A 72,089-nucleotide genomic window follows, 5' to 3' on the forward strand; every position below is an offset into this window, starting at 1 on the left:
ACCCGGTATGTGATTTAGAGAAATTATCCATGTCCTTTATGAAAGGCGTCCATAATAACCAAGTTTGGCATCTGCAGTGGGACTTCACAGATAAGAAATTAACACCATAATCACATGGCAAACATACTGTTCAACTTAGCGGTCTATCCTTACAAGGAAGTTTTTAGAGTCACGTACTGAAATATTCAATTGCCTGTGTAATATGAACAAACTGCTTAACAATGGTAAATCATCATTTAGAGTTCAAATAAGGAAGTTTTCTGGTTTATGAATATTTAATTCTGGTTTATGAATATTTAAATATGACTGAAAATCCCTTTTGCCGAAAAATTAATGGGAGTTTTAGGTTTAAATTTACAAATTTATGTTCAAACACATATCTGTCAGTTTGTTCATAAACACAGATAAGATACATGTAGTTCACTTAGAACAGATCTTCCAAGAAAATCCATAAAGAATAATTTCAATGCCCACTATGCGACATCAACTTTTTCTTTTTCTTTCTCAAGATTTCTACTGGGTAATTGTAGTTGGTGAATAATTTTATAACATTACTATATTAAGTATTATTTTTTTATTACATTTATGATTTAACCATACACAAAATTTTGTAAAGAGTTTTTCAACGAATGTTGTGAATGAATGATCCCTATAATGAAATCAGTATGTACAGAAATGAGTAAAACAATGCAAAATATACAAATAATGAAACATTTACAATGAATGACATGCTCCAGATGCTTGGTAAGAGTAAGTGCTCTTCTTGATCTTCAAAACAATTAAGCCAACCAATCATTTAGAAGACAAGAAATAAATGCTTTCTCAGTGTTCAGCGCAAAATGCATATCCAATACCTCTATGCTAGGCAATGCACATGTGCAAGCTTCAAAATAACACACTTAATAAAACTAGTTGAAGATTAAATGGATATATGTTGGATTTTTTGTTAATAAATGGAAATTTGGCGTTGATAAATGGAAATTTGGCGTTGTATTCTGCTTAATGTATTTTCGGTTGTCAAAGCTCTTCATACTGAATGTGAATGTGTCCCGCAATCCCATTGGTGGAGGCATGCGTCTGAACAATAATTAAGAATAAAACTATGATCAATTATGCATGAGTGATCAATTAAATAAATGAGAATAAGAGTATCAATAAAAATTAAGCACTGATTAAATGAATAACAGTCAAAATGATTTCAATAATCTCCTAGCTCGACATATATTCACTAAAAACACAACTTTTTTCAAATAATTTTAAACACAATTGAAAGATAAAACAGTATTTAAAATGGTAAAACAAATAAACATTATACAAATAATATGCCCTTTTGACAGATTGCAATATAGCTTTGAACTACTGATGCCTTGGCCACCATGTACTTTGACTTTTGCGCAAATTAATTTTGTTCTTTTTACTTAAATAGAACTAAAATAGCACAAGCAATTCAGTATACCTATTTACAGTATGGATATAAATGCCACAATTAAATACATACAATGAAATGTACTTTACATTCAAGTAGTGTGTAAATCCCATACAAAAAATGAATATATCCCTTTTTCATACATTATTTCTATGAATTTATGAACCTACCAATGATAAACATGTTCACAGAACAAAGATAGATATCGGAGTATGTTCATTAACATCTTGTCCACTAGAATAGGAAATGGTTTTAATACATGTTACACAAATAAAAACTATCAAAATACATTTAAAACTTAAAATACTCAATCTGAACCTGTGTGATAGCTGCTCTTTCCAAATCAAATTACTCCTGTTTTCTTGTTTCTCCAGATCATGGAATCATAAGCAATTGATATAATCTCGCCAACACTGTTAAACTCTCAATCCAGCCCCTGTTCATTCAGGTGCCTAAAAAGCCTCTTAGTCATTGTTTCACCTCCCCTTCTGCCTCTGTGGCCACCATGATGTTGGGCAGCTGGCCCTGGATGTTCTGTGGGGTCTGGCCCGTCCAGCCCTCATACGTGACCACAGTTATCCCCCCTTCCTTGTCAGCCATCTCATTCCTGGTACGGGCAATGGCATTCTGTATTGCCATCTCTTGCTTGGACCGCTCCTCCATTATTGTCCTCTGTAGCTGCATCTGGGCCTCCTGCTTCGCTTGGTTGATCATCTGAATAGAATTGTGAATGTCAATAACACTCTGGAATGCAGAGCTGTCTTTCTAATTATTTTGGGGTGAATTTCCACTGTAAATAGGACAACCCCCCCCCCCCCCCCCGGTTGGCTTGTTCATGAAGAAAAACAACTGATTAAAATCGAACAAAAAATAGCCAAAATATATGTCTTTTTCACCCATAATATACTTTGTCAAGAATCCAGGTATAACTAATGTTAATGCAATTGTCCATCATATTACGACACAACCAATAATTTTCTTCGAAACAGCCCTTGTATAATGTTTCGCGAAATACAAAATATGTTCCCATGAATGTTCATAAATTGTCTATAAGTGGCAGATTTTCTTGTCAAATATCATTAAGCATATGGTTTCAGGAGAACCATGCCACTTCAAACTCCACCTAAATGTATTAAAAGATAACATATCTTGATTGCCTGTACACTGGGACTTGGTTACACACTCGTTTTTACAATAAAGTACATCAAGGATGAATGCAAAACTGTATTGGTAACCTCCAAGTATAATGCTTGATATCACAGCCAGTTTCCAATACAGACAGGTGTTCATAATTCATGCTCTATTGCCAAGAAAGCTATAAGCAGATGTGAAGGAAGTTTCCAATACACATAGGTATCAATTATATGAGGCCTAGAGAAGAAGTCACCCTACATGAATCTTGTACACTATTTCAGTACCTTTTCCATCTGTTGTCTGACCTGGTTCACTGCAGCCTCCTTGTATGCCAGAGACTGCTGCTTCACCTGCTCCACCATCATCTTGAACTGGTTGGCCTGCTGAATCAGGCTGTTTGCCATCTACCAAGATAAAATGATACATTCAACCCACTATGAGAAACACATATAGGTAAACATTTCTTCAAACATTACCTACTGTCAGAGGATGGAACCTTTAGTGTGTCTATTCTGACTCCCTCCAGATTTAAGAAGGATTATAACTCATCCAAAATAAACATATTTTAAAAAAATATTTCATCTTTAATACCATTACTATAAATAACAAGACCCACCACTTTTGAATGTGAAACTCATAGTTAATAACAAAATGATCTCATGACAAAACATTTAATAGGTTATAATAAAATGTCCTAAGGATAAAACTTTAAAGTCATTTTTTTGTGCTGCCCCCTGTTACCAAACAAATACATGGTAATAAACATCGACAACGCTACAGAATATAAGCAGACCTCTTCAAGCTGCCACCACTGTTTGTGTTCAGGCATCTCCATGTTGAAGGTGATGCTCTTTCCACCTGGGCTCATTTGACCGCTCACTGGAACTGGTGCTACCATCACCGTCTCTGAAACATACCAAGAATGTTACCAAACTGAAGTAAGATGGTGCTTTTTTCTGACCAGTAAAGGGACCTAGACAGATTTTATGTTGCCAATTTTCTTTAAAACTTGGTTGATATTGAGCTATTTTACTGCCATTTATGATCAGTTACCAACAGCAACTGACAGATACTTACATGAACAGACTTTTGTAAATCTAAGCATTGAGATAATTCAATTTTCAATAGCACTACTAATGGTTATCAGCAAAATAGAGCATTTTCTCTCACATTTATAAATAATGATTAACAATAGAGCTCTCATTTGTATTTTGTTCACATTTATGCACAATTATAATATATGAACAGGTCCCTCAATGCATTTTCAATCTTGTATGATCCAGTTTACTATTAAATTCTAGATTATTAGAACTTGTTAAGGGATAAAATATGTAGTAAATGTAAGCTGACAATTGGAAAATGTTGTACTCTAAAGAGCTAATTACTTGTTGACCTTATATGTACCTTCTACGTATTTCCAGTTTTGGTTGATTTGATTTTCCCATTTGCGCACAAAAAACATGATTGATACTTTTTGTTACTATAAATGAAACTGTTATGAATTTTATCAAATTTGACATTTTGTACACAGTCACTTGTGTGCATCACAGTTTAATGAAATCATGTCAATATTAAAATACAGTTGACTTCCAATAGGTAAAAGAAAAAAATCTTTAGGATCAATATTTAAAAAAATAACAATAGTACCTTAAATGACTAGTTATAAGATGCACGTCTAAAAGTATACCTGCGTCTTACAAACAATATTTTTCATTACATTTTTTTCTGAATTTGATTTCTGACCGAATTTGGCTTTTCAGAGAAATAAATGAGAAAAAAATGGTTTGTTTAAGTTTTTAAGAAAGGGATATAACTCACATCAACTCGATTGAGTTAAACCGGGTTAAAACGGCAGTTGAAGATTGGGATATTGTGTATCATAAAACGTTTATTATTTTAAATTTTCATTATTGTACAATTGACAATTAAAATTATTCAATATTATTTCGTATACAACAATTATTTAAACGGTACATCATAATATCATGAATTGGCAAGTTATTGTGCGTCAAGTCCCATACGGTATGCAAGAATGATATCATGTAATTTCAATACCTCCTGAAAGTGGGTCAGATGTGAGAATGTGGACTGTTTCCCCATTTAGGTTGGCGCTGGCCAGTCTCACTGGATGGGGAAAACTGGCAGAAGCTTGAGCCATACTTGTCTCTGGAAAAACAATTGTAAGAATGAAGTTTTATTTTGGTGAACGAAGCTCTTAGTTGACTAACAACAGACAGAAGGGAGATTATGAAAAGATATATAGTGGAAATTTGACATACACTTTCATAAGAAGAACTTATTTCAAGTACAGTAATAGTTTATGCTGTCTAGAATTCCTTTTCCTTGAGTAATTGAATATTCAAATGGTCCTGAAAGGTGTCAATTAAATGTTAATTTTTCTGCGAACATTAAATTAATATTATCATTATTTGTAATTTTGTTAGCAAGATTACCTGTACTAATGATTTAACTTTTCCTCTAAAAAATAACTAATACTTTACCAATATGAGATTTCTTCATCTTCTTGCCTGTTGGTGTGGACGGGGTGCCTGGGTCACTGTCTCTCTTCTTTCGCTTGTATGGCACAAATAACCTTACCGGACCAGTCTGGAAGTATACATAATATTAAGATTGGACATCTTGCTTGACTTCTGATATATCCCATGTCCTGATTTGCATTCAAAATCATATTCATAAACAAATCAACATGTAAAAATTAACATTTATTCCAACGAAAATTCGGAAAATGTAAGCAACAGACATAAAACGATGCTACAATTTTTGTTGGATAATCAGACAAATTTCATTGATGATCAGATCAAAATTAACTACCACAGTCGATTCAATTCAGATTCAGATTCCATAGTTTATATTGGTGTAACGTTCCACTGAGGGCGAAATGAGTTCATAGTACGTTGATGTACTTGGTTGCAAATTGGCATAACCAGTTCTCCGTGTGGACAGAGAATATACTGTATATAATTAAGACCAGTTGAGCCGCATCGCGCGATTTTGGGCCTTCGGACATATATTTGCTATTATTACGTTTTAAGGTTTTTGAATTAAATGATATTTCAGGAAGAAATTCTGAAAAATTCATGATGATATCACTTAAATTGCGTAAGTTACGTGTTTATAAGTGAGACCATGTATTACGCTTTTTGAATACTAAATATGACGTCATTCACATGACGTCGTTATGAAAGCACATTATTCAAATGACGTGCAAAATTAACGTATCAATATTACTACTAACTTATAATTTAAATGATGTTCTTAACACAAAATCTTTAAGAACATAAATTAAGATAAAAATGCTGAATCATTTTTGTATTTTTAATACATTTGGCCGTTTTAAACACAAACTATTAATGCAGTCAAAGTATGTCGGGACGAAATCAATGGTTGCTATGGAAACATGAGAAAGTCAATTGTCATAAATCCTCGAGAAAATGATGCACCAATGACAAATCTTTAAAAGAAAGAAGTTTGGAAGAAATTGATATACATAGAAAAAAATCACAATATATGGCACTTTTTATTCATGATTATCTCATTTATAATAATTATGCCCGAAGGCCCAAAATCGCACGATGCGGCTCAGTTGATCCCTTCAGGGTACAGCATGCTTTTCTCTCAAAGGATCTGTTGCGTCTTTGGATTCACACATTACATTGGTATTAAAAAACACAAGTTTTACTAACACAACTACTATGCCTGATATATTTGAAAATTGGCTTGATGTTTTGATTGACAGAAGAGTAAATTACGAAAATCCGAATTGCTTTTTTAGTATGGTACATTTATAGCACCAGCATTGATATATCATGTTATCCAACAACCATTGATGTTATACTCGGGGATTTTATGTCTTTCAAGTAATTGGTATAATTTGATGAAAATTGATTATGGATCAATTGTGCTCATGGAAGATTATTCAATCACCGTGCAATCACCCATAATTTTATAACCCATATTAGTTTTAACTTACCACATTGTCATCGTCACAGCAAGCAGCACATGTACATGACGTGGCATGGGCTTGCAGTATTCCATCCTCCAACAGACACTGGAGCGTTCGTCCACCATAACGGATGCTTCTTTTCCAGTCTTTACTGCTCGCTCTTCCTGCGTAATGCTCAAACTCATTCGGTGTAAACCACTCATCACCAGTGCGAATACATTTCCCTCTTCCACCTGAAATACAGAACCATTATAATTGGAGATTAATTATCTATTAACTAATTGACATGTAATTTAACAAAATGGTTATAAGCCATGAATAGAATATCTAATAAAGGATTAAAAACGCTAACAGAGTTGACATATATATGAGCTTGAAATTTTTATACGAAGTGGAAGCATCACAGATTTGAAAGTTTGCATCTGAGCATTACTTCTAAAAGTTTTCCAAGAAATAATTGTCATACCAGATCCAAATTTAGATTTAAACAGATCTCCGTTTGTAGTTTTACACCGAACAGGTAAAATGTCCTGATCGACTGTCTCATCCCATTGGTATTTCAAGCCTCTTTCCTTGCTGAGGGGCGTGGCAGGGGTAGGTGGGGGTAAGGGTGTTGTGGGTGATTTTAACCCCGAATGAGGATCCAACTGTTCGTGAATGACAATGTGTGCACCCTTAATTCCATTGAACTCTGCATGTAAGAGATCGTGTTCATTTGTTGAAGTCACATAAACAGTTTCATTTTCGCTAACAATTGGGATAGAATTTGGAATCGTCTGAGCTGTCAAACTCTGTTCAGCCTGATCTTCCGAAGCTGGCTGTTCTTCGAAAGCTGAATCGTCACCATTCGGAAGTTCTTCGGCAATGTCGACTTCCGACATCTTGAATGTTAAATCTTGATTTTGCGGAAGATGAACGCTATAGTTGATGATAAATATGTAAAGATGATATCATTTAATGTTGATTAATGGCATAATTACAATGATATAATTAAAAATATGGCTATAAAGCTGTGTTTTTTCGTTTTCCGAAAGACTATCGGCAATTTCCGGTGTCTCCCGCCTCAATTAGAAAGTAGGTCAAATAAAGTCTCTGAATAAAGTTACAAATAAAAGATCATTCGAAATAAAATGCACTAAACGAAATGATTGTCACACTTGAATTCATTTGGTTTTAGAAAGTGACAGTAGATTGGAAGATTTTTCAATTTTGCTCAATTTTTAAAAAACAAAATACCCACATGCTAATGTTGGAGGGTATGAAAATAATGAAAAGGAAAGCTCACAAAAATGACATGAGATGGCAGATGCGTGTTTGGACGATTATTCTGTAGGCTAACAACCTTATCATTTTGCATATATGTTAAATGTTCATTTAACCAAAGTTTAACCCCCAAAATACCAGACATGTATGCCTAATTACAATTAAATTGAAAGTAAAGAAATATATTTTGTACCCCACCCATATCACTTTGTCAGTGTTTCAGAAAGACATGGCTCTAAAATAGTTTGTTTTACACAATTTATGGATTTATAGTGTGTTATTTTGTAGTTTGGGTAATATGCGCTCATTAAGTTTCAACTTGTCCATTATATGAACACAACGGAATATTCAGTTTTTGAAACATTTTTGTTGTTGGGATAAGGCGAAGAAATCTTATTCTTATTACAAAATCAGGATGAAAGAATCCGATCTCTTGGAAAAATAATGTACTTGATATTGAATATAGGTGCAGTCATTATTCAATATGCAGTGATTTTCCACCCGTTTTTCAGTGGCCAAATAATGACCTAGTCCACATAATTGTACGTTGACGGATTTTTTTTAGATTTTTGATATGGCAAATCCTTCACGTACAAATTGTTTAGTATCAAAAGTGGGTAGTTGTTCCGATCAGGATTCCAGGTTAAAGCATATAGCGTCTATAAAATATCATAAAAACAAGAAATATTACCAGATAATGTTATTTTATATTAGTTCCGTACACAAAAAATAAATATCCAACTTCTGATTATGAGTTTGACAGCTTTTCTTCATTTCATTCTGTCAAAACATAACGATATATACATGAAGGGCACCTGCAAGGCTTCAGGGCACAGTTTTAAATCGCTCGGAACATTTCGGCCATGGCCGAATTGTTACGATTGTATAAAGAGGTCTATCTCGAAGCTTTGTCGGAGGAGGCCGAGTTATTACGATTGTATCGAGTTGTTCCCCTTCGCATAATTGTTGTTTGTGTCAGTCAACTTTCGTTTTATTGGAAAGGTAAACAAGTTGTTTTTATGCATTAAATGCTTGTTTAGTGAAAAATAACATTTCACTTACATGGTAAAATATGAATATTACTCTTTATGATCAATTTCAACAATAAAATACTTCACTTAAAACAATTTCAATATTTTTAAAACACCCCCGTTTTTTGCACATTCCCGTTTAGACGTTAGGGATTGGAAGAATCCCGTATAACACGTCTATTATTTTAGACTAAATAATGACCCTATTCCCAAAACAATCTAGCATCTTTCCAATCAGATTGTTTATACCAACTACACAAGGTGGAATGTGCATATTGACCGATATTTTAACAGCACTAGCACAAATTCAATAGTAATCTTTCTAAATTTTTGGTATTCTGTATAAAAATTACTTTGCATAGAATGTAGTTGGTTCCTTCTTACCAGATGAAGGAAAAAAAACGGACACATGCTTTAGATAATTAACATTGCCATTGTATCACACATGTAGTGTTTTATTTACAGGCTCTAGGTTCGAGAGTGTCAAGTTATGACAACCAATTGCTAGAGGCTCCAGAGGAAGAAGAAGATTTTGATGTCCTCAATGAGGAGACATTCGGGGATATTGGCAATGGTACACTAGTATTCTAGTTTTCTATGATATATTGCTATGGGCACAGACTGAATGCATATACTTCAAAGCATTGAACAGTTTCGTTGCAATCAATTGAAATAGGTTTGGTTTCCCTTATGCTCAAAACCTGCTTCCCTGAGGCAATTTTCTGGTGAGAGGCCCACATTTTGAAATCACTATTTACATCCCTGTGACCACAAAATAAACTTTTTATTGAATAAAACCAGTATGACTAAAGTTAAAAAAGGTAAAGCCATAAAATGTCACGAAAGTTGGCAATAAACATTTATTATATCTTAATATGCATTAAAAATCATAACAAAATTGAAATACTTGTTTATAAACAGCTTTACTTGACATCTCACATATTTTTTAGCATGTTACTTGTTGCTTGTAGATGTGTAGAAAGTATGAATGGCTTTTCATGCCTTTTTATGACCTTTTCATATAAAAAATTCACCTGAGACTCTCGTCCATTGAAATATTGTTGAAATACTGTAATCAAAGTACATCAAATATACCCTAAAATGCTCTCTAAACACAATAAAAATTTTAATCCAGTTCAAACCGTACATTGGTTGATTTTGGTGCAATTTACTGCCTTCTAAAGGCTGTTTCCCCTTGTGAAAAACTGTACATTTTCCCAAAATTTTATATTTTTTTTCCCAATTTGATAAATGCAGATTACGTTTATGAATAAACAAGCAATGAATATCTTGAAATATAAACAAAATCTTGACAAGACTTAAACTTTCACAGCGTAATGTATGCATAAAAAAGTTCAAACATGTATATTTGCCATAATATTAGCTGTTTTGGCCTGATTTTGTATTTTTCCCGAAGTTTATTCCCAATTTTACAGGCGGTAAAAATAATTCCCCAAAAAAATCACTGTGATAATGCATTAAGATTAAAAAAGAAAGATTTTTTACATCAACCTACATTATGCACCTTTAAGGTCATCTACATAGTAGTTCTAGAAAACTTTTAAATATGTTTTTGGTGAGGTTCTGAGTCTTTTTTTCAATTTTATGATTTAATCTAAATAAAGGGAGTAGACACCAGATTGTATCAAAATCGACAAATAAATGATTTTCTCAAAACAAACCTAGAATTGTCAATATGTGCTAGTATGTGGCCGATAATACATCATTTTACATGATTTAAGGAATAAACGCAACAATCTTGTTGGCTCACACGTGGTCTCAGCTGAATTCATGTGAGTTTCCCGTTTAAGAATAGTGTGAAATTGTTTCTCCGTTTAAAAATAGCGCGGAATTTACTGAACACCTTGCAAGTCACGTGATCGTTTCACACACTAACCGGTCAATAAGGGTTTAAGCCAACACGTTTTCAGCAGGGTTAATCTTTTTATAAAATTCCATTGATCAATTTCAGCACTAATTTTAATCTGTCGGGCTCTGTGTTAACGTTGTTTTGCAGCAGTTTTCCGCTTCCTTGCACTGTTTGTTCTTTTTGGGAAGCCAGAACGTGTGTATATTTAAGCATGTGAAAGTCACATGATGGGCGATGATAAATATACCGACGTTATTTTTAAACTTATTGGGACTAACTGTATGGACACACACAGTAGATTTTGATTTGGAAAAATATGGAAAAACTGCAGGAGATAAATGAGTCGTAAGCAATGTAATTCAATATAAGTAAATTCAATGAGTTGTACACAACAATATCAATTTTATTACAATTTTCTTATTTTCTTGCAATTGTATTATCTGGTGTCCAATTTAGCAGGCTTCAATTCACATACTATGCTCATATTTTCATCTCTTATTTCCATATTTACAGCGGAGTTTGACTGGGAAGAGCAGACAGAGAAGTTTGCGGAGGTGCTGGAGTCAGACCGCCACAATGACTCAGGCTTCAACACTGCTGAGAAAGTGTACCGCTCACATGAGGTGAATAGTAAAAACTTTTATTTTAATAAATAGTACAATAAAATCACAAGTATTTTCGCCTTTAGAACTGCTACCAAAGCAATACTCCAAGGCTCAGCATTTACTCAACTTTCTATAATGGGTATTTAAAAGGCATTTTAGATAAGACACAATTTTCTTAAAAAATGTTATATTTCTGTAGAAACAAAAAAAATTGGCATACATGCACCTGAAGGTTTGTTTGGAGCATTGTTAATGTTACAACATTTTGTTGCATCAAACATTTAACTTTTTGTACAACAGTTGAATGTTCAGTTTAACTTGTTCAGAAACATCCATTTTGCAGATCAACTATCTACTTTGCTTTAAATGTGTGGTCAAACACTCAAAAGAACAAAATGCAGTATTTGTTTTTATTTATTGTTACAGGAGTATATGGAGCAGAGTATCAGTCAGCTGATGGTGGATGATGATGACCCTGACCCCGCCATTGTCAGGTCCAAACCTATACCACAGGTAACTAAAGTTTTCTCCAATTTGGGTTTTCAATTCCCACTGAAGTTTTTCTGTAATGAATTTATGAATTCAAAAAAATAACAGAAACCATTTCCTTTAAAAGCACAAGATAAAGGCATTATCTGACACTGTTATGAGAATCCATTTTCACTTGTATGCAACTGAATATGCCTTTTGACATTAGGAAAGTACAATTTGTGTTCAATTACAATGAATGTGATGAGCTATGAGATAATGAATGGACACATGCACTGTAGCTTTCAAACATTTATCACCATGCAGCGGCAGCAGACCCTTGACAGCCTGTTTGGTCCAGCGTCTCCCCCCAGCTTCCTGGACGCGGAACAGCTCATGTCACCCACCAGCAAGAACATCTGGGGCTCCCCACTCCAGGAGTCCCCCTACCATCCGCCCTCACATGTCAACAACATACAGGCCATGTTCGACCTCGCCAAGAGTTCCAACACTGTACGTTCACGTGTGCAATCCCTACAATATTCAGTGGTCAGAGAAGTTTGTACTTAAAACTGCATGCACCATCGGTTATAAACTTCATACAAGTTCATGTTATATGTGGTGGTATAAAAATTATATTATGCAGTGAACAATGGTCAAGTTATTTCTGTTAATACAAAGATGAATGTTTGACATATTTAACAATTTTTCTAACAAAAACTTGATGATATGTTATAAAATCTGTTTGAATATACATGTATATGATTGTTTAAAGTTTGATTAACTTTATATAAGTATGTGCGTTTATAGATGTTTAGCATTTATTTTAAATATTATCTGACCAACAACGTCATTACGTGTATTAAGTTGCAATATTGCATCCTCCCAGGATTGCCCAGTCGCCCACATTCACGGTCCCCATTCCAAGGCCCCGCCAATGCAGCTTCCTAAAGCCCAGACCCTTGAGGAGATCGAGAACTCCCTGATGCGTAAACCCCGCATCCTCACCGCTGAGGAGCTTGAGAGACAGTTACGAGGGGAGTCAAGTGCCCCACCCGTCCGCCAGCCAGTCTCACAGACTTTCTCATCAGTGTTGCAGAATGGACATCGAGTGTCGGCAGCTCAATACAACGTGCCTCCTCCAGCCCTCCAAGGATCTCCCCATAGTAGAATGGTAATACAAGTTAAAGGAAGTTTCTTGCTTTGTGCTAGCTAACTGAACATGCATCTGCTTCATGTTGGTTGGAAATTTTATTAATGCTTTTCATTTGAAACCATGAGACAGAATAAAAACCTTATTTTGTAGACTATTTATAGTTTCATGAATGTACGGACATGACAATTGAACACAACTTTGGGACTTACATTATCTGGTTTGATGTTTCTTTTCTTCGAATGAGGTGAAGTTGTGCTGATTATATATGTATGAATTTAGATAAGATGCCTTTCATACCAAGATGAGATTCTTTTACAGATTGCACATGAATGCAATATTTTAACAAATAAGAAAGTTAAAGTGTTTTTTCCAGGCTCCAGTAAGCTCCATGCAGGGAATGGTAAACGGTCATCGGTCCCCAGTGTTTGGTGGCCCCCCGGGCCTGGTAGGCAGTGCTCCCTCCACCCCTGGCCGTCCTCCCCCACCCAGGGGCATGCCCATCCCGCCAGTGGGATCTGTAGCTCCGGGATCCCCCGCCATGCCTGTGGGAACTCCGCCATATAGAAGTGGTGCTTCTCCTCTTAACAGACAGTCACCAGGTATATGTTTAGTACTGCTAACGTAACAATACCCATATGTATTGATTGATCAGGTGTATGTGATCACAAGAAACTATGTTAAATATATATTCAAATATCAATTATCAGTAAATACTAAGTTTTAATCCATGTGTTTGTGATATTGTGCATCACATTGTATAGTTTTGTATAGTTATTCTTTAAATGTTCATGCTGAATGTTGTTAAGCTTGTTATTATTGAAATATGAGATATCCATTGAGAAACAGATTACTGGCATTGGTTTTAAAACTTGTTTTGTGTTGCTTGTGCCCAGTGTTCCAATATGTCCGGAGATCCCCAGTGCCCAGGTCTCCCACTCCCCCACCCTTGGGGATTGTCCCCTCCCCCCAGACCATGGGGCCTAGGACTCCAGGAACCCCCATGGTGGGACCATCAACTCCTGGACTGGGGAATCATGTCCCAGCTAGATTTTTCTCTCCAGCAAATGGTCATGTTAGATATATAGGTACCTGCAGTTTGCATGAATGGTGGCATTGTTTACAATATGTTATTCATCACTGTTGAACTAATTCTGATGCTTACATTTCAGGTTTATGTTTTTACTTTCCATTTGTTACAGTCTAATAACCATACGTTCATGTTCATATGTCTCACATCCCCTTTAACTGTCTTACTACAACTTTTTCATAAAACCTAAATACCTAATGCACTAGAATATCATTTTTATGTTGATAACAAAGACTGCCTTTTTATTGCAAATAATCACAAGTACTTGACTAGTAAAAAATATACTTACGTACTTGCTTCTTTTATGATGTATTTGTTTCTCATCTTTAATGTGTTTGTATTTATTTTTTCATATTATGCCTACATGCACTGGTTTTTAAATAATCAGGGAGCTTATATAAAATGTAAGGAATTTCTCCCTATGAACCTTTATTTTGTATTGCAGGCACTCCAGGTCCAGGGTTGTCCCAGCCCATTGGTATTCCACGGGGAATGAGGGGTCTGCCCCCCTCAGGGAGCCCCTTTTCTAGCCCCCAGGCAATGGTGGGCAGTCCTCAGGGTCCCATACAAAGTCCTCAACAGCTACTACACAGGTAGGGTTATGATTGGTTATCATTTAAGAGAGACAAAGGTGAAATCATAAAAAACCTCTGTAATCTTAGGATAAATTTATTTCATGTTGAATGGTTTTACTATTGTTACAATGTGGAAGGTAAAACCGGAATTTTACTGCAGCAGGTTGAACAGTTAAAAAATGAGAGGACTCTGTCTTGCTGGTACATATAGCAATATTATGCATTGTGTTGATTGATTTCAGGATGCCTCCCCCCTGGTAGCTATGGTGACAATAACAGGAACAATGGCAACATGATGTACCAGTAAGTTCACTGCTTTACCGGTATCCCAAATCTTGTAATTATACCCCCAGATAGATGTTACCCTAGAGCTACCAGTATATATTGCAGTTGCATATGTCATGTCCCATTACAAAATATTGTGTTGCATATAGCTCCAAAAGTATTGCACCTACACACATGAAATTTGCATCTGCATTTTTTGTTACATTTTGCTTAGTCTTGCAAGAGTTATTTACCCTAAATGCTTTTAAGAGGCACTTTTTTCCTTCAGATTTCGATGTTTAAAAAATGCCTGCATCTTACAAATAGTAACAAGCTTTTGACATTTTTTTCTGAGGTCGATTTCAGGCCAAAATCCTACAGTCCTACAGTCATGAAATGGAAAACTTAGGCTGTTTTGGACTTGACATTTCACTCTTAATTCCACAACTCAACATTTTACCATTCCTGAGTATAGGCGTAGTCAGGAGATATTTATTGCCACTGGTATAGCTAACAATTGCATCTTATAATTATTTAACATATATTATTATTTGTTCATGCAAGATTTACCTTTATTTCTTAAATTGGCCTTTGATATTCCCTTGAGCAGTAACATTATAGACTTGATGAAGAAAGTTTTTAACCTAGATTGTAAACATGCATGTAGAAACATAATATGATAATTGTTATTCAATCAAAGACTTTTGCTCTGACATCTATTTTCCCCTTGCACAGGTCATCTCCTCACATGCAAGGTCCGTACAACCGTGAACATCGTCAGCTTGGTCGCAGTGACCACCAGCAGCAGCACAGGGAGCACCGCTACTACCGCTACCCGTACAACCAGAAGCACGAGTCTCACGGCGACCATGCCCCCCTATCAGCAGGAAAACGTGGCAGTAAGGACCAGGATGATTATGACGGGCTCATGGCCCAGAAGGAAAAAGACTGGATCATCAAGATACAGCTGCTTCAGCTTCAGACTGACAATCCACTGGAGGATGACTACTACTACACTGTAGGCTTATCTATGACTTTCTCTACCGTGTCTGTATTTCAAAGGAGTCAAGGTATTGTCATAGCCTTGGTGTCGTTGGCTTCATCAGCTTCTGCCTCGTCAGCATGCAAAAACTAACTTGCCTATATCTTAAAAACATTGATATTTAGAAGACTTGGGACACATGATGCCAGAGACAACATGCACATATAGTAAGTCTTGTAACTTGGGCTTTAATAATTGCTGTGTATTGCCGTTGCCCATATTTCAACTGGAAATCAATAGACAAGCCCAGCACTCTTGTTAATAGCTTAAACTATTGGAAATAAATGTTGCAAAGTTTTCGTTGTTATTGACTAGAAAACAAGTTAACTTTTTCAAAATCTCTACCTAAAGGGATTGAATAGCATGTAGTCTGTATACATTTTTAATAATTACATTGCAAAAATTAAATCTACTGTCAGCTGTTTAAGTGTTTATAAGTGAGATATCTGTGTTGCAGTCCTGGTGTATGCGTAAGAAGGCTCGTGAACAGGAGAAGGAAGGAGGTGCCAGCAACTCAAAACTTGTCATCCCCTCCATGGCACGCATGGAACACAGGGCTTACAAACCTGGTATGCTACACACATTTATATGTAGGTTATTATAGGCCAACTGTGAGATGTAGACTGTTAGACTCTTACAATCTTTTCCGATATGAAGCTGAAGATGATGACTACTTTAATGATTTGTAAGATGTAGACTGTTTCAATGTTTTCTGGTATGAAGTTTAAGAGATGTAGACCGTTTCAGTGTTTTCTGGTATGATGTTTAAGATGTAGACTGTTTCAATGTTTTCTGGTATGAAGTTTAAGATGTAGACTGTTTCAATGTTTTCTGGTATGAAGTTTAAGATGTAGACTGTTTCAATGTTTTGATATGAAGTTAAGATGTAGACTGTTTCAATGTTTTCTGGTATGAAGTTTAGAATTAGACTGTTTCAATGTTTTAATATGAAGTTAAGATGTAGACTGTTTCAGTGTTTACTGGTATGAAGTTTAGAAATAGACTGTTTCAATGTTTTGATATGAAGTTATGATGTAGACTGTTTCAGTGTTCTTGGTATGAAGTTTAGAATTGGACTATTTCAATGTTTGGCTATGAAGTTAAGATGTAGACTGTTTCAGTGTTCTTGGTATGAAGTTTAGAATTACATTGAAGACTGATTCAATGGTTTGATATGAAGTTAAGATGTAGACTGTTTCAGTGTTCTTGGTATGAAGTTTAGAATTAGACTGTTTCAATGTTTTGATATGAAGTTAAGATGTAGACTGTTTCAGTGTTTTCTGGTATGAAGTTTAGAATTAGACTGTTTTAATGTTTTGATATGAAGTTAAGATGTAGACTGTTTCAGTGTTTTCTGGTATGAAGTTTAGAATTAGACTGTTTCAATGTTTTGATATGAAGTTAAGATGTAGACTGTTTCAGTGTTTTCTGGTATGAAGTTAAGATGTAGACTGTTTCAATGTTTTGATATGAAGTTAAGATGTAGACTGTTTCAATGTTTTGATATGAAGTTAAGATGTAGACTGTTTCAGTGTTTTCTGGTATGAAGTTTAGAATAAGACTGTTTCAATGTTTTGATACGAAGTTAAGATGTAGACTGTTTCAGTGTTCTTGGTATGAAGTTTAGAATTAGACTGTTTCAATGTTTTGATATGAAGTTAAGATGTAGACTGTTTCATTGTTCTTGGTATAAAGTTAAGATGTAGACTGTTTCAGTGTTTTCTGGTATGAAGTTTAGAATAAGACTGTTTCAATGTTTTGATACGAAGTTAAGATGTAGACTGTTTCAGTGTTCTTGGTATGAAGTTTAGAATTAGACTGTTTCAATGTTTTGATATGAAGTTAAGATGTAGACTGTTTCATTGTTCTTGGTATGAAGTTAAGATGTAGACTGTTTCAGTGTTTTGATATAAAGTTAAGATGTAGACTGTTTCAGTGTTTTGATATGAAGTTAAGATGTAGACTGTTTCAGTGTTTTGATATGAAGTTAAGATGTAGACTGTTTCAGTGTTTTGATATGAAGTTAAGATGTAGACTGTTTCAGTGTTTTGATATGAAGTTAAGATGTAGACTGTTTCAGTGTTTTGATATGAAGTTTAAGAGTTAGACTGTTTCAATGTTTTCTGATATGAAGTTTAAGTTGTAGACTGTGAAGTTTAAGTTGTAGACTGTTACAATGTTTTCTGATATGAAGTTTAAGTTGTAAACTGTTGCAATGTTTTCTGATATGAAGATTAAGATGCAGACTGTTATAATGTCTTCTGATATCAGTGTGTGTATACCACATGATAAATTACTTTATTACATCATATATGCGAAATCAGAAGGCAATATTTTGCTTAAAATAAAGACTTAAATCAAAGATAATTTTTCTTTAAGTACACCATTTTGAATGAAACAAAGCTGCTTAAGAGCCATGCCGTTTTATTACCAGAGTTTGATAAGGTGATTAGTTTCATCATACACTTCTAAGAAACTACACTCTCAATCAAACTCTGGTAAAAGTCCAAAGGCGGGGCTCCGTAAGCAGCGTACACTGCGCTATGTTTCCTTTAAAATGGTGAAGAAATAGGAAAGTTATCTTGTTTAAACTCTTCATTTGAGGCAAAATATTGCCTTCCAACGTATCATTTATGTCACAATTTATCACATGGTATACAAAACTGATTCAAGATATTTAAATGAAACATAGTTTACATTTTGCCAGAGACAGTTTTCACATGTTTAAAAAAGCCCATTACTTAGCCTTAAATAATTGTCATGAATTGCCCCTTTTTCTACTGAAAATCAACAGACAAGCATTTGTTTTGCGGCACATGGTTCATATATGTAATGTCTCTATGGTGTCAGCATCTGATATTATGTTGTTGACCAAGCAGCATTTACTCATCTTCAAAGTGAAATACCATTAGAAAAACCTTTTGTTTCTTGTTTTCAGCCCAGTTTGAAGGATCCCTTGGTCGGCTAACAACATCAAGTGTTCATAATCCCCGCCAGATCATTGACCTGTTGGCCAAGAGCATGTCAGACAAAGGAGGAGCCAAGACCAAGTCCACAGTCGGAAAAGAGCTGAGGAAGTCGAGACAACTCCTTATGGACATTGAAAAGGTAGCGTTACACACTGTCCCTAGAGTGTGCAGATCCGGTGTATTCTGTTATTGCATTGTATCACTCTATTGAATATAGACAATAAATAATTCTGATATGCATTATGCAACTTTGATGTCTACTGTTTTCCCTATATTTGACTTTTTCACTTTCACATATGTAAAAAAGGAGACATGGTGACATTTGGTACATAAAGTGTATAGAGAAAATACCAGTTAAAGTTGTCGATCTAAGGTTGGCCGATACCAGCTTACATCTATCTGACCAGTATCATCAATATCAGATTGATATAAATAAAAACCTTTGATGCAGATATTGTGATGTTTTGTGTTACAGGGATACAACATTCTCCTGATCATTGAGGATTTGGAAACCAAGATTCTAGCACTTCCTGAAGATACAGCGTAAGTTTAACACACGGTAGCATTAAACTCATATATTGTCATATAAATTGGAAAGAAAATATTATCAAAACCTGTAAGGAAGGATTTATTGATTTTGTGAATGACTGCTACTGCTTTGTTATTGTAAATTTTGTATCTTTTTACCAGACCCACTGAAAATTTACCAAGGTCATACATGTATGACACAAGCATTTTACTTAAAAATGCAACAATCGAATTCACTACTAACATTATCAGTTAGAACAAATGTGTGTGTCATACACTATCCCGGAATATCTCCCTTCCCCAACAGAAAGCCCCTACTGGAGGAGCGCTCCTGCTACGTGGACCTTTTGTTCCACTACCTGCTGTGTGACGGCAACTCTGCGTCCTTCATGCAGTACATGAACGTCAGGAAGGGCCGATCTCTCACTCGTAGGGCTCTACCATGCTTGGATAAGGTATGCTTGTCTACACAGAGTTAACACCCTAAGGTACCAAGTGTTATTACGGTTTAAAAGGTCTGGTTCCTTCTGGCATTCCGGTGCCTTGTAGTACACTTCTTGCTTTGTTCAATATTTGTGAAAACTACTGATACTGTGAAATCATTAATGTTCGTGGGGCATTAATGTTCGTGGTTTTCGTGGGTTGGGTGATCCACGAATTCAAGATCCCACGAAATATAAACCCTTTATTCACTTTTTCAATTGCCTTGTTACGTACATACTCTAGTATATTCTTTACAGAGGTCACAGTATACAGTGTTAAAACCTGTCTCACTGTATAACCTACGATCATTATTCTGTTAATATATTATAACTGCCTTTAACAAATAATGAACCAAATCAATTAAATGTGTTTTATGCAGCAAATGACAGTTATAAGCACATGGTTAAACGTGTGCTGTTAATGAAAATCTCCAAGTTTACAAGATGTGCGTGATGAGTGTCCATACTCGATTTTTTTATTTAATGAAATAATTAATCGATTACTAGTACATTGAAGGTTACTAAGCACTGAACGTGACAATATACGCACCTTTTCGGTGTTTTCACAGTTTGCAAAATTCTTAATTGGCATTCAATGGCTTCCCCTATCTGTATTTATGATCAGGGTACATCTTCTTTTATTACCTTTATTCCCAATTAAATTGATAAGTGACATGGGTATATGCACTAGTTGGCATGTCGTACCACATTAGCGAGTGTCATAAACCGAGAGTCGTAGAAGACGGAAATCAAGGGCCAGCGCGTGGATATTATGCAGACGATCTAGGACGATCGCATCTTCGATTATTTTTTTTCAAAATGAAAATCCACGAATTCAAGTACCCACGAAATTGTTTTTTTTCGGCAAACCACGAAATTTCATGCCCACGAACATTAATGATTTCACAGTATTAGCGATGGCCTGTTTTATAAGATATCTTTGTTGGAAATTTTGTGCTGCTTAAGAGTGTGTGGGGATACTTGTTAAAATTCGAGCAGAATCTGTGTTAATTGACCTTTGATAGTGACGTTATTTTTTTATACTGCAAATGAGGTTAGTACAGAGATTCGAGATCTCAACCCTTGCTATTTTTATTGTAACAAGGGCCTGATAGTGGTGCAGTTTATATATATATTTCCTCATTTTGCCCCATTACCAATTAAAATTAAATATATATATATACATTGATGGCTTGAAGCCTTCTATGGATGAGAGAGATCTAGTGGTGTCAGTGTCCACATCTCACCCAGGATATTGAGGGTGCGAGCCCCACCAGGGCCACATTCTCTTGGCCACTCACATAAAGACACTGGTATTGGTTTGTGCCCAGAAGGATTCATATTATTTTATTGTGTGTAGCTGACTCCACAATTGAGCTAGAATTAAAAAGAGGCTGAAGAAATTAATGAGTTTGAAATTATTATTATCTGCAGTTTTAATAAAGACTGTTTATCTCCAAACATGTGTAAGTGAGATGCTGATATAGAAGGTTAAAGCATGCACTATTAAATAAGTCAAGTACGCTCGGACAAATTCCTTAATCAATAATCTAATCGAAATAGGCAACACTTGTGATCATCAAATCGCAAATAATTGCAAGTACATTTTCTTGCTTAATATTGATGTTTACTTCAACAACTTCTATGTCTTATGTATTTTACAACTAGTCCAACATATTTAATCACAGAAGAATACATTCAAAGCTTGAATTATTATATTGTACATTCACAGCACCAATTTGGGTATATGATGATATGACTGAAAAAGGATCTACAATATTGTGTGTTACATGTGTTTTATGGTGTGAATTTATAAAGGTAGATAATAAAGTTTAATAAAAAATTATATATATGGATTATCTTTTTCAATTATCACCAATTTTGGGTGCGCATGGACAATTATTCAATTATTTTTTACCATTGGGCCATCTCTGCTGCTTGTAATGAGTTAGTTAACTACAATATTCTGACATTTCTGTTCCACTGTAGGTGCAGTCTGTGGGCATTGTGTCTCTGGTATGCAAGAATCTGCAGCAGCTCATGAAGAAAGACCAGACAGATGAGGTAGGCAAATATTGGTCATTCATTTCATTGGTAAAACAGCCTAACTGGATGTAAAATAAGGATGCCGATAAGTCATTTATCAAATATTTATGTTTGTTTGATTAAGTTGTGTTTACTGTGAGTGAGATGGAAGTGCTTCATTCTAAAATGAAGATTGAAATGCTTGTAAAAGAACTCTTTACTGTTCTTGTTTGGGTTTATGTTCTATGCAGACAATGGTCCCTAGTTACAATTAAACTGCGAAGAAAGAGTACTTTATTGAACTGACATAACACAGAACCAACCTGATATAAATATCCATAGCCTAGGATAAGTGTTGAAGACTGCTCAAGATGGAAAGCATTACACAAACAGACATGGACTTGGATTCTATATTTTTTTATTACCCCGATAAACAAAACGGTTAATGATCATAATCTGATATAAGAGTTATATTAATTGTCTGATTTCAAAACAAGTAAAAAAAAATGGTGTAGAAAAAAACATGTTAAAAAATAACTGTTTGACATGTTTATTTTATATCCATTCTGTTTCAGCACCTAGAGGAGCTGTTTGTTCCCTGTGCGAGTGTGATCGAAGGATGTAACCTGGCCACAGTGGTCATGTTTGCAGAGGACATACAGCAGGAAGACACGCCCTCCACAACCAAACCTATTGCCCTTGCACTGCAGAACAAGGTACAGTCTCTCACCTCTTTACTTCATCATTTTGTGGTATTTACCTAGGGTATGGTTTTGTAATATTTACGTTGCCCTTGTCCTTCTGTGGAGAGAAACTTGTGCTTATTGTGCAAGAGCTGCATGGGGTTATGATGTCATTGCTTATTTCATTTCTTTATTCTGATTGTACATGCTTGACTTCATTCTGCCTATGTAAAGTAATGTATTGAATCTCATTCATTCTTTTTTACAAACTTAAAATGCAGTAAACTTTACTTACTGGACTTCAAAGTATTATCTCAACTTTGCTCTAAATTTTCATCTGGTGTGTTTTCAGTTTGGCAGTTCAATCCTGTGTGCCCTGCTACACCGAGGAGAGAAGATCTACAGTACACTTTCACCTGTGGACCTTGATAGCAACCTACAGAACGAATGGTAACCATGGTTTTTAGCTTGTCTGTTTGGGGAAAACAAATCCTAGCCTTGTAGACCTCTGTGAAGTATTGCAAAAACTTTTCTTTCTTTTTTTGTTGAAAATTTTGATTTAAAACATGCACTACTAATGCATTTTACATAACATAGTATGACATATGTAATACAAATTTACAAGCATGATATAAGAATGCAGTTAAGTTATTTACGAATAATAATTGAGATACTATGAATCTAAAAGCAATCTAAACCAAAAATGACTGGAAAAAAATGGGAAAAAAATAAAATATTATGTATTGCAAAAACTTAACCAATACTGTTCCAAGTTATTCAAAAATATTTGGTGCACTTGTTGCCAAAGACAATACATACATGCATATGAAAGCCCATAACTCCAGCTTTAATGAAATGTAGACAAGAAAAGGCGTTGCTCCCCAGCACTCAAATTTGGTTAAAGAAAAATATAAGAAAAAGTCTGTTTTTCTCATTTTCAGAATAAATTATCCATGACATATTCATTTTCAGGTGTGAGTTTGTCCATGAGTTTGCTGGCATTCTGGCCACATTGCCCCTAGAGTGTATCGCCGCCCCGCTCGAGACTTACCCCGACATCTCTGAACATCTTGAGCGGCTCCTTAACAAACGCCTGCTGGCCGTGGTAGAAGATAACCTTGACATCTTTACCCAGACTAGGCAGTCCTGATCCCATCTCATGGAGGAGAAGAAATGATGGGATTCAAAGAGTTTTTCTTGTGTGCTAACATTTCTATATAGGTTTGGTGTAATATTGACAATGTGAAGGCATTTGCAAGGGATAATTGAAAATGGTAACGTTTTCAGGAAAAAAAAAATGCTGATGCAGAAATATGGTACTTTCTAGAAGTTGTAGTTTATATATAGGGTGAGGTTAAAGTCATGATTGTTGTGATTATGCAGAGAATAGAAATAGATCATTGTGATACATGGTAGGGCTTTCCTGGGGCTAAACAATATTCAATTATTTTTGTTCTCTTCCCTTCTTTATTTGTAATATAACTTGCTTTTTCGGCCAGGGGTTGTTGAACATGGCATGAAAGTATTTTAGGGCATGTGTTTAGTTATCACATCTTTTAGTTTATTTGAAGACATCATCTTGAGTGTTTTTTTACTGTGAATGAAGAGATTGAAGTTCATTTTTTTAACAGATTAATTTAGACAGAAAAAATTACCAGTTGTTGGTTGTCAATCAAGCAATCAGTTGATCGGTTATGTAAATGAATAACATGGATAAAATGGAAATCTTCCGCCAAATAATCTTGAAAAGTTACAATAATTACTATGGCGACTGGTCAATTTATTAACAGTAGTACGTGAACATGAATTATATTTCTTATATCTCATTATTCTCTGTTCACTCCATGTCCGTTGTAGCTTCACATTGTGATAGAAAATTGTTATAGCCATAATTATATTGTATGCTTTATTTTTGGCGCCCATCATCGTAATCTCATACTTAATTTGGTTCTTGGATAACTTCATTAGAAATATTTTGTCCTTCTTACTGATATTAACCTGCTGTTCTACAAAGCCATTTAATTGTCTGTTGTTTTTGAACTCTTTTGATAGTAAAGTTTTGATACAATTTAATGTTAATACAGTTTTTTTATCACTCTTTCAATTAAAGACATGTATTTTGTGTAAACTGTATTTTTAAGGAAGTCTTGTTTTGTGCCCATTTGTAATCATTGGTTCTCATAAGCTGTTTTATGCACAAAGAGTAGCTATCCTTCTACCAGTGTTTCCCTGGTTGAGATTTTCTATTGTCACTAGATGGACTTGTACATAGGTAATCCTACTTTGTAAATTTATGTTACTTTTGTCGTAGAATTTATTTGATACAAGCCCTGACTGGTAGGGTCTGTGCTGGTTTCCTATGATTGCTGGTGTCTTTGTTTCCAAAATTTGACTTTGAAGATGTAACAATTCAGTTTAAAGTGCTGAGATGATAAAAAGAAGAGAAAAAGAGAAATAATATGATTCTGCGTTTTTACTTGTTTATGGTTTCATAATGAAATACGTTATGATTAATATACTTCCAAATTAATTTTTCCTGCATCATGAAATTCCTTTACAAACACACCAGCAGATAAGGATCCAGGCTACCCACGGACCAGCCAGGGCAGTTATTTTTCTTGCTGTTATGCACTGCAAGCCTGTGGGGCGATATTTGTTAGGCCCAGATGGTGACATTAGTTATACCTGTCAACACAGGCGGTATTGTTGTCAGAAAATAAACATCATTTGTACAGACCTTGATCCTTTGTAAAAGCTATTTGATAATGAAATAAGAAATAAATCTATGGCTATTAGCATACACTGGGGTTTTGCTTATTTATGTGCAATGTAAACAAAACCACGGACCAACCTAAAGGTCCGTGACAAAACTTATATTTTAATAATAATGATAGTGTCCATCAGAGCATTGTAAATGTCGACCTGGCTGATAATTGTGACTAGCAAATTATTGCATAGAGCGATTGACAATGATAATTAAAATGTTGATGCCTGGTATACCCATGTGTCCTTGACAAGTCGAAACATTCAGTCAAGTTCGAGTGCTTAAGTTAGTTTTTAAAAAGAAGAATTTGAAAAAAATACATAAAAAGGTTGTGGAATGTAAGCATACTATTTAGTGTAAAATGTGGAGCAGATTGATTGGGCTACAAATTGAAAGGATCTTGGACAGTTACTATACTAGTTTCAAATACTTTGAAAAATGAACATTGTAGTATAAAAGATACCATGCTAAAACTAGAGGTCACATTTTTCGACACAGTCATGTCACTTGGTCATAACGTTTCTTTATATGAGAATAATGGGTCTTAAAGTTAATATTTGAATTAGAATTTTTGGGTATGATATCAAACTTTCATGGGTATATGCCTTGAAGATGCCGAGGTCCTGGTATACACCGTATATATAAACACGGCTCAGCCATACATGGTGTCTTGTAGCAATGGAAACGCCGGCGTATACAGAACCGTCTAGCAACACCTGTTAAACTCCCACGAGGTATAAAACCATATTCATCGACCTCATTTTGCGACCGGTCTTTTCTCAGACTGCACGTTAATCGTTATCGTTTGCCAAAGCCCATGCTAAAACTCGAAGCGTGCCCGTGCTGGTCAGCTTTCCGCCAGAGGAAATCGTTCGTCAATGTCTAGAACGACCCTGAAGCACGATGCCTGCTGGTAGACCATCAATATTCACACTATCGCTTAAACTTTCTATGTTAAAAGGCCCTTTGTCCGGAGTGTCATGGGACATTTCTTTCTCCCATCCCAGATAAGCAGATCAAATTATTTGGCCCTGCTGGAAATCCTTATTATGCCCATGGGCAAAGATATCAGGAACCACTCGTGCAACCATGGACACCTTGTCTCATAAAATCCAAATAAATCGTTTCTGGCTTCAAATTGTTGATCTTTTTTTTTGCGTTATTCCGGATGCCTAGATTATGTTCTCCGGATTCCACAAGGAGAGCAAACTTGATTCGGATTCCATAAGAAATAAAGCAACATTAAACAACAATAATAAACTGACTTTCATTTACAAATAAATAGTCAGTATAGCAGCAATTCGAAGAACAAATTCAAAACACTATCGGAGGAGACTTCCCGATTCCCTAGTACCACATTTATTGTTTGTGGCTCAGTGGAAGGGCATGTTACAAGAACTCTGACCCAAGGGTCAAATCTATTAACAGCCGCTAGTCACTGTTAACTATTAAAGTTAAATCGGATAAAATTTAAAAAGCAAATATATATATATATATAATAAAATTGAAATACGTATCCATCATGCTAAGTGTACAAATGTTCAATGTAAACTCGTCTAAAATTTAACGTAGGAATTCCACGAGGCCTATTACTGATATTGCTTCTTTTTCCCGGTCCTTTGGTTAAGGTAGAATTTCATGTCGCCTTGTTGGGTGACACCCTCTCCTTTATCTGGGTATGTCCCAAAACAGCCCTCAAGCGACTGCAGACTTATCCTGCCAATGTCTTTAAGCGATTGCATACTAGTCCCGCCACAGCCCTAAAGCAACTGCAGACCTCCCAGCCATATCACTTAACCATATTACAGAGTAGTCCCACGACAGCCCTTAAGCAACTGCAGACTAATCCAGTCACAGCCTTAAAGCAACTGCAGAATAGTTCCGTCACTAGTTTCGCCATTAGCCCCGCCACAACCATTACACAATCAATGCCTTGTCCACCACAGCCCTTAAGCAACTACCGACTAGTTCCGCCATTAGACCCGCCACTACTCTTAAGTAACTGCAGAATAGTCCCGCCACATCCCTTAAGCAACTGCAGACTAGTTCCGCCACTAACCCCGCCACAGCCCTTAAGCAACTGCAGACTAGTCCCGCCACTAGCCCCCCACATCCCTTAAGCAACTGCAGACTAGTTCCTCCACTTCCCCACCACAGCTCTTAAGCAACTGCATACTAATCCTGCCACTATAACCTCTAGTAGTCCCACCACTGCCCTTCTGCAACTGCAGACTAGTTCCGCCACTAGCCCTGAAACATCCCTAAAGCATCTGCATACTATAGTTCCGCCACTAACCCCGCCACAGACCTTGAACAACTGTAGACTGGTTCCGCCACTAGCCCTGCAACATCCCTAAAGCAACTCCAGACTTGTTCCGCCACTAGCCTCGCCACAGCCATTAAGCAACTGCAGACTAGTTCCGCCACTAGCCCCCGCCACTAGTCCCCGCCACAGCCCTAAAGCAACAGGTGCCTTGTCCCCTAAAGCCCTAAAGCAACTGCTGATAACTGTAGCATTGTCCTCCACAACCCTTAAGCAGTCGAAGACTAGCCCCGCCACATCCCTAAAGCAGCCAGAGACTAGTCCCGTCACAGCGGTAAAGCAACAACAGACTTGTCCTGCCACAGCCCTAAAGCAACCGCAGACTAGTTGCGCCACTAGCCCTGCCAAAGCACTAAAGCAACCACAGTCAAGCCTCGCCATTGCACTAAAGCAACCGCAGACTAGTCCCGCCACAACCCTAAAGCAGTCACAGACTTGTCTTGCCACAACTCTTAGGCAACCGCAGACTTGTCCCGCCACAGCTCTAAAGCAACCGCAGACTAGTCCTGCCACAGCCCTAAAGCAACCGTAGACTAGTCCTGCCACAGTCCTAAAGCATCCGCAGACTAGTTCTGCCACAGCCCTAAAGCAACCGCAGACTAGTCCCGACACAGCACTAAAACAACCGCAGATTTGTACCGCCAGAGCCAAAATGCAACCGCAGACTAGTCCCGCCACAACCCTAAAGCAGTCACAGACTTGTCTTGCCACAACTCTTAAGCAACCGCAGGCTTGTCCCGCCACAGCACTAAAGCAACCGCAGACTAGTCCTGCCACAGCCCTAAAGCAACCGTAGACTAGTCCTGCCACAGTCCTAAAGCATCCGCAGACTAGTTCTGCCACAGCCCTAAAGCAGCCACAGACACAGCACTAAAACAACCGCAGATTTGTACCGCCAGAGCCAAAATTCAACCGCAGAATTGTCCCGCCACAGCCCCAAAGCAACCGCAGACTAGTCCCACCACAGCTCTAAAGCAACCGCAGACTAGCCCCGCCACAGCCCTAAAGCAACCGCAGACTTGTACCGCCATAGCCCTAAAGCAGCCACAGACTAGTTCCGCCACAGCCATAAAGCAACTGCAGACTTGTCCCGCCACAGCCCTAAAGCAACCACAGACTAGTCCCGCCACAGCCCTAAAGCAACCGCAGACTAGTCCCGCCACAGCCCTAAAGCAAGTGCAGACTAGTCCCGCAACAGCCCTTAAGCAACTGCAGACTAGCCCCGCCACAACCCTAAAGCAACCGCAGACTAGCCCCGCCACAGCCCTAAAGCACCCGCAGACTTGTCCCGCCACATCCCAAAAGGCAACCGCAGACTAGTTTCGCCACAGCCCCAAAGCAACCTCAGAATATCCCCGCCAAAGCCCTACAGCAACTGCAGACTTGTTCTGCCACAGCCCTAAAGCGACCGCAGACTTGTTCTGCCACAGCCCTAAAGCGACCGCAGACTAGTCCCGCCACACCCCTAAAGCAACCGCAGACTTGTCCTGCCACAGCCCTAAAGCAACTGCAGACTCATACGGTCCATACAGACATATTGTGGGAACGTATATGTCCCCGAGTGAGTTTTAAATGCTGTGTTCCATTCCATTGAGGACTGTAAGTCGTATCTTAAGTCTACATGTAGTTAGGTCAGTGTTCGAAACAAGTCACTTGTTTCTTTTGCTTAACAGTATGTCTATACCGGGTAAAATTCAGTTTTTACAATGAGCCCGTGGTCTTGTTGTGAACGGATGTTTGACCTGTGAAGTAAATCACGGTAAAATGTAGACAACCCCGGTAAATTTCGAATTTGAAAAATGCGCAAAAACAGCGAAAGATGCATGTGTTGTAAGTGATATGATCCACCAGTAGGAGAGATTCAATGCGTTGTACACAATGGTATCAATTTTATGTAAGTTTCATTTATTCTTGCAACTATATCATCTGATGTTTACTAGTCCGTTTAAAGCAGAACTCTTGCTACAATGACCACCATTTGTTTTGTCACGCCTATTTATTGTCTGACGACAGGCATATCTTAATCAAATTGTCTGTCTTTGCGATACTTAATTTCTAACATATGCATTGCTGTCCGGCTGGCATTTATTTCGTGCCTAGCCCTATTTGAATGCTGTGTGTCTATGGAACGAACAATTTTAATCTACATAAACTCAAATATTTGAAGTTCGAATTGCGAAGGTACTTTGATCTCCAATTTGGAGGAATAAAGTTTATCTATCTATCTTCAATTAATTTGAGGAACTCTCTAATTCAGTTACTGAAAGAAGCAATTGACTTGTTGCTTGCAATTATGATAATATTATTCTTATCCTTATCCTAAGACATGCCTCAGTGATTCCATTCAGCCTATTGGTGAGCTAAATATGCTTACCAATCAAAACACCCAGTATATAATCTTGATTTTAAGTTTGAAATCTAAGTTGCTTATTGAATGCTGGCCCTGACTACTTAACCGCCGTATTTTGGAACTAGTTTCATTAACGTAGTTTCGCTTCAAAGTTAGCTTTTACTGTGCATTTGGATACATCAAAAACGGTATTTATTACTTGAATGCAGCATAACAGCGCAATTTAACAGATCATATTTTTTGAATTAGAATTTTTGGGTATGATATCAAACTTTCATGGGTATATGCCTTGAAGATGCCGAGGTCCTGGTATACACCGTATATATAAACACGGCTCAGCCATACATGGTGTCTTGTAGCAATGGAAACGCCGGCGTATACAGAACCGTCTAGCAACACCTGTTAAACTCCCACGAGGTATAAAACCATATTCATCGACCTCATTTTGCGACCGGTCTTTTCTCAGACTGCACGTTAATCGTTATCGTTTGCCAAAGCCCATGCTAAAACTCGAAGCGTGCCCGTGCTGGTCAGCTTTCCGCCAGAGGAAATCGTTCGTCAATGTCTAGAACGACCCTGAAGCACGATGCCTGCTGGTAGACCATCAATATTCACACTATCGCTTAAACTTTCTATGTTAAAAGGCCCTTTGTCCGGAGTGTCATGGGACATTTCTTTCTCCCATCCCAGATAAGCAGATCAAATTATTTGGCCCTGCTGGAAATCCTTATTATGCCCATGGGCAAAGATATCAGGAACCACTCGTGCAACCATGGACACCTTGTCTCATAAAATCCAAATAAATCGTTTCTGGCTTCAAATTGTTGATCTTTTTTTTTGCGTTATTCCGGATGCCTAGATTATGTTCTCCGGATTCCACAAGGAGAGCAAACTTGATTCGGATTCCATAAGAAATAAAGCAACATTAAACAACAATAATAAACTGACTTTCATTTACAAATAAATAGTCAGTATAGCAGCAATTCGAAGAACAAATTCAAAACACTATCGGAGGAGACTTCCCGATTCCCTAGTACCACATTTATTGTTTGTGGCTCAGTGGAAGGGCATGTTACAAGAACTCTGACCCAAGGGTCAAATCTATTAACAGCCGCTAGTCACTGTTAACTATTAAAGTTAAATCGGATAAAATTTAAAAAGCAAATATATATATATAATAAAATTGAAATACGTATCCATCATGCTAAGTGTACAAATGTTCAATGTAAACTCGTCTAAAATTTAACGTAGGAATTCCACGAGGCCTATTACTGATATTGCTTCTTTTTCCCGGTCCTTTGGTTAAGGTAGAATTTCATGTCGCCTTGTTGGGTGACACCCTCTCCTTTATCTGGGTATGTCCCAAAACAGCCCTCAAGCGACTGCAGACTTATCCTGCCAATGTCTTTAAGCGATTGCATACTAGTCCCGCCACAGCCCTAAAGCAACTGCAGACCTCCCAGCCATATCACTTAACCATATTACAGAGTAGTCCCACGACAGCCCTTAAGCAACTGCAGACTAATCCAGTCACAGCCTTAAAGCAACTGCAGAATAGTTCCGTCACTAGTTTCGCCATTAGCCCCGCCACAACCATTACACAATCAATGCCTTGTCCACCACAGCCCTTAAGCAACTACCGACTAGTTCCGCCATTAGACCCGCCACTACTCTTAAGTAACTGCAGAATAGTCCCGCCACATCCCTTAAGCAACTGCAGACTAGTTCCGCCACTAACCCCGCCACAGCCCTTAAGCAACTGCAGACTAGTCCCGCCACTAGCCCCCCACATCCCTTAAGCAACTGCAGACTAGTTCCTCCACTTCCCCACCACAGCTCTTAAGCAACTGCATACTAATCCTGCCACTATAACCTCTAGTAGTCCCACCACTGCCCTTCTGCAACTGCAGACTAGTTCCGCCACTAGCCCTGAAACATCCCTAAAGCATCTGCATACTATAGTTCCGCCACTAACCCCGCCACAGACCTTGAACAACTGTAGACTGGTTCCGCCACTAGCCCTGCAACATCCCTAAAGCAACTCCAGACTTGTTCCGCCACTAGCCTCGCCACAGCCATTAAGCAACTGCAGACTAGTTCCGCCACTAGCCCCCGCCACTAGTCCCCGCCACAGCCCTAAAGCAACAGGTGCCTTGTCCCCTAAAGCCCTAAAGCAACTGCTGATAACTGTAGCATTGTCCTCCACAACCCTTAAGCAGTCGAAGACTAGCCCCGCCACATCCCTAAAGCAGCCAGAGACTAGTCCCGTCACAGCGGTAAAGCAACAACAGACTTGTCCTGCCACAGCCCTAAAGCAACCGCAGACTAGTTGCGCCACTAGCCCTGCCAAAGCACTAAAGCAACCACAGTCAAGCCTCGCCATTGCACTAAAGCAACCGCAGACTAGTCCCGCCACAACCCTAAAGCAGTCACAGACTTGTCTTGCCACAACTCTTAGGCAACCGCAGACTTGTCCCGCCACAGCTCTAAAGCAACCGCAGACTAGTCCTGCCACAGCCCTAAAGCAACCGTAGACTAGTCCTGCCACAGTCCTAAAGCATCCGCAGACTAGTTCTGCCACAGCCCTAAAGCAACCGCAGACTAGTCCCGACACAGCACTAAAACAACCGCAGATTTGTACCGCCAGAGCCAAAATGCAACCGCAGACTAGTCCCGCCACAACCCTAAAGCAGTCACAGACTTGTCTTGCCACAACTCTTAAGCAACCGCAGGCTTGTCCCGCCACAGCACTAAAGCAACCGCAGACTAGTCCTGCCACAGCCCTAAAGCAACCGTAGACTAGTCCTGCCACAGTCCTAAAGCATCCGCAGACTAGTTCTGCCACAGCCCTAAAGCAGCCACAGACACAGCACTAAAACAACCGCAGATTTGTACCGCCAGAGCCAAAATTCAACCGCAGAATTGTCCCGCCACAGCCCCAAAGCAACCGCAGACTAGTCCCACCACAGCTCTAAAGCAACCGCAGACTAGCCCCGCCACAGCCCTAAAGCAACCGCAGACTTGTACCGCCATAGCCCTAAAGCAGCCACAGACTAGTTCCGCCACAGCCATAAAGCAACTGCAGACTTGTCCCGCCACAGCCCTAAAGCAACCACAGACTAGTCCCGCCACAGCCCTAAAGCAACCGCAGACTAGTCCCGCCACAGCCCTAAAGCAAGTGCAGACTAGTCCCGCAACAGCCCTTAAGCAACTGCAGACTAGCCCCGCCACAACCCTAAAGCAACCGCAGACTAGCCCCGCCACAGCCCTAAAGCACCCGCAGACTTGTCCCGCCACATCCCAAAAGGCAACCGCAGACTAGTTTCGCCACAGCCCCAAAGCAACCTCAGAATATCCCCGCCAAAGCCCTACAGCAACTGCAGACTTGTTCTGCCACAGCCCTAAAGCGACCGCAGACTTGTTCTGCCACAGCCCTAAAGCGACCGCAGACTAGTCCCGCCACACCCCTAAAGCAACCGCAGACTTGTCCTGCCACAGCCCTAAAGCAACTGCAGACTCATACGGTCCATACAGACATATTGTGGGAACGTATATGTCCCCGAGTGAGTTTTAAATGCTGTGTTCCATTCCATTGAGGACTGTAAGTCGTATCTTAAGTCTACATGTAGTTAGGTCAGTGTTCGAAACAAGTCACTTGTTTCTTTTGCTTAACAGTATGTCTATACCGGGTAAAATTCAGTTTTTACAATGAGCCCGTGGTCTTGTTGTGAACGGATGTTTGACCTGTGAAGTAAATCACGGTAAAATGTAGACAACCCCGGTAAATTTCGAATTTGAAAAATGCGCAAAAACAGCGAAAGATGCATGTGTTGTAAGTGATATGATCCACCAGTAGGAGAGATTCAATGCGTTGTACACAATGGTATCAATTTTATGTAAGTTTCATTTATTCTTGCAACTATATCATCTGATGTTTACTAGTCCGTTTAAAGCAGAACTCTTGCTACAATGACCACCATTTGTTTTGTCACGCCTATTTATTGTCTGACGACAGGCATATCTTAATCAAATTGTCTGTCTTTGCGATACTTAATTTCTAACATATGCATTGCTGTCCGGCTGGCATTTATTTCGTGCCTAGCCCTATTTGAATGCTGTGTGTCTATGGAACGAACAATTTTAATCTACATAAACTCAAATATTTGAAGTTCGAATTGCGAAGGTACTTTGATCTCCAATTTGGAGGAATAAAGTTTATCTATCTATCTTCAATTAATTTGAGGAACTCTCTAATTCAGTTACTGAAAGAAGCAATTGACTTGTTGCTTGCAATTATGATAATATTATTCTTATCCTTATCCTAAGACATGCCTCAGTGATTCCATTCAGCCTATTGGTGAGCTAAATATGCTTACCAATCAAAACACCCAGTATATAATCTTGATTTTAAGTTTGAAATCTAAGTTGCTTATTGAATGCTGGCCCTGACTACTTAACCGCCGTATTTTGGAACTAGTTTCATTAACGTAGTTTCGCTTCAAAGTTAGCTTTTACTGTGCATTTGGATACATCAAAAACGGTATTTATTACTTGAATGCAGCATAACAGCGCAATTTAACAGATCATATTTTTTGAATTAGAATTTTTGGGTATGATATCAAACTTTCATGGGTATATGCCTTGAAGATGCCGAGGTCCTGGTATACACCGTATATATAAACACGGCTCAGCCATACATGGTGTCTTGTAGCAATGGAAACGCCGGCGTATACAGAACCGTCTAGCAACACCTGTTAAACTCCCACGAGGTATAAAACCATATTCATCGACCTCATTTTGCGACCGGTCTTTTCTCAGACTGCACGTTAATCGTTATCGTTTGCCAAAGCCCATGCTAAAACTCGAAGCGTGCCCGTGCTGGTCAGCTTTCCGCCAGAGGAAATCGTTCGTCAATGTCTAGAACGACCCTGAAGCACGATGCCTGCTGGTAGACCATCAATATTCACACTATCGCTTAAACTTTCTATGTTAAAAGGCCCTTTGTCCGGAGTGTCATGGGACATTTCTTTCTCCCATCCCAGATAAGCAGATCAAATTATTTGGCCCTGCTGGAAATCCTTATTATGCCCATGGGCAAAGATATCAGGAACCACTCGTGCAACCATGGACACCTTGTCTCATAAAATCCAAATAAATCGTTTCTGGCTTCAAATTGTTGATCTTTTTTTTTGCGTTATTCCGGATGCCTAGATTATGTTCTCCGGATTCCACAAGGAGAGCAAACTTGATTCGGATTCCATAAGAAATAAAGCAACATTAAACAACAATAATAAACTGACTTTCATTTACAAATAAATAGTCAGTATAGCAGCAATTCGAAGAACAAATTCAAAACACTATCGGAGGAGACTTCCCGATTCCCTAGTACCACATTTATTGTTTGTGGCTCAGTGGAAGGGCATGTTACAAGAACTCTGACCCAAGGGTCAAATCTATTAACAGCCGCTAGTCACTGTTAACTATTAAAGTTAAATCGGATAAAATTTAAAAAGCAAATATATATATATAATAAAATTGAAATACGTATCCATCATGCTAAGTGTACAAATGTTCAATGTAAACTCGTCTAAAATTTAACGTAGGAATTCCACGAGGCCTATTACTGATATTGCTTCTTTTTCCCGGTCCTTTGGTTAAGGTAGAATTTCATGTCGCCTTGTTGGGTGACACCCTCTCCTTTATCTGGGTATGTCCCAAAACAGCCCTCAAGCGACTGCAGACTTATCCTGCCAATGTCTTTAAGCGATTGCATACTAGTCCCGCCACAGCCCTAAAGCAACTGCAGACCTCCCAGCCATATCACTTAACCATATTACAGAGTAGTCCCACGACAGCCCTTAAGCAACTGCAGACTAATCCAGTCACAGCCTTAAAGCAACTGCAGAATAGTTCCGTCACTAGTTTCGCCATTAGCCCCGCCACAACCATTACACAATCAATGCCTTGTCCACCACAGCCCTTAAGCAACTACCGACTAGTTCCGCCATTAGACCCGCCACTACTCTTAAGTAACTGCAGAATAGTCCCGCCACATCCCTTAAGCAACTGCAGACTAGTTCCGCCACTAACCCCGCCACAGCCCTTAAGCAACTGCAGACTAGTCCCGCCACTAGCCCCCCACATCCCTTAAGCAACTGCAGACTAGTTCCTCCACTTCCCCACCACAGCTCTTAAGCAACTGCATACTAATCCTGCCACTATAACCTCTAGTAGTCCCACCACTGCCCTTCTGCAACTGCAGACTAGTTCCGCCACTAGCCCTGAAACATCCCTAAAGCATCTGCATACTATAGTTCCGCCACTAACCCCGCCACAGACCTTGAACAACTGTAGACTGGTTCCGCCACTAGCCCTGCAACATCCCTAAAGCAACTCCAGACTTGTTCCGCCACTAGCCTCGCCACAGCCATTAAGCAACTGCAGACTAGTTCCGCCACTAGCCCCCGCCACTAGTCCCCGCCACAGCCCTAAAGCAACAGGTGCCTTGTCCCCTAAAGCCCTAAAGCAACTGCTGATAACTGTAGCATTGTCCTCCACAACCCTTAAGCAGTCGAAGACTAGCCCCGCCACATCCCTAAAGCAGCCAGAGACTAGTCCCGTCACAGCGGTAAAGCAACAACAGACTTGTCCTGCCACAGCCCTAAAGCAACCGCAGACTAGTTGCGCCACTAGCCCTGCCAAAGCACTAAAGCAACCACAGTCAAGCCTCGCCATTGCACTAAAGCAACCGCAGACTAGTCCCGCCACAACCCTAAAGCAGTCACAGACTTGTCTTGCCACAACTCTTAGGCAACCGCAGACTTGTCCCGCCACAGCTCTAAAGCAACCGCAGACTAGTCCTGCCACAGCCCTAAAGCAACCGTAGACTAGTCCTGCCACAGTCCTAAAGCATCCGCAGACTAGTTCTGCCACAGCCCTAAAGCAACCGCAGACTAGTCCCGACACAGCACTAAAACAACCGCAGATTTGTACCGCCAGAGCCAAAATGCAACCGCAGACTAGTCCCGCCACAACCCTAAAGCAGTCACAGACTTGTCTTGCCACAACTCTTAAGCAACCGCAGGCTTGTCCCGCCACAGCACTAAAGCAACCGCAGACTAGTCCTGCCACAGCCCTAAAGCAACCGTAGACTAGTCCTGCCACAGTCCTAAAGCATCCGCAGACGAGTTCTGCCACAGCCCTAAAGCAGCCACAGACACAGCACTAAAACAACCGCAGATTTGTACCGCCAGAGCCAAAATTCACCCGCAGAATTGTCCCGCCACAGCCCCAAAGCAACCGCAGACTAGTCCCACCACAGCTCTAAAGCAACCGCAGACTAGCCCCGCCACAGCCCTAAAGCAACCGCAGACTTGTACCGCCATAGCCCTAAAGCAGCCACAGACTAGTTCCGCCACAGCCATAAAGCAACTGCAGACTTGTCCCGCCACAGCCCTAAAGCAACCACAGACTAGTCCCGCCACAGCCCTAAAGCAACCGCAGACTAGTCCCGCCACAGCCCTAAAGCAAGTGCAGACTAGTCCCGCAACAGCCCTTAAGCAACTGCAGACTAGCCCCGCCACAACCCTAAAGCAACCGCAGACTAGCCCCGCCACAGCCCTAAAGCACCCGCAGACTTGTCCCGCCACATCCCAAAAGGCAACCGCAGACTAGTTTCGCCACAGCCCCAAAGCAACCTCAGAATATCCCCGCCAAAGCCCTACAGCAACTGCAGACTTGTTCTGCCACAGCCCTAAAGCGACCGCAGACTTGTTCTGCCACAGCCCTAAAGCGACCGCAGACTAGTCCCGCCACACCCCTAAAGCAACCGCAGACTTGTCCTGCCACAGCCCTAAAGCAACTGCAGACTCATACGGTCCATACAGACATATTGTGGGAACGTATATGTCCCCGAGTGAGTTTTAAATGCTGTGTTCCATTCCATTGAGGACTGTAAGTCGTATCTTAAGTCTACATGTAGTTAGGTCAGTGTTCGAAACAAGTCACTTGTTTCTTTTGCTTAACAGTATGTCTATACCGGGTAAAATTCAGTTTTTACAATGAGCCCGTGGTCTTGTTGTGAACGGATGTTTGACCTGTGAAGTAAATCACGGTAAAATGTAGACAACCCCGGTAAATTTCGAATTTGAAAAATGCGCAAAAACAGCGAAAGATGCATGTGTTGTAAGTGATATGATCCACCAGTAGGAGAGATTCAATGCGTTGTACACAATGGTATCAATTTTATGTAAGTTTCATTTATTCTTGCAACTATATCATCTGATGTTTACTAGTCCGTTTAAAGCAGAACTCTTGCTACAATGACCACCATTTGTTTTGTCACGCCTATTTATTGTCTGACGACAGGCATATCTTAATCAAATTGTCTGTCTTTGCGATACTTAATTTCTAACATATGCATTGCTGTCCGGCTGGCATTTATTTCGTGCCTAGCCCTATTTGAATGCTGTGTGTCTATGGAACGAACAATTTTAATCTACATGAACTCAAATATTTGAAGTTCGAATTGCGAAGGTACTTTGATCTCCAATTTGGAGGAATAAAGTTTATCTATCTATCTTCAATTAATTTGAGGAACTCTCTAATTCAGTTACTGAAAGAAGCAATTGACTTGTTGCTTGCAATTATGATAATATTATTCTTATCCTTATCCTAAGACATGCCTCAGTGATTCCATTCAGCCTATTGGTGAGCTAAATATGCTTACCAATCAAAACACCCAGTATATAATCTTGATTTTAAGTTTGAAATCTAAGTTGCTTATTGAATGCTGGCCCTGACTACTTAACCGCCGTATTTTGGAACTAGTTTCATTAACGTAGTTTCGCTTCAAAGTTAGCTTTTACTGTGCATTTGGATACATCAAAAACGGTATTTATTACTTGAATGCAGCATAACAGCGCAATTTAACAGATCATATTTTTATTAAATGTCTAGGAAGTAAAAATATATATAATTTTATATTGAAAAGCCGCCAAAATCAATATTCGTGATCACATAACCTTACATTGGGCGGATTTTGAAATATTTATTGAATTTAGGTTTCACGGTTTTTGTTTTAAAAGGTAAGATAAGATTGTAGCTTTTAAGCTTTGGCTTACACGAATTCATGTTTATACAATGAATACTGTTTTTTTCCTATGCACGCAATCTGTAATGTTCTAGATATTGAGTTACATAATCACCTAAAATAGATTAGACAAATAGCTCAGTGCATTTTATTATTCATTTAGATTGTAAGTTAGATAAAACAGTTTTTCTTTCTTCTTTCTTTTACGTATTTTATTGTACATATCCTTATTAATTTTTAGCAAGGTAAATCTAATGTAACTACCATCATTCATTGCTATCTACTTTATAATACAGATTCGTTAGCTGACGTTACCCGACCGCTGTTATAAAGCCGTAATGGGACACGAAAACATAGAAAAAGGAAAGCAAATAAGTTCGGGAAACCAAAGGGGCGATCAAGCGTCCGCTGCCATTGCAGGTCAGGACACGGCAAGCCCGGGAACGAGTGAAGACGATTCACAATATGGAAATAACCCAGCAGACAAGGAACATTATCAACAGTTAAAGTCTAACATCACTACTTCGAGATTGAATTCACAGTTAATATGTGACAAGGAGTTTATATGTAACAATGTTGGACACTTAAAGAAAAGACCCCATTCAGTACCAATTTTGACGAGACTTCTCTTTGGTATACAAAACGATGCGCGGGCAATATATGTGATTTGTCAGTATATTACAGGCACATACGTCAGCGAGGAACATTACATTAAACTAGGTATTGAAAGTCATTCAAATCTGAGGCGACTGATATATCCCATTGTGGTGCTTGGTGGGAATAGAAACGAAATCATGGAACGTTTAGATCGGTACAATCTTAATATGCAACCAATCTCTGATATCAACATCAATATAAAACTGATATATGAAGAATTTGAACTTCCAATCATATTGGTAGCAACATTGGCTGATCACTTTTGGATATTACTTGGGAATGGTTTAAACATCAAAACGGAGGATAGTGTTTTCTTAGAAGGCAATTACAAGTTGAACCTAGTACGCGCACACGTGTTTGAGGACGCCATGCGTGACTGTCACGTGCACTGGTTCCCACTGACGTACGTGTACGTGTACCCGCGTAACTGCCGGATGTTGATCGGGATTCCCGTGTACCAGGGAGGATACATACACAACAAAAACGAAAAGGACAGATATATACTGCATAGGGATTAGGGTTTCAAGTTAAGGACAAAAGCTGCAAAAGAGAGACAGAGTGCTAAGGGAGAAAAGAGCACATCAAAATGGGCTGTGAAGAACTGTGAAACATTTTGATTTTGACTTACAATGTTTAATAGGAATTGTTTTAATTGAAGTAATACCAACATGTTTAGTTTGTATGTATTTATAATCATATCATAAGTCTGAATAAAAAACAACAACAAAAAACATTTGACAGTCTTGACCCATGCTAGTTTCCACGAGGGCAGAAGGGTGCCCATGCTAGTTTCCACGAGGGCAGAAGGGTACTCATGCTAGTTTTCACGAGGACAGAAGGGTACTCATGCTAGTTTCCACGAGGGCAGAAGGGTGCCCATGCTAGTTTCCACGAGGGCAGAAGGGTGCCCACGCTAGTTTCCACGAGGGCAGAAGGGTGCCAATGCTAGTTTCCACGAGGGCAGAAGGGTGCCCACTTTAGTTTCCACGACGGCAGAGGGGGGCACCTAAAACGAACGGTGTTCAGCACCCTTACATAACTCTTAACCTAAACCCCTTATTAATATATAAGTCAAAACAGTGATTAAATTTTTGATTCAACACTGAAGTGTTGTGTGTTTTGTGTGCCCGTTACGTACAAGTTCTAACATTTGGGAAAGACAAGACAGGATGTAAATGGGAATAATATTTTAATTTTTTATCATACGTTTACATGTATGTGTATTTTAGATTTGTTTAATAATCTAGTTTCATTGTTAGTTAACCTAATTTTATTAAAGTAAACTGTGGTTTCCCTCAATAATGTTTTATAATGTTTTCATAAGGGTTTGATTAGAATGTTGTAGAAATTTCGAATTATTTAATGCTTAGAAGTTTTAGAATAAACAGGATTTTTAGAGAATTCGATAGATACTTCTTGAGGATTTTTAGTATGTTTAAGTTTATTTCTTGTTTCCCTTTCCTGTTGATCTAACATGTTTTAGCGTACAAAAATGACCACCACAACTTTTAACGCTCTTTCTTTGGGTTTTAATGTCATATCTGTAGAATTATGGCACAACGAGTTCAAAAGCAAGCAGAAACCACATATTTGATCAAATAATTAAAATAATTATACTGAGTTTAGCAGGGGCGTTCCTATGCATACTACAGTACGACCGGGCGTACGCATTATTTTATAATTCATCGAAAGGGCTTGCAAGTGCTTAAATAGTCCATTTCAGGCGCCAAAATGAAGACTTAGTGCGTGTATACTGTATATACATGTTCCTGTTCAGTGATATTTTTGGGGAAATATTTTTACCGTTTGTGCCTTGCAAAAGTCGAAATTGGGAAAAATACCAAATCTGAACGAAATAGCAGATATAATGGCAAATATTCATGTTTTCACCTTTAAATGCATACCTTATGCTGTGAAAGATTTTGTTTATCTTTCAAGAAATTTACTGCTATTTTATTCATTTACATAATCTGCATTTATCAAATTGGGGTAAAAAATATCATTATTTGGGAAAAATGTACAAGGGGAAACAGCCTTTAGAAGGCAGTAGATTGCACCAAAAAACCACTGCTGTTCACTGGTTAAAGTTGTTTGTTATACGACTTCATGAATGTTTGAATACGGTTCCTTTATAAATGTATTCTTTAAAAAACAATCCTACCAGCCTGCTCTCACCCCATATAACATATGCAGACCGAAAAATAAAGAAACCCTTCACATGCTGTCACCTCATTCAGGTTTACATGCGTACAGTTTTAAATGCTTCAGGTACGCCCCTGCTTAGGTTGAACCATACATCATTAAATAAACTGCAATTGTGCTGCAAGGATGGATAGTGCCCATTTGTGTTCGCTTTATATGATTTCCTTTTCTGGAAGAATTTTTAGTTGCCTTGCATATGATATCAAACTTAAGACGATTTCAAACACCGGTTTGTAATAATGTAAGGCACATTTGTGTTATATACATACTATGACAAAACGTTTTTTTTAAGATTTCAGTCTATGGGATCTCTCGTCTTGACTTTACAACAGTGGTTTTCACAATGTCGATATAAATTCTCTTCATTGCTGGTTTACCAGCAAACCATACGTACGGAAATCCTAGAAGACACTTTAAAGCAGTTATCGTACTATGCTTTTTTTCGTACTCTCGCCAAACTGGCAGCACCCGGTATGCGCACTCAGGACCACTTTGTAAACCGAAAGTCTGAACAATTTCATTCTGAAATTTAGCGTAATAATCGGATTCAAATGCACGTGTCACAAAAACAAGAATATTTCTGTAAGTGTCGTACAATTTCTCTAGTCCTTGTAGTCCTGGTTTATTTACATCGATGCTGCTGTACAAATCAACAGACAGCGGTGGGCGGATGTTTGGATCTCTGGTTATATCCTCTAGGTGTTCCTTGTAATCGTGTGTACGTTCTGTATCGCAATCTGCATGAAGAATCACAAAGTCTTTCTTTCCTGAAAAATGAGTTGTGACTAGTTATGTCAGTTTACATAGGCCGTTAAACAGATGATATAACCGATGGAACAGCAGACATATTAAACAAGCTCGATATTTTAATCTTACATTATACAATAATATACATTTGAATTTGGTATGAATAAATCATTATACGTTGTCTTTGGAGAGTTTAACATTTTCCTCAAAGAAGTCTTTGTCTTTGAATAAGTACTTATTTAGGGTATTTTAAGACATTCAACTGTACATGGAATATAAAAACACTTCGAAATACCTTCACATGATCCCATGTCACCCGTAGACGATCTTAAATGCTGCTTATCCTGAATGCAAAGGTCAGCAGTAGCAGAGCTGATCTTTGTCAACTGCTTATCAGTGATTGCTTGTGCCTCTGATTGAAAAATCATCAACATCTCTAGAGATTCATCTGCTACAATGTTTCTAACATGGATTTGAGTTATTTCTTCTTCTGAATTTAGTTTATAAGAAGCACTGGCATCTGGTTCCAAAGAAACGGATGTAGTTGCACTGTCATCAGGTGCCAGGTCTTCTTTCGATTGAACTCCGGTAATAGTCTGCTTCTGAAGCATCAGTTTATTTTCGTGCTTTTCAGAATTGATGTTCTCTTCTCTGACCTGTTCAGGTTCTGTCTCTTCTAACAGAACATGCTCTCTGAGTTCTTGCACCTCTAATGTCCCTCCATCTAGTTCGACCGATGGGGAAAGAAGAGAACAAAATTCTGAGGAACGTGCTGAATTCGTTGCATTATGGTCACCTGTTTCCAAGGAAATGGGTGCTGCTGTGCTGCCATTAGATGTAAGGTCGCCCATTAGTTGTCCTTTCGTATTTGTGCGCGGGTGACTCATCATTGAGTTATTGTCATTTACACATGTTTTGCTTTTTACTGTTGCTTGGAGATGTCTTCCTTCTTCGAACTGAGCACCCTCTCTGAGCAATTGCACATCTACTGTATCTCTGTCCATTTCGCCTTTTGGTGACATGAGAGTAACAGCTGTTAAGGATTGTTGTGCTGAGTGCGATACATTAGGTCCAGACTCAACATTGTCTTCCCGCCTGGATTCGGAATTTTCTGATGCCGAATTAACTTTAGGTCTGTCTTTGCCATCGTTTGAGAAAATAGTTTGCCTTATACCGCCTTTCTGTACTCTCTTTGACATTCCAGGTCCAAACTGGTTTTTATTTTTCTTTGGTTTATTGATAAAAGTAGAATGTTGACTAAAAGGTACGTCTTGGAATGCCTCAAATGTCACAGGTTTTACCTCCGCTGTCGCTGAACTCTTCGATCCTTGGGCGGATGTTGGGCATTTGGTAGGCTGTTCAGAGATTGATTGATTGTCATGTTGTCCACCCGCCTGTGTTCCTCTGTACCTAATCTTTAGACTTGTGGCCTTTTCAGAGACAGTACTCGTGGCAGATTGTGTGGACTCCATTTTCAAATGTCTGTTCCTGGTATGAATGGAATAAATTTTCAAGTTAACATAACAAATATTCCTGATTTAGATAGAGGTTATTAAGTAAAGTAACCGAAAATCTGTCCAAGGTCATCACATTCTGTATTTGTATAATATGGTCTTACTTGAAATAAATACAGGAAGTGTAATTGTTCAGTACATCATACAATGATACATGTATAAACGAAAATAATTACTTTTACAGCGATATATACTGCTCAACAATGTATCGCCAGCTTTAAACTAGTTTAAACATTCTCACTAATAAACAAATATTATTAAGCCTACCTGATTTATTCTTCATTTACGAATCACTTCGGAAACTAATATTGCTCTCTATTTGATAACACATCTGAGGTCATTTCAATACCTTGTTTACATACATAACAATGTTCTTTTACACAAGTGTTTTGGTTTCCCAATTTACGAAAGACCTTCACCCGTAAAGGAATCACGTAACGCACTGTCAGGCCTTCGTGCTGGGGACTTTCTCAAAGCACACATAGGCTGTCAGATTTGACAGCTTAGTGATAACAAACATTATGCCAGGTAAAGTTTCAATATTTAATATTAACAAAAAAACTTTCATAATCTAATGAGTAAACCTGCACCAAGTTACACTGATATAGTAATCACATACTATGAAAATGCACATGTATGATAATCAATTGAGCTTAAATAAGGCTGCGTTGCACGTCTTTGTAACTACACAATTTAATGTTTATATCATACATTAAAATACCAATTTGTTTTCACATTTTTACAACACAAATAGAGGCACATAATTAGCATCTGCAAGTGTTTATGAATTTTGACATTTGTCTCACTTATTTTAGCCACTTTTTAAGTTCCCCCATAACATTATATTTCAACCGATGGAGACAGAGGAGAACCAACTTCTGAGGAATGTCATCTATTTCCAAAGAAATTGGTGATGCTGCGTTGCCATCAGATGTGATGTCGTAAGTTATTTTTATATGCTCCTACAATTTTATTTTTACATTTTCAAACCTCAGTTAGTGCACATCTTCAGGTTTTATGAAATGTCACATTTTTATAAACAATATTTTTGAGAAACGAACTTTATAAAAATCACTTGCAAAAACTTTTATAACTATTACAAAAACTAGGAATTGGCTGGCTGTAAACTGAACAAAAATGACTAGACAATATCTTTGGCACGTGACCTTTTGGAAGGCTAGCCAAACTCTTTATTACGATTTTCATTTCTCCTGTGAACAGAGTGTGTCAGTGATTCGGAAATGTATCTGTTGCTGCTAACCACACTAAGCATGCATTGGGATCTTTCGTATTCTAAATTCCCTGTCTACTGCTAAATTAGTTGGTGGTGCTGTATACAGAGGCTTGGTGTTGTAATCATGATATCCTTTAATAACTAAGTCATTTACAGTCATACCCCTATTTGTAGGTTTTCCCAAATCGGGTAAAACATATTGTGGTAATGTGCCATCTGACTGAAAAAGAGGATTAAAACGTACATAGCCTTCTGATATATCGGCAACAATTAGCTACATGACTGCCAGGGGCGTAGCTAGCACTCTTTTCACTTGGATTAATAATTTTGCCAAAAGGATCTGGGGGCATGCAACCCACCTTAATGTTGTGAAAACAATGATGCTATCCTGTAGCATTCTTGGCGTTCTGAGTTTTTTTTTGTTAGTACTGGAAAATGGACAGTTTTAGGGTAATAAATCAACAAATAATAAATAACAAATTAACACCGATTATGGTATTTCTTTTCTGTCCTTTTTTGCGAACGAACTGTATACTTACATTTTCATTGTTAACGTCCATGTCTGTAACAGCATGTATTGTAACATTGGCTGAATTGTTTGTTTGTTTTTTTGTCAGAATCATGTGGATTCAGCCGTGTACTCGCGTGCGCCTGACTGCAATATTGACCATTCCCGTGCGCCTGACTGCAATATTGACCATTCGCGTGCGCCTGACTGCAATATTGACCATAAATTGGCTACTCGGCTTGGTTTTGTAGGTTTTCATATAAGCATTGAATTAAAATTAATTTCGTTCAAATTTGCACAATAATTCATATACTTACAATAATACGGTGAATAATATATAACAATTTTCTGGTTTAAAGAATTACATGCAGGACTACATCATTTTGCAGTCTTGACAGAAGGGTTCATTCTCTTCCACTGCTGTAGACAAACATTCAAGTGAATTTACTCACCACACCTTGTCTCACTAAACTCACAAGCATTCTAGATCAAGTTCTTGGTCCTCTTTCCATGACATAGTGATACCTTACTCCATGTTTTGCCATAAGTATTAACATGCATGACTTGTCTTCTGCTTCAATTTTTTTCTTCCACTTAAATGGCCTTTTACCACGTTTAGAGTCTGAAAACCAAAGAACGACTAGCTGGACCATTTACTTTCGCTTTATTGCTTCCCATTTTGAATTCTGCTGGGCTTCTCAATAAACTCCTTGTGTGTAAGGGTTTCCCTGAATGCACTATGTCGATAAACTTTGTTTAGTTCTGGCTTCCATAACTTTAATGTTGATATTTATTTTTTTGATGTTTACAACACAGTAAAACACATCCAAAAAGGTAATATATAACGTGTTCGCTGAAGTTCTTTAGCTAAACTTTGTTAACCTTTGTGACATCGGAGCGTTTCAATAGTAAAGGTGTATCCGTCCACTGTATGTCTAATAATGTGCGTGCGAGTTTCTGATAAATATTGTCACTGCGCACTGATTTATCAATTTTTACCCTTTAAGCTAATGCATTTGACAGACGGAAATGTATTTGATACGAACCCTCGTCAAAAAGCGGTTTCTTCAGTAACCTGGTTAGTACAGTTACCTGCACGTATTTGAAAGTTTGGTACAAAAATACATAATTTTGAAAAGGATTTTCCCGAACACTTACGCGGTCAGTATTTTTATCTTAAATATTTGCTATAAGGTTACAATAGTAAATCTTTAAGATAAAAAAAAACATACTGACCCGTATGTACAATAAAAAAAAAGTTTTACTTACGAGGCCTTGATTGTGCTTGATTGATAAAATTAGTTTATTAAAACGTTACTAAACTTGACTGCAAATACAAATCATTCAACAATTTGGGAGTTTCTTGGTGACACCTTATAGATTATTGAATTAAACCGTTATTGGGGGAGATGTTACTATACTGTACTATTCTGAATGTGTAGAAAATGTACACCGATTATACTCTATTCCCAAAATAGATTTATTTGGAATCCCGGTATGATCAATCAGCATAGATAGCGGTACACAACAGCATTCTGAAGCTGAACTGTCATTGAAAAAACACGCTGTTTATGGTCATACGCCATAAGGGTTTCCGGAAAATAGGTTGTGTATGTCCGTAAAGAACAATATGCCACACGATGTACCTATGTTAAACATTTATTGTGTTCATGTACAGTCCGTCTATCCATTTGAACGTAATGTTGGTAGCTATGGTAGAAAAGGAGGGCGTGTCATCCAGGAGGGCGTGTCATCCAGAATGATTGGATCAAATTTGTACCAAGGAGAGATTTGCTACAGTGAGACTGAAAGGTTGAAACTCTCTTCCAGGTATGAATTTGTTCCGAGGATAATTGATGACTCAAGGAGAACATTTTTAAGAAGTTTCTTTGAGGAATCAACGGGTCTGTTTTTTTTTTTCTCATATCACTTTGAACAATTTATATAAATCAATCTTCAACTTCTTTTAACACGATGTTAACGAGGGGGAAATAGAAAGTGGGGTTCAATTTAACATTTAAACATGGTTCTATGCTATGTTTAAATGTTATATTCGAAATTCTGGAAACTGGACTTGTACGTCAGTTTCGATACATTGTATTATTGTTGTATATATCTTCACCCTTGTGCAATAACTCAAAAACTGCATATACGTATAGAAGCAGATATTGAGTTTTTGCACTTAGGTGACGAAATGCTAGAAAAAAAATCCAAATGCTAATCTTACTTATGTAAATAATTATTAATACTCAAGAAATACATCAATCTGTTGAGGTAAACGTTTCATGGCAAAAAAATGAAGGAAATATAAACCTTATATTGCGTAGTATTAATTCATCCACATTATCATGGAGTCAAGGGGCAATACCGATAATAAAACATACTGAAAGCATACAGCAAAAATACTTAAACAATTCATTTGAGGGGTGCATACGAAAACCATTATTATAGCATACCAGTTTAACTCCGTTTTATTCAACTCGATTACAGCATTATATATCAAGACAAAAAAGGGGGCGAAGTATATATATACTAAAATCACTTGATAACCAAATCGTTGCTTTTCCACATCGATTTTCTGTGATTGCCTCCAGACGTCTTTTACTCAAGTTAAAGACCCACTGGCGTTTTGTTCTTTGTAGTTCAGACACAAAAATGTATTAAGATTTAACAAGTGTCCTTTGTAATGCTGAAAATCTTGGTCCGGTTCAATTGCGCAGGATTTGACCACAATTTTGATTTCCTGCGGAAGCCTTTCAATGCACTCGCACATCTTTTTAAAGTTTTCAATGGAGAGTATAGAATTATATAATGAAATATGAGTTATTGATTCACTGCAAGAAATACCCGATCTTGAACAATCAACATTAGCAATAAAGGCATACTTTAAACTGGATAGTAAAGGAATCCCTTTTTCTAAAAGTTGTTCTGGTCCCGGTGTCATATCGGTTCGATCAACAACAAGATTTTCCAATGGAATATCATTTGGACGAAGCATGTTCAGTATCCGTGTAGTCGTTTCTTCTGAGACATCATATAACTCCAAAGTTTCCAACCTTTCAAGGTTCATATTTAAAAACATGTTGTCATCTCTCCCAATGCATAAGTGCCTCAGTTCTTTACACTCAGAAATATCATAATGACCCACCAATCCGTGAATCTTCAAATACAATAACGAACCTTTGGCGGTGTGTAAAATGTTTTGAATATCAGATTTAGAAAACACTCCTCTGGAGTCAGCCAGGTAGAGTGTCTTAATATTGCCCTTGTTTATCAAGATAATTTCCTTTAAATTCTGCATATCAATTGCACTAATCTTTTCGGTAAACATAAAATGTGACAGATATATTTTTGTAATATCTTCTCCATTTCTCAACGCCTCAAAATATCCGGATAATATCAGTCGTTGCAAAATATTGATTTGCTCTGTGGTTGGACAAGGAACGTTGTAACGATAGGAGTCTCCCATATAGATCTTCAAGTGGCTCTCGTGGAGTGTTGAATCTATCCATTTCGACATTTCCTCCGTTAAGTCTTGATTTAGTCCGCAAATGAAAACTATCAGTTGTTGTATCTCAAACGGTCCTGAGTTTTCTTTTGATTGGCTTATGAAGGGTTTTACAACAGTAGCAAATAAATCTGGATTTCTGGACAAATGACATGCTGCAAGAAACTCTTGAAATGTCCTGTGCACAAAGGAAATATGCGACCTTCTTTTCAATAAAGAAAAGTCCTTTCGTTCCCTTAGAATTCCTAATTTTAGCGCATGGCGAATGTCAGTTTCGTTTAGATATTTTAATGCCATTTCCTTTTCAAAAATGACAGATATTTGTGGTGGTGTAGAAAATAACAATTCAAAGGCAGCCTTTGCAAGTGGTAACCACACATCACCAAGCAGTGTACCTCTGTCAAATTGTGCACCGTGTGACCGATTTGAATTACTTGTTTCAGTTGTTGGGACGTGGCCGTCTTGAAAACGAGCTTCAAGAACACTAAAAAGGTTCACGTATACTTCGCAAGATGAATCGCTTTCCGGTTTGCCAAAATACCAAAGGCATACTAGCTGAATGATAAAGATTGGCACCGACATATTCTCGTCGAATATTTTCCGCTTTATGTACGCACAACATTTATCAATCATACGTTCTGACACGTCCTGCGTTAAGCAAAACAGTACTCTTTCAACAAGACGACGTTTGTCTAAAACCCCAGATATTTCAAGCAATATGTCAATTTTGGAATCTTTCACTTGAATTGCGGCTAATTTCCATGGGCGACATGTGGTAAGTATTGTTGACTTCTTCCATCCTCTATCTCTCCATGGCTCTGATCTGTCATGTTTTCTACATCTGCAGTTGCTTTGTAAAATGTTTGGATGGGTCCACTCTTCAAATCCATCCAGTATAATTAAGCATTTTTCTTGTTCAAGTACGTGTTCGAGAAGCTCGTACGCTTTCTGTTGGTCTTTTTCCGGATAAAGTTCATAACAGAATTGATGCCGAATTAATTTTTCAATCGAGCATTCACTGGTTGGCTCACTAAGATCCAAGTAGAACAGAAACTTGTAATCTTTGATAATGTTTATATCTGTAAAACAGTTTTCGTCAGTCGGAAATGGTTGCGAATCGCACTTATTCAATATGTGATTATTGCTCCATTCTATTACTAACTTATTGCAAAACGTTGATTTTCCGCTTCCCGAGTCCCCTTGTAAATAAATGTTTGATGCTTGAATCCCGTTTGGAAAGAAAATTGTTTTATATTTGTCGACATGGACCTTTTCAGAATAGTCTTTGTCCTTTTGACTAACCTTTTGTCGACAAATTTCAGGACATACGTACAACGCAGTTAGCTTTTGATCGTGTTCTGGACTTATAGGAGATAAAGGCACAGAGTCAAATCTGTCCAAATAATACTCAGCAAGTCGGTTATGTAGTTTTCCTGAAATAAAGAACGGATATTACATTTCATATCAACTTTTACTTCCAGGTATGCATTGTTTTGTCTGTAACTAGATAAAGCTGAACAATTGACTGCTGTAAGTGAGCATTGTTAACCATTGTTTCATAGTTTTTTTCGTCTGAATTACAAATACGAGCATGTTCATGTATAGATAGCTGTAAAATTATCTAGATAACTTAATGCGTTTCACTCAATGAGTTTTTTTGTGTGGTTAATGTCATGCTATGTTTACGTACCCATTTCTTCATTATGTCTATCCGGATCTACATCGGATTTAGCCTGAGCTTCATCAAGTTTAGCATGATTAAAAATATTTAATATGCTAGGTCGACCAGATTTCTTTGGTTTTATCAATCCTCGTGTCTTTCGGAGGGAATTTCTGAAAGAGTCATCTCCTTGCAAATCTATTTTTGAATATATATGTTTCAATCTGGTTTCTGCTTCGTCAATCTGGTTATGAATTTCACTGATTCCGTCCGCAATGCCTTCATTAACCATCTCTAATCCGTCGGACACGACCGATTCTATTTTGATCATTTCTTTTTCCGATTTCTGACTTATGTCATATAAGGCAATTTTGTGCTGGAATTGCAACTCGCTATCACTAGCGTTGAAACTGCCAAATCGACTTGAATTTGAATGAACGTATCCTTCGCCCTGGCTTATATCATCAGCATAAGTAGCGAATGATTTACGATCTGTGATATTTGAATTTTCAAAATCTGGAGGAAAATAGATATGTTCGGCAGTAATATTAAAGTCTAAAGCACTTTCGCTTCCACTATCACTGTCACCCGCTACAAGATTTTCTGAACTGGTTTCCGTGGCTTCTTGATTAACGTGTTGTGGCTTTTGAGTCAGGTTTGTAATTAAACGTTTTCTTTTAGATATATTCGTTGCCGCAATCTCCTTTTTTATATTGGCTTCTTCTCCTTCTTGTTCCATTAATCTCCCTGCGTCTAGTAATAGAACGTCCGGGATTTTTGATTTCGAGACGCGCGGTTCTTCTGGTTTATGTAACATGTCTGATCGTGTCTTGTTTTCGTAAAAGTTAATTCTAGAGCCAACAAGGTGATTCTTGTATTTCTCTTCCATCATTGTCGAATTCTTTTCCAATTTACTTTCCTCGTTTTCCTCTTTCTCAGCCATGTTAAGGAGAAGGGTAACACTTCAGTCCGGAATTCACGATCTCAATATGTACACTAGCATAATTATATAATATTAAATATAAAGCGGAACATATTTTAGCCTCCAAAATACGACAAATTGCCTTTACACTGATTTGAGCACATATTGTCCACTTGTCAAAAGCTTAAAACACTATTCATTCAATTGGCTAAGCTTGACTAAGTTTCTTTGTATTTTAATCGATCAGAAGAAAGACGAATTTAATTTTAAATTGTCATTATTTCTATTACGTGTAGCAAAAAATGTTTGTTCCTGGGTCCCCGACAGACACTATGTTTTAACATTATCCTAAATTTAATAAAACCACCAGGGCAATTACATGTGGTGGTGGTGGTGGTGGTGGTGATGATGATGATGATGATGATGATGATGATGATGATGATGATGATGATGCGAAATGGCGATAGTTTTTAAACTGGAAATGGAATAACCAGACACAGTTTAATTTTTCTCTTGCTGTGAAATCCGAACCAAAAAATTTATTTGCTTCGTCCCTAATCATTTGGCACATTATATTCTACTGCATTTTAAGATAGATATTAGCGCATATATCATGTTTAAACTTACTCGTATTACTAATGAAACCATTTAGTCTGCTTGTTTGATCGTAAAATGAGTTCCATTGCATAATACATTCTATAGAAAAGGGATAATTCAGTTTTCCCAAATATTCCGATGAAAAGTGTTTAATTGGTTTACATGTCTTTGATTTGTCACGAATAGGCTCTTTAGTATTAAAGATAATGCTGTAATCGCCCGGTTAGCCAACTTTTTTGTGATTGTTATCACATAAGGTTTTGTTCGATTCAATAACGTTCTGATCACCAATAGGGTTCAGTTATTTTATCTTCATCTTGGCACACCAAGTGATATACTAGAATATTTTATTGTAGTCTTGTATTGATATAGAATACTTTGATGTATTAGTATAATTAATGTTTCATCGTACATATAACTAATGATGCATTTACCAACTAACAAACCTTTCAGTAAAACATATGCTCACTTGCAAATATGATCAATCTTTATAATACAGTTGTTTTTAAACAATTAAAATAAAACTTTATTTTTCTTTACAACCTATGTAAGTTTTGTATGTGTTACATAGCGTACACATGTCATGATTGCTATCTGCCCCGCCCTCACCGCCCCGCCCCGCCCTGCCTGTTATGGAAAAGAAAATTGATAGGCATAAAATGTAAGTACACATATTAGATAGTGTAATGCCTTGTTCAATAAATGCACGTTGCGCAAGTTCTTTTACTGTTTTATTGCTGGTTTGCTAAATTGTTAAAGTGTATTCTACTCCAGCTTGGGCAAGACGCACATGTCCTTTACGTCCAATCTCAACTCGTAATTTATGATTTTTACATCGAAAATTACAAAATGCTATCTTCTATTTAAAGAGTATTTCTAATAGAAGATTGGTTTAAAATGTCTATAATGTAAACATCGGCTTGAATTGTGTATAGGTTCCTGCCAGTTTTTATAAAAACATTAAATTAGTCTCTGTCAAAATCTTTTTAAATTATCCATATATATATATGATGATGATAATAATGTACACATGTATATCGAAAGTCATACATAGATAGCATGTACTTTAAACTTGTAACCTAACAATCATTTAGTAACATTGGCATTCCTAGAATTGGGTATTCTCAAAATTATATATAAAATTTGTTTAATCATATTGCAAATATTTTTTGATAGTGTCAAATGGAAACATTAGATTTTTGAGCTTGGAACCATTTTCGGCAGTAAGTATAAATGTTTGCAGGAGTAATATCCATTGGATTGAGGGGTGGTATTAGCATTGTGCAGAATAGGGAAGCGTAAAATACGACGTCACGCTGTTATTGTTAGTTGAGCTGCCAATTTATCTTAATCTTGTGTCGAAAACAATTGTGGATGAATTAGTAGCTCCGTGTATATATAAACAGCATTATAAACGTTTATACCAAATGTCAGTTTTCATAGTTTCGTAACAGTCCACCGTTTCTAATCAAAGCACTGAAAGTGCTGATGGACGGTGCCATCGTTCGGTCTGCTGCAAGTTTAGAACTAGGTTCTTTCTCTTATTAACACAGGTGATCAATTGGACCCAATCTTGAACTTAGGGGCATGATTTGAACACTCTAAGGTGACGACAATTAGACAATGCTTTAAACCAAATATCTTAGCCTGATATTTATTTTCAAAACATACACATTTCATTGCTGTAGCTTTGAAAATAAGAAAGTTGATAAAAAGGTCATCTAGCCATGTCAATTTTAATATTTGTTTGCAGAACTGCATCAAGGTCCAAATTTCATTCCAGTAGCATAACAAATACGCCAAAAGGACACAATTAAGATAACCGAAGCACGACATTTACAAATGTTTTCAAAACAGTACACATGGTCCAAAGTTCAATGTTTTACTCAAAATTAAGAAAGTAGGCCTTAGTTAAGGTAATCCGAGAACAACAACGATAAATTGTTTGCCAAACATGGTCAAAATCTCGTTGCAGTAGCTTCAAAAGTAAAAAAAAGTATGTGAATATGCCACTATTATTGTCATCCAAACACAACATTTATAATTATTTTAAAAACTGTACATTTTGTCCAAACTGTTAAAATATGAAAGAAGGTCAAAAAGTCACAGTAAAGGACATCCGAGGACAACATTGATAATTGTTTTGAAAACTTACACATGGTCTAACTTTCGTTGCGTTTCGTACCTTAGAATAGGAAAGAGGGTCAAAAGGTAATAATCAAGGTTATCTAAGCACAATATTGATATTTGTTATCAAACTTGTACACATGGTCAAAATTTCATTGTGGTAGCTTCAAAAATAATATGTATGTCAAAAAGTCATATTCTAGGTCATCAAAGCACAATATTGCTTCAAGGTTTGAAAACTGTACAAATGGTACAACTTTCATTGAAGTAGCTTAAAAAATAGGAAAGTATGTCGAAAGGACAAATCAACATTATTCAAGCAAAATTTTAAATTTTGTTTTCGAATAAATGGTCTGTATTTCACGACTGAAGCTTCAAAATTAAATGTATGCTAAAAGGTCACAGCCTAGGTCATCAAATAACAACAATAATTATTGTTTTAAAAACCGTCTAAATTGCTATAGCTTTAAATATTATATAAGTCAGGGTCATCCGAGGACGACATATATATATTTGTTTTCAAAACTGTACAGATTGTCCAAATTTCATTGATGAAGCTTTTTAAAAAAAAGTATGTCAAAAGGTCTAGGTCTTCCATGGACATCGTTTATATTTTGACCTCAGGGGCTCTAAATGAATAATCTTGGTTTTACACCAAACATTTTAGCTGAAGGCCTTACGTTTTTTGTCAGGAAGTGCTGTTTTTTTCCTTTTGGTTTCAAACAAGAGTTCTAAATTGAATTCATCTTTAACAACTTTGAAAGGGCACCACCCAAGGAACATCCCCCTTGAATTTTATCATAATTGTCCAGGGGGTTGAAAGATCTTGTTTCAAGCAACAAACATGAAGCAACCTGCCAGTCAGACTACTCGATCGATACCCGGCTGACAAATCAGCTTCAAGATAAGGCGGGGCCTTTCAGTTGCCTGTTACTACCCGCCATGACATTCTACAATCTGCTCTTATTAACAATACTGTTATACACTGCTTTTTTCATTCAGATGTCACAAATGTCAAAGTATATGAGTATGGTTATGATCATTTGTAACTCATTTATTGCTTGTTACAACAGTTTTGCATTTCATTTCATTTCGAAATTAATACATTGCAAAGAAACAACGAGGTTAATATAATAGTATTAATAAATCATTAAACTAGTATAAAATGAGTTGTTCATTATGGAGAAAAAAGGAAAAACAGGGAAACCCTGAGTTTTGAGATTTTTCTTAAAACAAATTAATGCACACTTTGTTAATAAACCTAAATTTGAAATAAAAAATAGACAGGCTTTCCATTGAGAAAATTCTAGCTGTTATTTTTCAATAAGTTCTTTTATTGAAATTAACTTTGGATACTCTTACCGTCTACTTTTGCATATTTGTCGGAGCTTACTAAGGTGTCACTTGACATGGTATGCTTAGCCTAATCGTAATATATTGTTGATGACATACTACGCATGATAGAAACTGGATATAATGATCACAATAGCTCACTTTGAGCATTTTGAAAGGAACAGCAGGACACAGGAACATCATAGAATATACTATTGATTGGTTATACTATTGATTAGTTAATGTATTTCAAAGTATGGAATCATCCATGGTCAATTTATATATATTTAAAGGATATACAAATAGGCACCCACATACAATGTAAAAAAGATGTGCATATTCTAGTTTTGTGTATTGCATATATTTACAAACTTAGGGAAAATAGATACAAGGAAGCAAGTACAGTCAGCATTAATAAAACTGAGAATATGTTTAATGTATCAGATAATGCATTATCATGTAGGAAATGTCTAGATGAAACATTCTCGAATGTGTGTTGAAAATCACATGTCATTAAGACAAAGGGTCATTTTAAGTGGAGGAGGTGATGATATCTTAGCAGGGCTTCCTTTAAGAAGAATGAACTGGAACTAAATCCTCAACATAAATATCTAAGTTTTCCTCTGAAACATGAAGTGTATGCCTCAGGAACTCTCAGAATTTCCACTATTGTCCAACTTAATAGATACTTAAAATGTTAAATAATTTGTAACTATAACTTGCAAACTTCACAAAAGTGTATTTAAAGAATTCATTTGATATCAAGACTTATTGAGAATGTGGCCATAAAATAACATTGACACCTGTTTGTGATATTCTTAACTTCAAAGCCTTCACTTTTGAACAGTTCCTCCAAAAAGTAGATGTTTTTGTACTTCAAACGCGATTTGGGCACATTTTTTGGGAGTAAATGTGCTTCCAAACTTCCTTTAATGGTAGCCATGAATCTTATTGCACAATACAATTGTCATTACAAAATATACAGTTAATAAACAAGTTCTGGAAATGTGTAAGTAAGTAAGCCTTTGTCGAGCTTACTCACATATTTCCTGGACAAGTTGAATAAAACAGTCTATCAAATTTAATTTTAACTGTTTTTATATCAGTCTTCATCACAAAGAATACAAAATGACAAATAATCATTTGAATATTGCTTGTTAAAACTATTTTTGCCAATGAATTTGTTTACAAACATGTGGAGTGATACTATAGGTTTCATGGTCAGTAGGTGACCTGATATGGATTTTCGGCGTAAAGGAAACTATATTTGGTTGGAGCGAAGCTCGAACCTAAATATGGATTCATTCTTGCCCCCCCCCCTCATATATACAATACTAGGTCACCTACTAAACCTGTAACGTATGTATCACGTCGACAATATATATGCAAAAAGCTACATAAACATGCTCAGTAGCAAACAGTTTAAACATAAACCCGGTTTAGTGGCAATGGGCAACGCCAAAGACATAGAACACAAATTCACAAACAAGAAACATAGAACAGCACACAACAACTCTACAAACAGCACAGTGCATGAATACTAAATATATATATATATTAATAATTGGTATGTTTATCAAGAATTGTTAGGTACCGCCTTGGAACGTTCAGTAAAATGTAAATTTACTGGGGGTTTAAACCAGTTTATGTGCACAAACCTCACTCTTATCCCAACAATTCTTAATAAAGATAAAACGCAAAAGATAAATCTTATCAAAGTATGCATTAACTTGAGGAAACTTATCAATAAAACAAATAATAATAATAAACGAAAAGGTAAACCCCAAGAACTTCTATGATTAGAGATCCCAACTCTATCTGCAGTCGGAGGGAAACAATTCAGAGCACCTAATGCAAATACTTTTCAAAGATACGATGCAGTCATCGTTAGAAACCAAAAGCTTCACACACAGTCTGCCTTAAAAGGTTTAAAACTGTGTGATCATAGAGTTTCATAATAAAAAGCATCATTGTACTAAAACTGGGAACAAATAAAGAAAAACATTATTAAAAATAATAGCGACTAGTATATGCTATTCTCTCCTTCCAAATGATTTGAAAACGTAAAATATTTGAAGAAATTTAAGTCACAGCCAAAACACTCGGAGTCCGTCAACACGTGTCCGCCAAAAACGGTTTTAAAGATAACATGAATTAGCAAATTCTTCATAAAAATCAAAGCACTGAAAATTTAGTTATGAAAGGATGCTATATTCAACCCAATATTTTGTTTCAGGTATTCATCTTCAAATACAAGAAGGCAAGTGCTCTTCAAAATATTGCCTTTATATCCACGGTTTAAATAATATCAAAGTAATTAATTAAGTCTATCTGCCCAACTGCCTGCTGGAAACATTTCAATTTTACGAATTTTCTTTAAAACATCACCATAAAAATCGGGATGAGCAATACTATCAGCAATGAACGATTTAAGACTACTATTGTACTTTGATATGAGATTATAATGACCATTAACAAATTTAGAGAAAGTTTTCCTTAATTTAAAATATCGGAAGTGTATGCCTCAGGAACTCTCAGAGTTTCCACTATTGTCCAACTTAATAGATACTTAAAATGTTAAATAATTTTTAACTATAACTTGCAAACTTCACAAAAGTGTATGTTTACATGTTTAAATGATTCATTTATTCATCAGAATATTCATCAAAATCCGAATATAGACGCCTTTTGGTATAATATAAATTTGGAAAATGGAAAAATGGCGTAGTGTCATGTTTGAGACGTAATATATTTTCTGGCCAATAGAAATAGACCAACATTATATATAATAAACCTCATGTTTATTTAGGACAGAAAAAAATGTGATGGCTGTATTTAACCGGATATACGGTATACAAGTAACAGAAAACATGAAACAAAATCTTAATGGAAAGACATTGTTAAGAATGGGCGAAGTAATTGTAGATAATGAGCCCTTCTTAATCATTAAGCCAATTACTTCAGGTCATCTTACTGACTAAGAATACAACCTCATTGTCTGATACATTGTCAACGTATACTCTGATGCTGGGATTGTGCATAAGGTTAGTGGCAGTAGGCAGCAGAGGTTTAAACAACCTAGAAGGTCGAAATTGTTAATGATTAAGTCTAGCACTTAATTTATGCCTATCTGAAATTTTATTGGCTTAAATGTAGGTTTATTGATTGTTAGGGGTTCATTATTTCTTAACTTATAGATATTCAACATAGGATTCTTTTTATCTGTTAAGATCTATCAAATCAAGGTTTTTTAAAAATAGGGTGTTTTGAAAATATCGAAATTGTATTGAAGGAAAAGCATTTTATGTGTGTCAGGTTTTAACTGGCATTTTCAAATGATTTTTCCTGCGGAACAATAACTAAGAAATCAGTAAAATCAAAGATATACACATTGCCACAAAATCAACCAAGCACAATTTTGATCACAAGTCACTCATTGTGCAAGACTGTCAAAACATGGCAATGTTAAAATTGGAAATTTTTCTTCGGATCGATAAAAAATCAGAGGCTGGCAGACCAAATGACAGACACTGCTTTTTTTGATAGTTCACACTGTCTTCAGAAATAACTTAAAATAACAAATAAGGCCACAACAAATTGATCATTTGTTCGTCGGATTTGCCGCACCTAAAATTCGAAAAACGAAAAAAAAATATAAAAACTTTTTTTTTGCGCCCGCACATACTATTTCGCCGTGCATATTATTATTTTTTTTACTTCTGAATTTCCTCTATTTTCTGAAGTTTTTTTACTTAGAATTTAAACCTGCAACGTCGACTTCGCCCTTTTTTGAAGTTATTTCAATGCTTTCATTCCCCGCGAGCAAACTTTCCTCGTGTCAGGACAAAATCAGGTCCGGGTAACCGCAAAACAGCCGATATTTGTTGACAGTCTTTTTTGTCGGGAATATTTTGCAGGACGCACCGTTGTTATTTATTTCCGGTATTAATTAAGATACTTTCAGTTTTCGTAAATGTAAAATACACATGTTAAATTGAAAATCAGTGTCATAGTCAATGGATTATAGTCTTCAGTAAACAACAACAGTTTCACAGCGTCGAAGGCAATAATTATTTATGTGTGTTTTAAGTAATTCATTGTTTTGTACTCAAAATTTAGTGTTAAATAATAACTAAATCAGATTTTGAGTGCAAAACTTATATTAAAATACACGGACACTCGACTTACAGCAAATGAACATGTTTCCGTGAGTTATTTTTTAAATTCTAAAATGCATTTCTCAGTTTTTAATTCTCAATGTCAAAGTCACTACAACCTTATCATTTGCTTCAAGAGGTTCAAATATAGATCTGACCCAATTTTTGGAAATGCTCAAATGATGAATTACTCTTACTAGTCTAAAAAAAATTCTTTTGTGATAGTATTAAGTTACGGGATGAATACAATAGTTTTCGTTTTGGTCTTCGAATAATTGCCCGTTAATATGAGGAATGTTGTCTTTACAATATATCCTAGTCCAAATAATTGTACGTTGACGGATTTTTTTAGATTTTTGATATGGCAAATCCTTCACGTACAAATTGTACCCAAAAGTGGGTAGTTGTTCCGATCAGAATTCCGGGTTAAAGCATATAGCGTCTATAAAATATCATAAAAACAAGAAATATTACCAGATAATGTTATTTTACATTAGTTCCGTACACAAAAAATAAATATCCAACTTATAATTATGAGTTTGACGGCTTTTCTTCATTTCATTCTGTCAAAACATAACGATATATACATGAAGGGCACCTGCAAGGCTTCAGGGCACAGTTTTAAATCGCTCGGAACATTTCGGCCATGGCCGAGTTGTTACGATTGTGCAACGAGATCTATTTCGAAGCTTTGTCGGAGGAGGCCGAGTTATTACGATTGTATCGAGTTGTTCTCCTTCGCATAATTGTTTTCTGTGTCAGTCAACTTTCGTTTTATTGGAAATGTAAACAACTTGTTTTAATGCATTAAATGCTTGTTAAGTGCAAAATAACATTTCACTTACATGGTAAAATATGAATATAACTCTTTATGATCAATTTCAACCATAAAATACTTCACTTAAAACAATTTCAATATTTTCAAAACACCCCCGTTTTTTGCACATTCCCGTTTAGACGTTAGGGATTGGAAGAATCCCGTATAACACGTCTATTATTTTAGACTACAATATATCCATGCTTAAATTGAAGTCAATAGTAAAGCACTGGATCTTATTGCCATTTTTTATATATTGAGACAGATTTTCATGTGATACAATCAAAACCTTTTAATTTATATTTAAACTAAGAAACTATGTTTGCAATTAAAAAGCATTTCTTGACATATTGCATGATATATTTGGTAAGAAATAAACTTTTATATATTTTTTTTTAATTTTTCGCATTGCGCTCGCCTCTGAATTGCCTGAAGTTTAAAAAGAGTATTTTAATTTTTTTTTCGCTCGCTCGCTCCTACTTTTTTTGGGCAAAATCCGTAGAACAAATGATCAATTTGTTGTGGCCTAAGGGTAATGTAACGTTCCGCTATAGGCGGAAGTGTGTTCATCGTATGTTGATGTCATTGTGTATATATGCAAATTTGCATAACCAGGTCTCCATGTGGAGGGAGAATATATGTACATTATATATAAAAGACCAGTCGACCCTTCAGGGTTAAGCATGCTTTTCTCTAAAGGGATCTGTTGGCCTCGCACATTACAGTAATATGGCTTATTTTTATCGATCGTTTGAAGACATACATGTACATGTATAATGCTTGATAGGAATACCAATGAGAATAAGTTTCCCAAAAATGCAACAGAACATTTTAATTAATTGTACTTGAAAACATTGCCAAAAAATGTCCAAATTCATTTTACATTCTAGTATTTTTAAATTTTATTTGGTGAATAAGGATTTTTGGGCTACTTAAACACTGTAAATATCTGTTAAGTTATATACATGTATACAGTAATGATATTCTCAGCATGACAATTAAGGTATGCATTATCTATTTTTTGTCTATGTGTAACTTTTGTGTTTCTATTTAACACTGCAGTGTTCAATAATTGTGTGTGTTACAGTCGAAGAAAATATTTTACAGTGGTATGAATCAGTCAACATGGCATTAAGGGAACAAATTAATATCAAAATTCTAAAATATTACCCTGAAAGCACATTCTTTTTGGATAATACTTAACATGTTCAAATCTTGAATGATTTGTTGTTTTTTATTGCAAACCATTATTAACATCTACGAAGCACGAAGCAAAACGACGTTATTGTTGTTTGGATTTTCACTAAGTTCGTATTTCCGTGTTTTATTGCAATTTTACTTTTAATAGTGGCTGCCCATGACCTTTCACTAGCACAATAATGCGTGTATAGGGAACTTTTTTAACATTTGGATATTCATTTTGTTCCCTAAAGCAGAGTCGCCAAATTAAAAATCGTCAAAGACTCTGAAGCGGCTGTATATATGGACTAGACCATTCACCAGATGTGTTTCGGTCATTAATGGTATTGCGTTAAATTCAGCCAATATGACCACAAGGTGATGATGTTATTCGGTTAATTATTCTTAATTCACCTTCTTTGCACTAACAATCCATTGTTAAACTCCAGTTTGATGCCTTAAATCCCACTTGACATCGGAAATTTCACGGACATTTGTTGATTCGTCCGCCATCTTGAATAAACCGGGTCATTTTGGGTCAGGTCATAAACACATCGTATTTTGATGTTTCTGCTTAAAGAGTCTACATTATGATATAGAAGAAAACGATTTTATTAACTATAAGCTTACAGCCCATGAGTTACATATAATATAAACATGTACAGTATATATATAGGATCTGACACGAGTTGTCATTTAATACAAGATTTTATTAAACGAGTTCATGAAAGTTGTTAGTAAGCTCGCCAGAGGCTCGCTTACTAACAACTTTCATGGACGAGTTTAATAAAATTCTTGAATTAAATGACAACGAGTGTCAGATCTTTTTTATCACATGCTTAAAACGGTGTTTTTATTACTAATTAAGTTCCACTTTCTGAACGGATTGTTTGACAGCCAAAGTACTCAGAGTAGAATGTCAACGATGCGCCATATAAATAGTTCCAAATTAAAATGACAAAAGTAACTAGCAGTTATCAAGTTTTAAAAGCTGACAAAGCGCTTAACAAGTCACACATACAAAAGTGTGTAGTAAAATATCCAACAACATGAATAACGAACGAATTTAATAAAAAAAAACCAATAAGTACACAATTTGATGACGTCACACTCAGAGTACATGCATTTACGCGGTTTATGTGACCTACATCGGTCTGTCAAGTTTTCTGTGTGCACGGATTTAAAAGTTATTCGCTGTCGCTTTCTACGATGATTTTGCAGCGTTTTCTTGGTGTACATGGTGTTTCACAACATGCAGATGATAACGGCGAAGCCTTACTCTGTACTGCAAGGATGTTGCTGTTGAAAAAAATAATTTCCACCAGGAATGTTTCCAAAGAACATGATGTTCTAGCCGCCATGTGATGTGTAAGGAGATGTCTGTGCTGCGGAATTCGTATTTGTGTTTTCGGTAACCGACAGCTGATTAAATTGGCAAGCAAATGGCATTGATTGCATATTGCTTGTGTTGGTCAAGATGGAGATGTTTGAAATGTTCTTGTGGTGTTTGTCACTATTGTGGCTGTATTTGTTGACTGACTGGATATTTCTGTGACTAGTAATCTGCATTATCTGGTTGGCGGAACATTGTTATCAGAAAGTGTGTGTAAAAGATGCTTTCTGGCACTATGATTCGTTAGCCATTTCTCTCCCGAAAGTCTTACAGCTTCATTATAATACAGTAAGTATTTGTTGGCATTTAAACCATTTTGTTTACATACAATGCGGAGGGATATCTAGGTTGCGTGTGATTAGTCTGGCCAATCGAAATGTCTGATAGGTTATCTTACACATGTGTAAGATAAAAATATTCGTAATGGGTATATTACACGGAAAACAAGGGTAAGCATGTGATAAAAACATTTCCGATAGAACAACTTTCAAAATTAATCATAATGTATAAACAAAGTAAAGTTATCAAACATTTGCTTAAAATACTGAAAAATAGAGTTAGTGGAGAAAAGTGTCTATTGCTATATTCAGTATATTCAGAAATCAGTTCGATAAATTTAGGAATATTTGGATTGCGCCAATAATATCGCTTAATGTATAAGAGTCTTAATTCATGGTATAAAGGACGTTCTAAGAGAAAATGGAATTCATCTGTCATCCGTCATTGTTATTTTCAACCAAAAACGTATGATTGATGTCAATCTATGGGCAAACAATGGAACTCTACCTAATTCTCCATATATAAAGTTGTTTTGCGTTAATAGTTTAACGCCTAATAGTGTTTTTAAAAAATGGAAGTGGATTTTTTCAAGTCCATCTGCTTTCGAAAAACCTCATACTTCTGAACCATTATTTAGTATTGGAGTTATTAATTTATCGAATAATGATAAGACGTGGCTTACTTTCAAATCTGTAAATTTTGATAAGCATTTGTTAAGCTTAAATATGGCTTTCTTTATTATCATAATAGAATTTCAAATTATTTCTTAATCTCCCCCTTTTCCAAAACACCATAATCTTTGGGGGGTTTCAATATTAGCAACAAATTTCCATTTCTGACAGTAATTTTGTATAGTATTCAAGCCTTTTTGTAGGTCTTCCTCTGAATTTGAAAATATAACAAAATCATCGGCATACAATAATAGTTTGAGTGTGTTAATATTAAGTCCTTGGAACCTTTTCAGTAAGAAATCTTCTTCTAAGTCATTTATATACATAGAAAATATAATGGAGACAAGTAGTCCCCCTGACGTGTCCCTATTGAGCATTCAAATGTCTCACCTAGCCCATTTTGAAATTTTATGCTTGATTTTACATTGCAATATAAATGTAGACCCGTCAGCTTACAAAATTTAATAAGTAACCTTCCATTTTCGTTTATCGTTAAATCGTTAGTGTTTCTCCGTAAAAGATTGTCTGCAAAATAGCCGTCAGGCATTAGGTCAAAATTCTGTAAAAAACTCATTTCAACAAAATCATGTAATTTCCCTACCCTACTGTTTAGATCCCCTACTATCATATAATTTATATTTTGGACATCATTTTCAAAAATAATCATATTATTCACAATTTTATCGAACAAATCATTATAAGCAATACCTTTATGACTACTATTTGTAGGAATATTATAACAAAAGACAAACATATAAGTCATCACTTAAACACACTAACTGACCAACAATCTTAAACCATATTATTCAGTCATCTACGGTTTTTACCAATGTTACATATTTATCAATTCTATTTGAAATATATGCGATAAGGCCGTCATACATAGTTTTAAATATTTCAAAGATTTGAAATAATTCTGTTTAGCAACCATGTACTTCAGCATTCAGCTCGAAGCATTTTAGTTAGAACTACTGCGTCTGGCACATGGATGTATTTCCTTTAAGATATTTATCTTTTTTCAGTAATATTTATCTGATCATGCCGTTCTCTATTGGGTTTCTGTTCTTAAGATTTACGATTTAAAACACGTTGGATATGATAATTTTAAAATCTACTATACATCTAAAATCAGTCGAGTCAATCATACATGTATACTCAACGGCACTTGTGGCAAATAACTAATTTGAATTCCACACTGGAAATTGTTTTAATTTTATAATTCTCTTAAATTCTAACTGAAGCAAAGGTATCAACAATAATAAAGTTTACAGATTTTATTTGCACCATGTTTCTTTCAAGAAATATGTAAATTTAAACAGATAATATACAAAACCATTTTTTTTAAGTCGAGATGTTAGAATTAAAAAATAGTGTTTAGTTATCCAATTTTGCAAGAGATTTTCTTTAAAAGTGTCCTGTGAATATCGTTTATATAGTGCTTCTGCGCCACTTGTACAAATATTTATGCAAAAAGCTACAGAAACAAGCTCAGTAGCAAAACGTTTGCACATATTCCCGGTTTAGTGGCACTGGGAAAACGCCAAAGACATAGAACACAAAATCACAAACAAGAAACATAGAAGAACAGCACAAAACTTCACAAACAGCACAGTGCATACATATACTTTATAGAAAAATAGGTATGTTTATCAAGAATTGTACGGTACCGCCTTGGAACGGTCAGTAAAATGTAAATTTACTGGGGGTTTAAACCAGTTTATGAGCACAAACCTCACTCTTATCCCAACAATCCTTAATAAAGATAAAACGCAAGAGGTAAATCTTATATAGGTATGCATTAACTTGTGGAAATTTATCAATAAAACAAATAATAATAAACGTATAGGTAAACCCCAAGTACTTCTATGAAAGCAAGTACTTTTCCACATGGCGCAATGTTGGGTAAAATTCCGCACGACGCATTAATGTTTGATAAGTTTCCGCTTGGTGCAAAATGTTTTTAACGAAAATTGATAACTTACAAGACTGGCGCACCCAATTAAGTATTACATTTACCATTCCTGGTACTTACAAATTTTTACGTCGTTCAAGTTAATGGTTTTGATTTATAATACTAAATTACAAAAGGGCCCAATTTCAACATGTTAAAGTCCATACTTACAGGATTAAGCTAATCTCACTATTTTTGGTTTTCGTTTAATTTGTGTAATATTCTTATCTTAAGAGTTTTAATGCTTTCAAAGGAAGGCATTTTATGATAATCATGATTATTTTTAAAAAAAGTTTATTTCGGCTAAATAAGATAAGAGACGTAAACTGATTGTGCTATAACTTTTCGCAAAATTGGAACAACTATTTTGTTTACTGTTCTTGTACCAGATGTAGGTCAAAGATAAAGGTCATTACATCTATCTTTGAGAGGATTACGAAATGTTCATAACACTCAAGGATAAGATAATGCTGGCTTACTGAACTGTTTTAGGGGGGAGACCCTTGATATCGATGGGTTTGATTGGTTACGATATCTACTATATCTGAACTATTGGGGACCAGAGTATGCGATAAAACAGGAATAAAATTTATGAAAATAACACTTGAATATCATTGCGTTTTCCAACACTTCATTGTTAACGTCATTTATGACACAAATTGGCATTCAATATCATCGACATGGCAATAATTAAAGAAAATAATAATTGATTAATTGAACAGTTTTGCAAACAAACAATTTGAAATTACAAAGAATGGAACTGTTATGGATAATGTTTGTGGCTTTGATATTTTGTCCACAATCAGGTGAATGTTTTGTTTTATTCATATCAGAAGCATATTCTTAGAGAAACCCAAATGTGCATTAAATTGGAAATATTACAGTGATATCTAAACAAATGCGTCCTATAGGTACATTCAGAAATATTCAAATTGTAGTTAATTGAAAATAAGGAGAACACTTTTTAATATTTCAATATAAGGAATATGTGAGGTCGGTAGTAGAAAAAGAAACTATAATATTGTCTTCTTAATGTAAAATCTAGAACCTTAACGCTGTCACCCATTGAACTATTTTTTTGTTCGGAAATACTTTCGTTTGGCAAATATCCGTCTATAGAAAATTATCATCGAGAGATTTATTACGTATCTATCACTTTGTGAGCGGAATGGTGTTTATTATACATTTATTAAATTATCCTTTTTGTGAGCACAGTTTCAATTAAACCGAAACTACTGTTTTAAAACTGTCGGTTATATCGAATGTTCGTTATTTCGGAGTATATATCGAGTTCCCGTAGACTTTGACATAAGGCCAAATAAAAAATAGGTCTGTTTCAGGTTACCCGACCGACCCTATTTTTTCCCGCCGACCCTAACCTATTTTTCCCTGAAAAATTTGTGATTTGGGTACGAAAAGCATTTGTTACGAAATGTATGTACGTAAAGTTGACAATATTATTGTTGGATTTCTGAATGTATTTACCGTACTTCACCTTAGAGTTCGGACACCTTAAAATAATTAATTTTTCGCTCTCCGAATTCATAGAAAAAACCCATTTTTACATTTTATCTACATGTATGATAAACATGCCTTTTTTCTTCATGTCAGCATTTTACCACTTATTAATTTATCCGTAGTTATCAATGATTATTACGCCTATAAGTGTAACTCCTTCATCAAGTTAATTAAAATCCCATTCAACACCATTTTATACATGCATTGAAAAGAATAAACACCTTTTATCGGCTTCAGATCAAACAGTCACATTGTGTGACGTCACATAACTCTCAGTTATACCCTCGAGGATCTCATGGAGAGCATGGCTATTGCTATGCAGGATTAATGTTTCTGAGTGGTGTTTTCGATTGAAACTTTAGTATTGCATTTCTAACTTTAATTCAACACATTAAATAGTTACCTGTATCATTGAATGTGTTGATTTTTATTGTTCTATTGATGTTACAATAAGTATTACTGTACGATTATTGCTTCATAAAGTCTATATTAAAAGTGTGGTACAAGTTTGAAAGTTTATTGGCGGATAGTTTTACAAACATGTCATGTCTTGTGTTTTCTTTATCTCTTGATTGCCATTGTTGTTTCCTTAATCCTCCATTAAATATATCACACATCCTTTTCAACAGGCAATAAATCGTTTAGGATGGGTAGTAACTAACTAACTTATCACAGTGATGTATTCGGTTAGGTAATCTAGCCAGGAATTGTAACGATAAAGATCAATAATGTTTGTCTGTGAGACTTAGTAACTGTAAAAGTTACAATCGATGTCCTTTGGGTGTCCGAAAATTAGGTACCTAAAATAAATTATTTTTGAAAATAATAATGGATGTCCGAATTTTTAGATTGTCCAAACTCTAAAGTAAATTAAGGGTAGTTTGTGCTTGTGTGGCAGGTATATTTCAATTCTTGAACTATATTTTCTTGTCAGATACAAATGTGTCAGATACTGACTTTCGGATTGATATGTCAGATTTAAGTGTGCAATTTTGACAAGAAAACCTGCATGTTACTTGTTCTTCAAACCTGAATCCCCAGGTCCTCTTGACAGCATTGAGGTTTTCTTGGCTGATGGCTTATATGGTAAATTTGCTGTCCCACTCTTCATGTAATTATGTTACAGGAAGGTTAGCATTCTACAGAGGGTGATTGAAAGCAAAAGGGTGCATAAAGAAAAGTAAAACCTTTCCTGGAAAGTCTTAAATAATAGCAGAGTGGTGTACCGTAACTTAGTTGAAATCCAACCATCATTGTCAAAGTATTTAACCAGACAAATAAATAATGTTTCCTTTGAAGCATGGAACATGTTTAAAAACTACTGATAAACCTGAAAATTGATGACTTTTATTTTTGTTACTTTCTGAGTCAACAGTTACTGAAATCAATATATCAAAAAAAAAAAAAAAATTCCGACCTACCTACCCTATTTTTTGGCAGTGTTACCTGAAACGCACCTATTTTTTATTTGGCCTAACGAGTTTCGAATGTATTTTCAAACTTAAGGTGTTGCTTGTGCTTCTGAAGGCTTCTGAAGCATCTCCCATCCAGACCGTACTTTTCTTTATGAGATAAGGTACGAGTTAGAACTGCTTGAATTCAATCTAGATATTTGTGATTTCCAGATTTGTGCAAATGGGAATCATATGGCAACTGCGATAGTTGGAGTTCTTGTTCTTCACCATGCGGTGGGGGACGAAAGTCACATTTTTGCTATTCCTGCGTCTGGAGCGTTAAGAAAAGGTTTTCTAAAGACTGCAACGAGTTTTGTTACAACGGTGGCTATTACAGCGGAGGCCGATGCCATTGCCCGGCGGCCGTCGAAGGAAGGTGTTGTGAAAGTATGTTGCTTTCTTACAATAGTATTTGATTTATTTCAGCCGATTCATAAAATAACCTTAAGATTTAAGCTTTATTCTTTATCGATACTTTGTATAGAAACATAGATTTAATAGTTCATAGAAATTCGTGCACCTAGGGCATTTAATAGGCAATGTTTATTATCATGGACAACATTTGTTTGGGCTTTATATTTATCTTTTTAAGTATGCTACTCATCGTATCCTGTTTTGCTCATTATGAAGACTAATGTACATACCAAATTCATGAAACAGTTATTGCGTATCTTATTTAATCTAAAATGAAGACATACATATAAGATATTCATAAGTATTGGATATACTGATCAAAATTACTCAATTATGCAATGCCTATTAAAACCCATGTTTGACAGACTTTCCAGGCAAGCGGTTAGGTGAAAGATGTCTCCGATCCTCCCAGTGCTATACATCGCTCGCTCGGTGCACTGGCAACTGGTGCGTTTGTTCGGAAGGCTACATTGCCGATAGAGCGACCAACCGGTGCAATCCTATAGGTTATAGTGATTTTTTTAAAATTTACATGATGGTAAATGTGTCTAGGAACAACTGTCAATAAAACCTGTTTTCTTGAAAAACATTTTTCTAAGACAAATGTTGCCCGTCTATAATCAAAATTTAAAGGTAAAATTTGAATAAATATCTGATGTTTAACATTTAGCGTTTCTATTTTATTAATTCTCTTCCGGTGTTAACCAAGGCGTCAAAAATCCTCTATTGTAACGCCGACCTTAAGAACAGAATAGATCACAGCGTTATGGATGCCCTAGCATGTCATTACGCTTGTGTTTATAATAGTTTAACAAGTCTTCACATGCTCGCAAACTTAATCCATTTGTGTCGTTTTCATTGCTCAGTTCGTGGCATTATTTCATGTTATTTTATCTAGATTGCGGTCGCCCTCAAGAGCTTGTAGGAGGAGCGTACGTCTTGGACCATAACGGAGTAACAACATATAGCGCAACGTCAACAGTCAAATGTCATGTAGGGTATACAGCAAGTAGGACGAGCGTCAGGTGTTTGTCTTCTGGGGTTTGGGAACACGCTTCATGTGTCTCATTAAGTACATATTTTAACATATATTTTAACACAAATCTTATGAAGCCAACATATATGTGTTGTTTTTTTTTACTTGTATCATAACATGATAATGTCATTCAAATGTAAATATTTATCTTTTCTTCTTGCAATCTTAATTGGTAATAAAAATTCCGGTATTGTCCTGATCGCCTTTAATTTACATAGTAGATGTGGGAGCATTCTCTTATGGAAATAAATCCTGTTGATCTTTGGTAATTCAAAATAATTAGAAATTCTTCCTTCAAATATACGCTTACAAATATCTGTAAACAGAGTCCTGCAATGAGTTTCTTGTCCGAGGCAGTCGTATAGCAGGCTCGTCTAGTGGAGAAGTGGTAGAAGTTATGTCTGCCGAATATCGAGATTCCATTTACCAGATTAAGAGAAATAGAACAACATTGAGCGGATCGTGGACGGCAGGAGTTCAAGATCGGAAGCAATTCGTGACGGTAATGCTGCAATGAACTACGGCTATTTCAGCGCAGTTGTTTACTCTAAATAAATAAGTAACTCGCACATTAAATGTATGGATGTGCAAATATGCAGCAGACATACGAAAGCTTATCATTAAGTAATGTAAGTTCGACAGTTTTGAATAATAAATGATATTTTCTATACTTACAGATAGAGTTTAAAGAAAAGAAGGAGATAAGGGCAATATTAACGCAAGGAGCAATAAGCCTTTCACCTCGATTTATCAAAACATTTAAATTCCTGTATAGCCAAGATTGCAAAATATACGACGTGATAAAAACTGCGAATGGAACCGACAAGGTATCTCCTGAATACTACTTTAGATGTAGGTCACAGACGATTTATTTCAATCTTAAGTTTTGGGAAAGTTATAAACAAACAAATGATATGTCACGTGATAGGCATGGCTTGGTCGTTATCTCCATGCGCTCTCGATGGAGAAATGACTTTAATTCCTAAAAGTATAAAATGTTTCTTTTAAGATGTTTACCGGTGGGTCCGATCCTGATACCGTCGTTACAAACACACTAGCACGGGGGATAGTTGCGTTGTGTGTACAGATTCATCCCACCGACTGGAGCAACG

General features: G+C 36.6%; 7 protein-coding genes across 8 annotated transcripts; 4 read left to right on the plus strand and 3 right to left on the minus strand.

Moving 5' to 3' along the window:
• Positions 1-557: 557 nt before the first annotated feature.
• LOC128236786 (deformed epidermal autoregulatory factor 1 homolog) lies at positions 558-7,591 on the minus strand. The gene is made up of 7 exons (XM_052951898.1): positions 6,991-7,591; positions 6,552-6,757; positions 5,062-5,167; positions 4,616-4,726; positions 3,354-3,466; positions 2,845-2,964; positions 558-2,140 (listed from the first exon to the last, which is right to left on the minus strand). Exons 1-7 carry the CDS (start codon positions 7,403-7,405, stop codon positions 1,895-1,897), a joined length of 1,317 nt encoding a protein of 438 aa, XP_052807858.1. The 5' UTR covers positions 7,406-7,591; the 3' UTR covers positions 558-1,894.
• A 184-nt stretch (positions 7,592-7,775) lies between these two features.
• Positions 7,776-25,372, plus strand: LOC128238849 (protein PAT1 homolog 1-like). The gene is given in 19 exon segments (XM_052955132.1): positions 7,776-7,853; positions 9,284-9,392; positions 11,202-11,311; positions 11,720-11,806; positions 12,089-12,310; positions 12,651-12,935; positions 13,291-13,516; positions 14,450-14,597; positions 14,822-14,829; positions 14,831-14,882; positions 15,579-15,861; positions 16,343-16,454; positions 18,824-18,993; positions 19,330-19,397; positions 19,690-19,837; positions 21,854-21,928; positions 22,465-22,605; positions 22,925-23,022; positions 23,545-25,372. Coding segments are annotated over 19 exon segments (2,550 nt in total). The 5' UTR covers positions 7,776-7,823; the 3' UTR covers positions 23,723-25,372.
• An 867-nt stretch (positions 25,373-26,239) lies between these two features.
• On the plus strand, positions 26,240-33,331 carry LOC128238099 (nascent polypeptide-associated complex subunit alpha, muscle-specific form-like). Its single transcript, XM_052953672.1, has 6 exons — positions 26,240-26,249; positions 27,722-28,187; positions 28,559-28,964; positions 31,497-31,686; positions 32,074-32,539; positions 32,911-33,331. The coding sequence occupies exons 1-6, from the start codon at positions 26,240-26,242 to the stop codon at positions 33,329-33,331; spliced, it is 1,959 nt and encodes a 652-aa protein (XP_052809632.1).
• A 1,616-nt stretch (positions 33,332-34,947) lies between these two features.
• On the plus strand, positions 34,948-37,683 carry LOC128238100 (uncharacterized). The gene is made up of 3 exons (XM_052953674.1): positions 34,948-34,957; positions 36,426-36,891; positions 37,176-37,683. Exons 1-3 carry the CDS (start codon positions 34,948-34,950, stop codon positions 37,681-37,683), a joined length of 984 nt encoding a protein of 327 aa, XP_052809634.1.
• Positions 37,684-38,761: 1,078 nt separating this feature from the next.
• On the plus strand, positions 38,762-40,520 carry LOC128239152 (uncharacterized). Of its 2 annotated transcripts, none has more exons than XM_052955648.1 (2): positions 38,762-38,901; positions 39,397-40,520. In XM_052955648.1, exon 2 carries the CDS (start codon positions 39,439-39,441, stop codon positions 40,273-40,275), a length of 837 nt encoding a protein of 278 aa, XP_052811608.1. In that variant the 5' UTR covers positions 38,762-38,901; positions 39,397-39,438; the 3' UTR covers positions 40,276-40,520. The 2 variants fall into 2 exon arrangements, with proteins under 2 accessions (XP_052811608.1, XP_052811609.1); XM_052955649.1 differs by lacking the exon at positions 38,762-38,901 and adding an exon at positions 38,934-39,095.
• Positions 40,429-44,625, minus strand: LOC128239151 (uncharacterized). Its single transcript, XM_052955646.1, has 3 exons — positions 44,488-44,625; positions 43,002-44,194; positions 40,429-42,726 (listed from the first exon to the last, which is right to left on the minus strand). Exons 2-3 carry the CDS (start codon positions 44,176-44,178, stop codon positions 42,260-42,262), a joined length of 1,644 nt encoding a protein of 547 aa, XP_052811606.1. The 5' UTR covers positions 44,179-44,194; positions 44,488-44,625; the 3' UTR covers positions 40,429-42,259.
• Positions 44,626-48,427: 3,802 nt separating this feature from the next.
• On the minus strand, positions 48,428-52,181 carry LOC128238892 (uncharacterized). The gene is made up of 2 exons (XM_052955200.1): positions 51,161-52,181; positions 48,428-50,903 (listed from the first exon to the last, which is right to left on the minus strand). The coding sequence occupies exons 1-2, from the start codon at positions 52,071-52,073 to the stop codon at positions 48,568-48,570; spliced, it is 3,249 nt and encodes a 1,082-aa protein (XP_052811160.1). The 5' UTR covers positions 52,074-52,181; the 3' UTR covers positions 48,428-48,567.
• Positions 52,182-72,089: the final 19,908 nt, after the last annotated feature.

The sequence above is a fragment of the Mya arenaria genome, chromosome 6 (assembly GCF_026914265.1).
Source record: "Mya arenaria isolate MELC-2E11 chromosome 6, ASM2691426v1".
NCBI classification, from domain to species: Eukaryota; Metazoa; Mollusca; class Bivalvia; order Myida; family Myidae; genus Mya; species Mya arenaria.

Coding starts and splice junctions, on each gene's coding strand:
- LOC128236786 (XM_052951898.1), bottom strand. CDS start 7,405: ATGTCGGAAGTCGACATTGCCGAAGAACTTCCGAATGGTGACGATTCA. Junction 6,758..6,990: donor TAAATCTAAATTTGGATCTG/GTATGACAATTA, acceptor TCTGTATTTCAG/GTGGAAGAGGGAAATGTATT. Junction 3,467..4,615: donor ATCTGACCCACTTTCAGGAG/GTATTGAAATTA, acceptor GGTATGTTTCAG/AGACGGTGATGGTAGCACCA.
- LOC128238099 (XM_052953672.1), top strand. Junction 28,188..28,558: donor GCCACAGCCCTAAAGCAACC/GTAGACTAGTCC, acceptor TTGTACCGCCAG/AGCCAAAATTCAACCGCAGA. Junction 32,540..32,910: donor GCCACAGCCCTAAAGCAACC/GTAGACTAGTCC, acceptor TTGTACCGCCAG/AGCCAAAATTCAACCGCAGA.
- LOC128238100 (XM_052953674.1), top strand. Junction 36,892..37,175: donor GCCACAGCCCTAAAGCAACC/GTAGACTAGTCC, acceptor GTCCTGCCACAG/TCCTAAAGCATCCGCAGACG.
- LOC128239152 (XM_052955648.1), top strand. CDS start 39,439: ATGGGACACGAAAACATAGAAAAAGGAAAGCAAATAAGTTCGGGAAAC.
- LOC128239151 (XM_052955646.1), bottom strand. CDS start 44,178: ATGGAGTCCACACAATCTGCCACGAGTACTGTCTCTGAAAAGGCCACA. Junction 42,727..43,001: donor TGACATGGGATCATGTGAAG/GTATTTCGAAGT, acceptor CTCATTTTTCAG/GAAAGAAAGACTTTGTGATT.
- LOC128238892 (XM_052955200.1), bottom strand. CDS start 52,073: ATGGCTGAGAAAGAGGAAAACGAGGAAAGTAAATTGGAAAAGAATTCG. Junction 50,904..51,160: donor TAGACATAATGAAGAAATGG/GTACGTAAACAT, acceptor TCTTTATTTCAG/GAAAACTACATAACCGACTT.